This window comes from Gallinula chloropus, assembly GCF_964237585.1.
Source record: "Gallinula chloropus genome assembly, chromosome: 3".
In the NCBI taxonomy this organism is placed as follows: Eukaryota; Metazoa; Chordata; class Aves; order Gruiformes; family Rallidae; genus Gallinula; species Gallinula chloropus.
In genome coordinates this window covers 33,599,389-33,671,477 of record NC_140087.1, presented here as the reverse complement: position 1 = coordinate 33,671,477, position 72,089 = coordinate 33,599,389, and the positions used below count along the sequence as shown (strand labels likewise).

The 72,089-nt window shown below is 41.6% G+C and overlaps 1 protein-coding gene across 1 annotated transcript; it reads right to left on the bottom strand.

The window, feature by feature from the left end:
• Window positions 1-26,537: 26,537 nt before the first annotated feature.
• On the bottom strand, window positions 26,538-69,662 carry EPM2A (EPM2A glucan phosphatase, laforin; the record flags this gene model as incomplete). The annotated part of the gene is made up of 4 exons (XM_084261404.1): window positions 26,538-27,259; window positions 29,321-29,562; window positions 54,227-54,401; window positions 69,401-69,662. The coding sequence occupies 4 exons, from the start codon at window positions 69,660-69,662 to the stop codon at window positions 26,979-26,981; spliced, it is 960 nt and encodes a 319-aa protein (XP_084117530.1). The 3' UTR covers window positions 26,538-26,978.
• Between the last annotated feature and the right edge of the window lie 2,427 nt (window positions 69,663-72,089).

The following is a 72,089-nucleotide window of genomic DNA, read 5'->3' as shown; positions in this document are numbered from 1 at the left end:
CTCCTCCAGCACTGGAAAATGTCCAAATAGATGAATAGTCAATATAGTTTGTTTTGATGACTGTGGTCATTACCTACAGTTGTTCATGAAGAGCCATGACCTGAAGCATGGCAGATATTCCCTATATATTTATCTCTATCATGCAAGTTGGGGGGAAGCAATACCCCTTTTGTTGATTGAGGGTGTTGTGGCAAACAGTTTTGCCATTACCTTTGCAGTGCCTTTTCACACATACTCTCAGAAGTAGAGGATCAAATATGGGAACCAAATAGTTCTGGTAAATTATTTAAAACTTTGGATATAAACTAAGAGATATGGAAACTGAATCTCCCTCCCCCCAAACACTATATAAGATATAAAGTCCACTTAATGCATTAATCCCAACTCCAGCAGCAGAAGGTAGAAAATTAGTAAGAATAAATAAAGTATAGGCTTTCCCTTCCAGCTCTTCAAAGACTACTGCAGAGTTTGCATCCAGTCCTTCAATTAGCACATAGCTGATGAAGTAAGACACCAAAGTTTTGCTGTTCTGGAGGTGTCACATCCAAAGAGTATCACAATCCAGCTTTGGAAGGCTCCTCTTTGCAACTCGGTGCTGTTCATCATTCCCTTACTGTCTGCCCAGTTCAGCATACACAAACTGCAAATAAATAATGAGATGAAAAGATGAATTCTGGGACCAAGAGATGCCTTATCTTCCCAGAACTTGTGGATTTAATACAACAGCGAGTTCAGAGACTGCATCATCACAGTGTTTTCTTGAAGCCGTAACACAGTTCTTCACTTCCTGCTGGATTTATTGCCTGCAAATATGAGCCTGTGTGTAGGTCTTGTCATCTGATACATTTGTTTTAGTAGTCAGGATAATATGAATTGACTACCAGAAAACACACATTTGTTTCACAGCCAAGCTGCAATACAAAATATATTTCCAACTCCTTTATTTATCATTTTTTCTGTTTATTAACATATGAAGTCCAATACTATCACTCTTACTGAAGTCAGGAGGATTGCCTGGGCTAAGGAGCACTCTAATTTACGTGAGGTTATCAAACTGCAGTCTGTGCTACCAGCCTAAAATTAGGAGGGAGATTCTTGTAGCAGCCAAAGAGCAAGGCACAACATGAAAGAAGACGGGGAGGGTGATGCTGCTGGGCAGCACAGCAGCAGAAGAGGCAGCAAGCATGGAATGCTAAAGGCTTTCAAAAAATAGTCATCAGATGTGTCTCCTTAGGGCTTCTCATCACTCAGACCCTACGTGATTACTAGCTGTTCCGGTCACTTTGACTTTAACTGCTTTTTGCGTCGGTATCCCTGTTGTAAATTGAGGGTGATGACAGCAGTCAATTCCACCCAGTGGTTATGACAATAAATACATGATGTGTTTAAATACTAAAGTGAGCAACCCAAGAAGCCCAGAAGGAAAACTGTGTTTCTGCGCTTCGTCCCGTGCTTACACAGCGTGCAGGAAACTGCAGAAGGAATGTACTGCCTAAGGGGTTTCCTTTGGGAACCAGAGTTGGAGACTACAAAAGTAAATCATTCATCAGAATGCAGACAAGGGGGTAGTTTTGCACACCTGTGTTGCCTCAATGTCTTAATTATTGTGACACTGTTGTTTAAGCTCATGTTGTATTTCGGGCAAAATATGTGTCTCTATTTCCATGACTTCTCAGAGACTTAGCAGTATAGTTTGTGTGTCTCAGGGAAAACTGACTTTCAAAGGCACCATCACACCCCAGTTTTCAGAGAAGATCTGGAGGCTTAGGCTGTTCAGAGCTTGAGAACAAACCACCACCCTTTGCAGGGACTGGTACCCAGAGCAGCAGCACGGTCCAGATAATCAGCAGTACCAAGCACACATTTAAATCACACAGAAATGAGAGATATGGTGAGGGCAACAGGAACCTTCTACTGGTGTTATTGTTTTAGCGTGGGGAACTGACGCTGCTGACGTTTGGCAGTGCTTGGACTAGCAATGACTTCTTGGTATGGGGGTGAATCAGCAAACAGTGAGAGACAAACTAACTGCCAGTTAGTGGAAAGTAGAGCCATCATAGTTGCTGGGTGCATTGTTGTCAAAGAAAATCTTTGTTTCAAGAACTTTGACATGTACAAAAGCAGAAGGAAAAAAAACCACCAAATCACCTGATGCTCAGTTCCTCTGAATTTAAAAGCCAGTAGCAAATGAAAGACTTTAAAATCTACTGCACTAATGTCTTATTATCAAGTGTCTCTGAGATATTGCTATGAATGACATCTGAACTTCCAATATCAAACTGCTTTTCTGTTGGCGTCTGGGTGATGCAAATACCTGCCAGAGACAGGGCACTAGGTAACACAGATTATCCAAGGTGCTGCTACAGCTCAGACCCTGAGGCTGAGATTTAGAAAAGAAAGAATCAGCACACATATGAAAGTGACTACACATATGACAAAGAGGCATCTGTGCCTCTCATTTTCAAAGGATACAGGTCTTGTTTCTGGCCACAGTATTTTCACATTTCAAATACGGCTTTGCATACATACACGTATTTAAGTGTAACAACAAAAGCATCATGTATTTGGGAGGGAAATCAAGATACTTTTTCTGCAAAAACAGACCCAAGATCAAAGCCTACAGGAAGTTTACTTTGTGTAGAGTTTGCATACTGGTGAATGTAACATGAGCACAGAAGGACAGTCAGATCTCACAGGAGGGGTCCTAGTCACAGTCCTGCTCTTTGCTAACACTACAAATCCCTACATGAGGCTCCCCACACCTGGGCCATGCAAATGCTATAGAAATTTGCTAGGGCTTCAAATGCTTTGCTGAATGAAAAGGAGAAAAGCAACAGACAATCATGTCCAACCTGCACAGGTGTTCTATAAACCTGTTAATAAAAGCCATTTCCTGACAAAGCAGAACTAAAATTGTTCTCCCCGCTTTATGCAACCCAGGGAGAATTCAGTGGGAAAACTGAGCTCCAGGGGTTCACTGAGGGTCCTAAGTTAGCACAGCAGTAGGAAGAGAAAATGTTTGAATTGCAAATTAGGTTTGATGCACCTAAAGTGGTACATTGACACACAGGTGACTGACACAGCTGCCACTGTGGTCAGCGGGAGTGATGAGGGACCATGTCCTTCTCTGACATTGCTTTGGCAAGGGTCAGGGTGATCACTTGTAGGGCAAGTACTGGAAGCCAGGGAGCTCAGACAATTAGTTGAGTGCTGACATCATCACTCAATGAACCCACAAAGCAAGCTGACTGCAAGGATTCCCAGCCTATTAAAATTCAAGTAGTTTTTATAATCTAAGTCTCACCAGCATCCCCTCACATTTTATTTCTATTGCATTTATTTTTTTCTTTCCTTCCTTCTGTTTCATTGTGTTTTTCCAGTTTCAAATTTAACCAGCCTGGGACTGAACCATGACACCAGGTGAGTTATCCACAATACCCGACTAATGCAGGTGCTCATTGGGAAAGACCTTGCTGCAGCCTGCAAGAAAATCTGTAGTGGATTAACACCATATCTTTTGAAAGACTCCACTGAATCTGAAATACAATTAACATATCCCCCACCCCCACCCCCCCCCCCCCCCGACTTTGTCTTTTTAGCTTTCAACACCATTTCAAAGTTATTTTTGACAGCAGAGTTGGGTGAGGGCTGGGTGGCATCCTTGCAGCACAAAACCCGACTAGCAGAGTATGCTCTTCAATGATTTCAACAGGACTCTGTGGGCACCTTTGGATCTCATCTTGCATTGATCAAGCTGATCTCCTGAGGCAATGGGATAGGAAATTATTTTGTGTTCTACTTTTCGTTGCCTTATATTGTGGTGCAAAGAACATCACCCAATCTTTTTTCCACTTCTGAGAAATAGCTCAGTGTCCTTCTTTCTAAGTGTTTCCATCTGCTCCAGCCTTATGTACTTACCTATGGCAATTGGTAATACTGTTCATTTACACTGTGTGGTTTCAGTTCAATGAAAAGCTTAAGTGTTTAACTGCTTTCCCGTACAGCAATACCTTAATATGCTAATTGCCAAGCACTTGTGTTAGAACTTCTTTCAGTGAACACTATAAGCCAAACCAACCAACCCAGAAAAGTAATTTTTGCATAGTTAGGCAATAAAGTGCTTTTCCCTAAGCTATTAAACTGCAGCTAAAAAGCAATAGTAGAGAATCATAATCAAATTACATTTCCTACAGTATTTCTATAGTATTTTGCTACACTGCTACAACTTGACAAAAATATTCTGTGTCTTTAAATATATATTTGTGTATCAGCAAAGTAATTATATGTTAGTTTAGTCATAACATACATTCATTAAGCCAGAGACTGACTGCATGATAAATCTATTTAAGTAGAATATATATTTTGCCCCCAGCTTCTCATCCTGTAAATAAATCACTGTGCCAAGCACAGCTCTGACAAGTAGCCCTGATTTCAACTGCTCCACTATCACAAGCGAAAATTCCCTCCTTAGGTAGCAACTACTGCAACGGGCCTCCAGGCTGCGAGAACTACACAGAAAACTTCCCTGCCTTGCTTGCACCACTGAGAGTTTCCAAGCATATAATTTGGAAAACTATGCATATATAAACCCACATGCATAATTTGAAAAGTTAGAAACCAGTTTTCATACCTGTGTGGAAACGCCCTGCATCCTGGAGCTTAAATTGTCAAGATACATGGATATTCCTCTCACACCAGGACTGATAGGACTTTAAAAGTCGTCTGTAGGCAAACTCTGTGGCAGCTGCTCATGGCATATATTTAGCCAAGAAGACAGTGTTTAGTCCTCTTTAGAGATGTGGAGGCAACAACGATGATCACTTTCTTAGCAGGAAATAACTTTTTGTTAGCAAAGCCATCGGAACCATCAGGTGAACCCGTATCTCGGTACATAAAGTAATTTCAGGCATGCACATAATTTATTCAATTACCTGCAGCAAGTCTGGTTTGTTTTAGCCTGTTCTATCAGCCAGTGCTTTAGAAATACTGATTACAGGGGTTTTCTTTTTCCCTGAAAAATACATCTCATCTCTGTCACACTGAGATTTTTTGACACTATTTTTTGTGTTACTGTAAAATCTCCTGAAGTCTCAACGCACATGGAAGGTGATTACCTAAAAAGCCATTACGTACAGCCAAGTGTCATATTGCTCTTCATTTACATATACTATTTTGCTGGATTCCTGGGGAATATAGCTGTGTGAGTTAAGACCCTACATCTGTAAAAGATTATTATGCAAATAGCAATCGAAAAACATCTGGTCAACCTATCATTTTATTCAAGTCTTGAAACTAAACGTTGCACATATCACAACAAGAATTCTGAGAGAGTGAATTTATTGATAATAAGATAATCCTTTAGCAGCAGAGAACATAACTTTTTTTTCTAAAACTGAGACTAAAAACCCCATTAAAACCCCTCTCTGTTGTGTTTCAGCATAGAACAAATGGCTTATAGCTCTGATATGGTAACAATTTTTTTCTTTGAGAGAGATTAGCATGCAACTTACAATAAGCAAGAAGGGTAAACATACATTTACAATTTAAAAGAATCTCCTTTTCCCTTGCAATTTATGGAATAGCCTGACTTCTGAAAGCTTACCGGCTTGTTCTTCTCTGTCACTTATTCTTTATGAAACTGCTTCTCTGCAGGAGTTTTGTAATGATAAATTTTAACCCTGAAATTTCAAAATGTCTTAAAGTTTCGATTAAAATTTAGAGGGCTGTCAGTGCCACCATTTCTGCTTGGAATGTCCAAAATCAGAACCTTTTTTTGGAGTTTACCATGCAATTTATTTTCTTATATTCTAAAACACCAGGTGTTCTCATTTTCATGGAAAGGACTTCCGTTAAAAGTCTATCTTCTTTCCTAAATGTCAAAATCAAAACATTTAAGAGCACAGAAGAAATGCAGCCCTGAGCCCTCTTGCCCAGTGATATTTTTCTAATACTCCTAGCATGAATTACCTCGAGTCACCTAAAGGTGGTGATCAGTGAAATATTGCTTTGTACTTGGCATTAAAGAGGCTTAGAATGCAGAAAGTAGAGTTTAGCAGACATTCAGAACAGGGTAGGGAAACAGCCAGATCCCAGTTTTGTATTTCAAACTCCTAAATGCACACAGAAAGAAAAGCACCCGCTGGGAAATCACCCTGCAAAGTCATATTATCTTGGTTTTATTTGGTAACACTGAGTAGATCAATTGTTCTCTGTTTCCAGTCCACTTCCTCTGTGCTTTCCTTTTCTAAATTGTCCCTCCTTTATTCAGTACCTCTTACTACATGCCCACCAAGTAACATTCCCCACCTTGTTTGGCAAGTTCCTTCACAGAATAAAAATACCTCATAATGAAATACTAAACCAAATAGTACTCTAAGCATTTTGGGCCACATGGGACACGAAATCATGAGTGATGCATAAGAAGGCAATAGAACTCACCAGAGCAAATTAGATACCATGGAAGACCACACAGACTTAGAGCGTTCCCCTTACCCTCCTCTTGCAGCTAACAACACACCTCTGCACCCCGCTCAAGAGGGACATGGATCTAAAGGGTCTCTTGAAAGGTCCTACTAGCTCTGCTTCAAAAGAGTTGTATAGAAGCTGGAAACTTTGGGTAGTTCTTGCTTTATTAAGATGCAAGGATTTAAAACAGTCTGATTTTTTTTCTTAGGCTGGATTTTCCTTGAAGGGTTGTAAATGGTACACTCACTCACATTTGTTCCTCTTTCCAAGATGCACAGATGAATTCACTCGCAGTCCACTCACTCGATGCAAAAAGCCAGGTTCTTTTTGTAGCTCTTTATCTTGTTTTAAAGCCAATTGTTTGCTTCTGCCAACTCGTAATTGCACAGAAAGGTTGATGTCTGTGAGCATGAAAGGAGGTTTTCTATCATTATGTCTAATGGCTCTTCTGCTCTGTTGGTGATTATTCATTTACCTCTGATGTTTGCGGCTCTTGGCAGCAGTTACTAGAAGACTTGCAGCAGTTCAGTGTTATTTCCTATATGTCTTTCATAGAATAATTTGGTTTCTGTTCCAGGAAAACATCAACATCTTAATGCAATTTACTCCTCTGATTAATGAGAGAAGTAAGCCCACCCATTTTTCTAGTTTACACTCATTTTACTCAATAAGCTGCAGTTGTAGGTATTCAAAAACATTTGGATTGACAACACATCTTAAAATTTTAATCCTTGTGTGGAAAAGAAAGCACTTTTACCTGATTAGTCTCACTTTTTCCTACCAGCTGCTACAGGAAACAGAGATATTAGGGGAAAAGAATTTTGCAATCATCAAAATAAGTTTGGCAAAGTGATATTTTGTCTCTGTGTGCTCACTGTGACCCAGGAGGAGGCAGTTGGCTTTTGCCTACCAGGAGTAACAGATCTATTCTTGGGAAATATAAATTATGACACCCTCTTCATGAATCCCAAGACTGTGCCTGAAAAATCATCATTCACTTTGGAGACTAAAATTCACATTCCCTAACTAGTTCATTTTGCAAATCTATTTCCTCAAATAGTCTCTTTTTTTTTTTTTTTTTTTTTTTTTTTTGTAACAACAGTAAAATTAAATGATTAACTAGTAAATGCAAGACACTGCCATCACCATCCATGGAGAGATACACATCTACAGAATATACATTTGATCCGGTTATTCCTAGTGAAAAGGAGGAGACTGCATTTTAGCTGATGTCTTGACACCCTAAACCCTTGGATGATGGTCTACAGCTGTTAGAGGCACCCAGCCCACACCCCCCATCCCCACCCCCATCCTCCTTTTAGTTTTAAAAGGAAATTAATTTCTTTACACCTCCAAGATAAAGCCTTTTTGCTTGAAGTTTTAGCAGGAAGAACTTAACTGTCTTCTACTGAATAAGTAATGATTCAATACATCTTAATCACAGTACATGTCCTTCAGAGACTGAAGGTCTTGTGAAATTTCACCTGCAGCCCATTTGTAACATCAGTTTAACAAAGTTTAACACCTGTTTGTTACCATCAAAAACGCAGACTCATTTCGTCATCATCTCCCTTACACTTACTCTGAAGGACATGAAATTACCAGCCCAAGTCTCTTGACTGGTTTAAATAAGTATCAAAAGTGTCATTTCTCACAGCACTGACACTGATTATTTACTACCTCCTTGTATGGTCTCATACAGTATCCAGCCACTGTTGATAAATGGGACCATTTCTATACTATCTTCCCATAGAGATTATATGCAGCTTTGGCCCCATTTTAGCGGACAGTAGAAATACCTGTTCAAGTGCAAACTCTACTGCAGAGTTTTTAAAAGGCAGTTGTTGTAAGGTAACTCAGTAACTCAATTTTCAATGTTTAGTTAGTTCTGCCTTAGGAACTTCAGTTTTCTTCCAAAGAGTTAATTGATTAATTAGTTCAGCTGCCCATTTGCATTCAATGAAAAATAATTAAACACCCAAAAACATTTCTTCACAACACTGAAGGATTTTATCAGATCGTCTCCGTTATTATGATGTATTTTTTCTGGGAGCCTGGTAACTGGCAGAGGATGTCAGCATACCACAAATACGGTCACCAGCAACCTCTGAATCCAAAGTGCTGCAACAGAAGCTTGGCAGTCCAAAACCTTTCCAGAAAAATAGCCAGCTCTGTACAGCAAACAAAAAGCAAGGAGCTTCAGCAGGGGAGAGTGATAGAATTGCTTCCAGATGAACATTATCATCCCATAAAACATCGCTCAGGACTGATTCCTTGGGCATGAACAAAACATTCCAAAAGATAAATTTTGCCATGGAAGTAAATCATTTGTCATTCGCCTTCCCTCAGTTTCACTGCCACTAATGGGCCTCATATGGGGCTTTTTCCTGGCATGCCACGTAAGGTTCTGGTAACTTTGAGCAGATTTTTTCAAAGGACTGAATAATTTCATGCAGTCATCAACCACCTCTTGCTGCTCGGCATGTTGAAATAATAAGGGTAATTGAATATCACACTTCTGGGTGTAAGCTAATTGCCTGCAGGGCTCTGGAAGGATGTTTTTTTCAAGAGCACCACATAGCATAATTGGATGGGTAATAGGCATTATGGGAACCTTCCACCTTCCTCAAGAATATCAGTGCAGAAGGCAAAATGTCAAGTTAGATGAACAAATGATTTAATCCAGTATGGTGAGCCCTCTGCTCCTATGGTGCTACAGTGAGCAACTGGTTGGTTTGCAGGATACACACCTGCCATAGTGTAATGAGTCCTGAGTAACCCAGGTCATTATATTTAACCTGAAACACCAGCAAAAGCCTCAAACTTCTCAAAATGCTCATCTCTATGGAAACCTCCATAAAAGGTATTGTTCAGTTGTGAATTAATATGTATTTATGCTTAAATGAGAACCAGGACTGACTATTCCTGGTCTTATAAGCACACCAACCCCTGAATCCCTTTAATCTTCTCTGTGTTGCTGCTGAATGTCAGGTAATGTAGAGGCACAGTGTGAGCTCAATTAGTTTAAAATCTTATCAGTGTAATTGGGCAGGATGAGCTGTATTAGCTTGCCAAAGAGGACTCGACACTTTGAAGTTATTTACTCAATTTTGTATTCTTCCAAATGTAATTAATTGCATAACCATTAGCAATTAATATTAATTAATTAATGGGATTCCAACATAATTGCATGCGATAGACATCACCAAATGAGTCCTTCGAGATGACTGGGAGGTAGGGAATGGGATTGCTACCATGAATACCAAACCTCCTCAGCAGACTGACTCACCTACAAATTGTGTTCAGGAACAATCAGTAAAATTGGCAAGTGCTTAAGAGGACTCTAGAGCATGCACTGCAGCACACGTGGCCTCAGTATGGAGATGCAGGTTATCATTAAACAAAAATCACAGAATCACAAGGTTGGAAAAGACCTTTGAAGATCATCAAGTCCAACCAATCCTATCCTAAGCTAAACCATATCCCTAAGTACCTCATCTACCCTTTTTTTAAACACATCCAGGGAAGGTGACTCAGCCACATCCCTGGGCAGCCTTTTCCAGGTCTGAAAACTATTTCAGTAAAAATTTTTTTTCTAATGTCCAATCTAAACCAGCCCTGGCACAGCTTCTTGCCATTTCCCCTTGTCCTATCTCCTGTCACCTGGCTGAGGAGACCATTGTCCACCACTCTACAACCTCCCTTGAGGTAGCTGTAGGTCTCCCTTCAGCCTTCTCTTCTCCAAGCTAATCAGCCCCAGCTCCCTCAGCTGCTCCTCATATGATTTGCCCTCCAGCCCCTTCACAATAACCTCAATGAAAACAGGTCTCCCCAAAAGCTATCTACTAGAACATTCTGTCTACTTTCATCTACCTTAACCTTAAACAAACAGTACTTCACTGACTTCAACAAATTCCTGTCCTTCAAACTTTTTCTTACTAGCTAAACATCTTTCCCTACAATGTTAGTGAATTGAGGCTGAAATTTTTCCAGGTACCAAGCTATTTACACCCTGCCTGTGCTTGGTCAGCATAACTGCTGCTCTGTTTACTTCCCTTCACCACTAACAGAGCCTCCACCTGAGAAAAGCAAGCCCATCAAAGGCATGCCTGGCCTTCTGCCCTGTTTTATTTCAGACAGCAATACAGAAGCTACACAAAATGAGATCACTGACCACCCAGATGCTGAGCTAAAGCCCCAGAACGCACCCTTAGAAGTGCCATCACCTAGAGCAGCTGTAACCCCTGAATGTCTGTGGGTACCTCAGGTCCTGCACTGCCTTTCTAGCTAGCCTGCTGTGGTGATACTGGCCAGTTTTCTGTCCACTGTGCATTACCAGTGTACTGTTGTTATGACCAAAACTTTCAGGAGCAAGCATTCATTCCTGACCTGGACTATCTAGGGAGCCCACTTTTCAGTGGGACAAGTATGTGAACTAGTCTCCATCAGTACCCACTGACTTTCTGCAGGAACATGAGCACCTCAGAGACTCAGAAAGCATATCCTACCTAAGCTAATTCAGGCACAACTAGAAATCGGTCTGTTTTGATCAAAATACCAGCTACAGGGTGTAACAGGTAGACCTTCCACATGATATCTGTAATGCAAACAGGCTTAAAATGGGTAAGGGATGAGATTAAATGAGGTGTTGGTTGAGGTTTTTTTTTTCAGAAAATTATGTTAGTTGAATATTCTTTCTTAGCCACACTTTTATCTGAAGGTCTCCCAATGTTTCTGCTGGATTCTGCTTTGCTTCTGTCCTTCACTCTGGGACAGTTTGTTATACACAATTAAACACATTTCCAATTTGTGCTCCTGAGACTGTGGCAGCTGTACTTCAACACAGGCTGAAGACAGACCAGATGGATAGAAGGCAAAGCGCTGTCAGTCCTTTGGGATTGAAGATGCCACAGAAATGCAAGCAGAACCTACAATTTGTGAGGGAAAATAATGTTCTGACAGTCTGATGAAAGACTAGCTCAGAAAACCCTCATCCTCCCAGAAATGAAGATCTGAGAAGATTGATATGGGTGCATTGTCAAGTACTTCATTTTTTTTTATCCTTTTTTAGTTTTGTTTTTTTTTTAAAGGAGAAAACTGAATGAGGAAACTCACCTTCCTTGGTGCTCAGTTTCAGTTTCCTAAAGCAATAGAAATGAAAATTCTATTTTAAAAACACGGGAAGAGGAAAATTTTCATAATGGTAGAAAAAAAAAGTATCTTTAACAGTCCCACAAGTAAAACTCTTTAAAAGTGTCATTTACATCCTTAAAAAATGAAGCCCTGCAAGTCAGGCTCTCCAAAACCATACATGCACATGCTGCAAGGTTTTTTTCTACAAAGACCAACAGATGCTGCAGTGACTCAAACATTCAATAAATACATAGCAGGGGAACACTTGAGAAGGAGAAAGGGAAGGCAGAGATGAAAACACTTTAATAAAGGAATATGAATACTGTTACAACAGATCTTCCAGGACTTCCTGGTCTGTGCATTACGTAGTAATGAAGCAAGGGGCTGAGGCTTAGATCAATGTTTAAATCCATGATGCTTTTGGCAAAGCGTTGCTATTAGCTTGATCCTTTGCTTCTTGCTTTTTGCACTCTAATTTATTTCACATGCATGCCTTCCTATTTCTCACAGTCCAGATGTTGCACATCCGAAGTAGGGCTAAGTCCTACGAGATCAGTGAAACTTAACCTGAACTATAAAGCAGAATATCATTACATTTCCAAGTGTTAATCTTTATGATCCTGAGCAAAGCAGCCACCTGTGGAGGGGTATGAATTCCCTGGTCCCAGCAGTAAGCGTCTCCTCACCTTGCCAGTTGTGGCCAAGCACAAAGCAATGAATTGTGTGAGTATCTGTTCCCCTGTTGGGTTTGCAGATCTGCCCTTTGTGTACACAGTACAGCAAAGATTTCCAGTCAGCCAGCTTGTCAGCATTCTATGAATTGGCTTTGAAATGATACAGATAAAGTGCAGTCTGCCCAAGAATGACCAATTCAAGCGTGGCGACTATTGACTAAAACAGTCTTTTGGATTACAAGGGGCTTGCTTGAATTTTTCTGTAAGCACATGAGACATACTTAGTGTTTGCACTCCAAACATCCCCACCTGCCTTTACAGGCAGTGCATCCAGCCCCAGCAGCCAGAGGAGCTCATTGCACTGGCTGCTCTGGAGGCAGCCCTTGCCCAAAACCATACAAAGAAATCTGGGTTTCTACAGGTACATATTTTTACTTAATTTTGGTGAGGTGAAAGGAAATAAATCCTGTGTTGCCAAGGTCAGTGACCTGATATCTCCAGGGAGAGTGGATGAGGGAGTATGGAGGAAACCTGCTCACACACCACATGGTGCCCTGGAGACACGTAGCCCTGGCATGGTCTGCTCTGTGAAATGAAATCAAGACACTGGCACTTTTAGGCAGGTCTCTCAGGAACTTGCCCTTTCCACAGCAAAGTGTTTTTCCTGCAAAATGTTATCGGAGCTCCCTGGGCTCTCCTGTCAAGATCTCCCCATTAGAGAATTAATCACAGAAGTTATGTAAGATATGAGATAAACTGGAGGGGAGGTTCATCCTTCCTCTCTTTCATAGTTACTTACAGATGTTATAATGTGAAATAGTGTGAGAAGAGAATGCATTATTCCCTCAGGGATATCTTGGGGGAAGTAGAGGAGAGTATAGCTGAACTTAAGGAAATTTGTAAGTTGCAATATGTCCAATTGCAGGGTTAATAGTGGTTCTTTGCCCAGTCTCTCATTTCCTTTTTCAAGCTGGTTTCTCCAGCTAACCCATTTTTATAAAAACTAAACAGCAGTTTTCCTTTGTGTTTGTCTGTCTGTCCCAATGGGTGGTGGGTCAGCTTGGTGGGCAGGCAGGAGGGCTCCCCACTGCCCTCCAAAACACACCAACAGAAGGCTGACCAGGATTTCATTGCTGTATCCCAAGCATGTTTCTAATGACTTCTAAAACCTTGCACATATAAGGATGACCCGTGTAATTTTTCTTTTAAGTTTCAGTCTGCCTCTGTTTTTGTACCAGCTGCAACAGCCAACACTCATATAGCCTCTGACTAATGCTAACCCCCATGGACTGCTGCGTGGAACTGGGGGCTCCCTGCAATGATTGTTGCATTTCTCTCCAGAAAAGGTGCCCCAGGCCAGGAGTCTGGGCCACCAGCACCCACTGCAGCAGTCACACACCTAGGGTATTTAAAGATCAATTATAGCTCTGAGGTGAGGGGTTGGTCTCTGCCCTGAGGCTGCCCTTAAGTCTGTTCCATTGGAACACGGGTGCTTCCCAACAGGAGGGCACAAGCCGTCTGTGCATGGGAGTCCACCCAAATGGCAACAAACTCCCACAGCTACAACAACAAAATCATCCCTCACCTTGACATCCACTTTCAGGTCATGATTTTGTATGCCCTGTTTTTCATTAAAATATTTCCTGAGGGACTTGGTCCTGGTTCAGAATTCCCCTGCTGTGGCACAAGCTGTTTGAGGGAAGCAGATGAAGAGTGTAGGAATGGCTGAAAGGGCACATGACTTTTCCCTTCTCTTCTTTCCCCTAGAGTTGTCATTTTCAGAAAACTACCAGTAGACCAATGTGTTCTGTGGCTGTTCTGCAACTTAAATTTTAAATTAAAAAATTTAAATTACATTTAATTTTAAATTAAATATTTTAGTCATTTGGGAAAGAAGACAGACAACAGCAAAACCAAATTCTCTATGTTATTAACCTTTAATGTTTCTTCATTCTGACCTATAGCTTTTGCTGGCAGTATTTGAGTATCTTATACAGGCTAAGAAGGGACAGAAAGGAAGCATTTCCCATTTAGTGGGGCAGAACCCAACCTTTCCTCACCTTCACTATGATATACCTTTCCTTCACCTTTTTCATTCCAGAAGATGTTTGCAAACTGTTGAATACAACAGGGATTGCACAAGCACACTTCTTTGCCTCTTATGACAGATGACAGCCTCAGAAGCAGCAGAGATGCAAAAACCCCCTCAGGTTCTGGGGTACGAGCGGTGCCAGCATGAAATACTTTCTCACCTTGTATGCATCAGCCACCAGGGATGGGATTTACAACACTGCAGGCGCTGGAGAGTTTAGGCTTTAGAGCACAGATGTCACTTACTGGCTGTGGGTGTCTTAAATGCTGACATGAACATATGCCACTGTGGTGGTTTAACCCCAGCTGGCAGCCAAGCCCCATGCCCCCAATAGCTCACTCCCCGCCACCAGCAGGACAGGGGAAGCATCAGGAATCAGAAGAGCAAAAGCGAGGAAACTCCTGGCCTGAGATAAAGACAGTTTAACAGGCAAAGCAAAAGCCATGCACTCAAGCAAAGCAAACCCAGGGATTCATTCCCCACTGCCCATGGGCAGGCAGGTGTTCAGCCATCCCCAGGAAAGCAGGGATCCATCATGCGTAACGGTTCCACGGGACGACAAACAACATCACTCTGAACGTATGTTCCCCCATTTCTCCTTCTTCCCCCAGCTACATATGTCATCATATGGTATGGAATATCACTCTGGTCAGTTGGCATCAACTCTCCCAGTTGTGTCCCCTCTCAACTCCTTGTGCACCCCCAGCCTCCTCGCTGGTGGGGTGAGAAGCCAAAAAGTGTATAAGCACTGCTCAGCAATTACGACAACTTCTCTATATTATCAACACTATTTCCAGCACCAATCCAAAACACAGCCCCATAACAGCTACTGTGAAGAAAACTAACTCTATCCCAGCCAAAACCATCTCTCATTTCTTCTGAAATACCAGAGATTATTGTGATCTTTTTGGCATAAAAGCCTGCTCATAAGAATGCTTGCTTTGCAAATGAGCACAAAATCTGCAAGTTGCTTTATAAGTAAGCTCTAGGCCAGGCTGCAATATGGTGGGACCAAGTCACCTGGCCCCAGCACCGTGCTCTCTGCCACTCTGCAGAACAGATTCAGTTTCATTGGGCCAGAGAGAAGGAAAGCACAACAGAGAGGTAGATGGTGGGATCCAAGACCAGGATGCTTATGGCTGACAAGGAGCCTGGTGGTATCTTTCCCACTCTCCAGAACGTTCCTGGCTCATTAAGGCTTTTTAACATAAAGTGTCTTCCCAAGCTCTACAGCTCAGTGACAAGAGCCACATCCTGGGAGATGTGATCTTGAAACATTTTGGGCTAAGGAGAAAGTTGACCTTAGGATCCCATTTTCTAGGACAATGTTTTAAGCTCTGGAAAATCACAATAAGCACTACAGCTGTCACCCCACACCATCACCCTGAGATAAATTCAGAAACTTCATTACAAAGGAGAGGGGTCTTCTACAGGGACTATGATATGCCCTGTGTCCCAGGCAGGTGGAGGTTCTTACCTGAAGTTCTCCAAGCTAGGGACAGGCATCAGATTTCTCTCTGCCACCTGATTTTCTATTAGGTATCTCCAGGTGGCTCCTCAGTTAGCATGCTGTTGGCACATGGGAGCTGGGACACTTGAACAATTACAGGCTCATCTAGTCCCTAAAACTTAACCATGGTTTGATTCAGTTTTTTAGGTGATAATAAATAAAGCTTATTAAGAAAGCTGCTCGCTGCCTACAACTGCTGCAGGTCACATACCCATAAATAAAGCTCTAGGGAAAGGGATGCAGATTAGGAAAATGACTTCAGGAAGCATTAATCAGAAAGATGCTTGGGCACGTGCATGAGAACTCTCATTCCTTTAAGTTATCCTCTATTGCATCTAGGTCTCTTTCCTATGCATATATGCATCAGGAGTTTCATAAATAAAATAACCTAGCAGAACTACAGTAGTGCAAATGCCAGAGGAGCTGCACAGCAATGCTAATGCAATGATTGCTTTCAGTTGGTTGTTTAATGACTCGGAAGCACCATTTGGTGCCTGCAGGATTTTTGCACCTTCAGGCCTCTGAAATAGCCAGAGGAGTGATGGTGCTCACCTTCCTCTTCCAGCTCAGGGGCAGAGAACAAATGGAAACCAGAGGAAAGCAAGAGTTAAATGATTGAAAGCTATATGGGGATGGCATACCCACTTTTTTCCATACCTTAATAAACCAGGAGGATTTTGAGACAGCAGATAAAAAACAGGGATAGAGGGAAAAAGTTTGTCTCAAGGAAAACGGAGGTTTAGAAGTGACCTTTTAAATATCTACACCGAAACAAAGGCTCAGAGCAGGGAGCTGCCCTGTGAAACAGAACAAAATGAGCTTAGCTCTGCAGCAACACTGTTGGAGCCCTCACGCTCAGCAAAGCATTTGCAGATGAGCTTGTGTTCAGATTTGGTCTAAGGTTTTGTTTATTCCCACTGGACTTCATCAAGCGCTTAATATTCTGTTATGTGTGTGTTTAACAGAGCACACATTTCTCTGATGGAGGAGGTGGAGAAGAGATTAATTATAGTCTGACTCTTCCTGTACAAAAACCAGGGGACAGGAAACGCATGGCAAAACAAACAAAATAATGTGCTTTTTCCTCCAGCGTGTAGCAGACTTGCTGAGTTTCTTGCCAGAGGCCACTGTGATCCTTTGAAGCTTATGCCCACAGGACATACAGTAAGCACTTGAAGAGAGATATATTATAGATTACTACACAGAGAAATTACTTCAGGTCTGGAAATTGAGCTACAAATGGTCAGAGGCTGGGGGTTGCACAGGACACATAGGACCCTCTGTTTGCTCTGGTTCTGTGTCCTTGGCTTCTGCTCGCAGCCACTGTCCAAGCCAGGGTGTTAGGCTGGGTGAACCCCAGAAAAGAAATTAAATCTTTTCCTTACAGGCCCCTGGGAGACACCAAGTATAAATCAAAGCAAACTCAAACTGTCAGTGATGGGTTCGTGTCAACTGTTACCATACAGCCAACCCACTTCATTGCCACCACCACCAAACGGAGGTCATTTTGGTTTCCAGCCATTATGTATCTGACACATACACATTCATCCTTTCCATTTGAAGCCCCAGAAATTCTGATCTTTGGTAGGCCTTCTCTTCATTTTATTTCTTTTCCAGGCAGGCACAAGGCACATGAACACAGATCCTCAGAAAACTCTACTGGCACACACAGCATGGGTTTCAGATATTGCATTTCTAATGAAGTCCCAACACTGATTATCTCTCATTGCATCGAGCAACAAAGTGATTGCACTTTACCACCTTATACAGTTTGTTTGAATCACAGAGTCACGCCCTTACCCTCTTCTGAGGAATCACAACTTGTGGTGTTTGCTGCAGACATTTTGGTTGCAGCAATACACTGGTTTAGAACTTGTCTCACCAAAAATCAAGGTGGAGAATGCAGGAAAGCACTTAGGGGCTCAGTGTAAAATTTTCAACTCGAAATCCCCAGGACTATCCTGGTACTTAAATTTCCCAAAGTGTTAAGTGGTTTATTACCTCAGTTTCCATCTATAAGAGGCATCCCCTGAGCAGAGCCTTTCAGAGCCCAGAAGGAGAATCAGCAGACCACCTGCACAAACCCACTAATAAAAAAAAAAAAGAGGAAGTTTATGTTGATGTGCATAAGCATGTCTTCTGTTCGACTGCAACAACTTTTTCCAAATAGCTTCCTGTCCTGCCTTGTCAAATGGAAAACAGGTAACAGTGGGAGAAACATTCTGGCAAGGATTGCATTCCTCACCAATGTTTGTTTTACAGATGCGGGTGTTTTAACACAAATTTTAACATGGTGAACTCTGGATCCTTACAGAAGCACAAAACCATTAAGCTTTCAGAAACAGTTTCAAAGCTAGCTACTATTTTTTATTTTTTATACTAGCCAAAGTGTGTATTTTTGTCTGGAAGATGGTAGGTGAGTAAAAAGAAAATAACTGCATTCTAAGCTCCGTAAAACCCCAATAAACCAGGATGATCATCACTAAAAGCACAGTAATTACTCTAGATGTACATTATTTCCATCAATTTCTGATACAATTCTTGGAGGGTTTGATGTTTGGTTTGGGTTTTGTGGGGGGTTTTAAAATAGGGTGGCACTGAAAGACACCTTGAAATTACTGCTATTCAGGAAAGCAAACTGAAGCCATGTTTACAGCTAAAGATTAAGTTATCGATTTCAGTTCCATAAGCAGAAATACACAAATGACAGAGCTCAGCATTTTCCAAAGTGTACTCAAGTCATGTTCCCAGCAATGAAGAGAGACCTAATCAAATTTTTTCCTCTCTAGAAATAACAATCTTGGCAGATTTTGTTAAAAAGCTTGCCAGGCTCTGATGTTCCTGTGGATATCGCGTGCTTTTCGTAATTGTTGGGTGCAGAGATGTATTTTTGCCTCACTGCTGCACTTCCTCAGTCCCTGTGCTCGTGCCTGCTAACTGCTGAATGAGATATTTCCAAACGAGCTGAAATAAGGGCGACAATCCAACTGCAGCAGTCGGACCGCTGCTCCCCAGGCATCAAGCCCTGCTCGCACCTCATCTCCAAGCCTTTGCCCAGGCTCCTGACCATTTCCCAGCTGCTCTTGGTTCACACAGACCTGGACAGCCTTTCCTCCCTGTCCTCATCCTCCAATGTAAGCCCTCACTTTCTCCTCCACTTCTTTCCATGTGACACTAGAAGGAAGGCCACCCAGCCACTTGCTCTGCTTCATCTTAGCAGCCTCCTTTCTGCACTTCATGTGTTTTCCTACTCCTGCTTCTAAGTCTTTCTCTGTTGGTCTAGTATCTCTTATGAAGTGTTCTGTAGTCCTTCACGTGGAAATTACTGCAGAATAATAGATTTATTTTTCCATTTAGGAAGAGTGAGAGAAGTAAAAAGTTCAGAGCAGCATTTCCTATTTCAGTTGTCCATAGTTGGTTATCTAAATTAAATTTAATTAAAAAAAAAAATCAAAAAACAACCACCACCTAAAACCACACCACAAATGAAATTTTCAGCAGTGCTGAGAACACCCTATCATGATTGCTTTTGTTATTCTTGGGAGAGGGCAGTTAGATGGAAAATACCATATAAGGCACCAAGAAAACTACAGCAAGTCTGAGTGAAGGTGATGGCATCAGTTCACACATCGTTATTTCCAGGTGAGTAAGATAGTCCAGTTGGGAAGGACAGATGAGAGTCCTGGCTAGACTGTGTGTGGCCTGTGATTGCCATCAAACTGCAATACACACACATGTGCCAGGAAAGCATGTTGGGGACACAAACTAACTTCCTGGGATATTTAAGTCAGTCATTCCAACCACGTTAATATTGAGTTGTGTATTAACAAGTACACGCTATAGTGTCTGAACAAGTCCTCACAGGTACCCACACAGCTACTGAGAACAGCACTTGTCCCATCCAGTTACTCACAGAAGACCAAAATTAAGCATCCTTTGCATCATATTAAGAAACAGAATAACTCAAGAAGAGAGATTCAGTAAGCAATTCATCTGCAGATTTAGAGACAGCACAGCATGGAGGACCTACCTCTTGTTTTCCAGTCTACCCTTCTCCTGTCTGGATCCCACTGGGCCACCTTGGTTCTGCACAATGAGTTTTAGCTCTCTCATGTCAGTTCTTCAGCCACCCACATAGCAGCCTTCCTCTGAATCACACCAGCTCTGCCAAATTCGACAACAGTCTGAACAATGCCATTTAACAATTAACAAACTGGGTGGGAACCACTGCTACTCCCAGTTTCCCATTCTGGTGCTCTGGTTTTAGGCACAGGTGTTGCAAGGCAAAAGACCATTAAGAGGGTTCAGCAAGACACATGTGAAGAGAAATACTTCATCAAGACATATGCTTGTTTAGACTTCCATCCAGAGCTATCATTTAAGCATATTTTAAGAGACGCCCTTCCCCTTAGTTCTTCTGAAGTGTAACCTTATTGATCCCATTTCAGAACAACACATCTCTATGCAAGGAATTTATGCAGCTGTCAAACCACAATTCACTGGCAACCACCTCTGTGCTCATGAAGCTTCACCTGCTTGAGTAGCTGCCATGAGTTAGTTGCTCAAGAGGGGGCATAAAACTGATCAGTGTTCTTGAGAACTTACCCTTAGAAATTTGTTTCTTTATACAGATAAATATCATGATTCTACTCTAAGCCTAAATATTTTGGTAGTGTCCCTTTAACTGGTTAGTGAACTTTAAATATCAGCTATACTTTTATCTAACACATTGGTATGCTTTCAAATGAATTGTGATGTTTGCTATCTCACTCCGAAATATTTTTCCCCTTGACATTAGCAAAGATTATGTTTTATATACTTTTGCCTTTCTCCAAATGCAAACTTTATATTCATTTCTTAACTTCTGTGTTTATGTATTTTATTGAATTTTTGGAGATTGGATTCATTTTCAGCTTTTGATTTGTTGCAGTGACTTCGGGCTGGCTGCCCAACTTAAACATGGCTGCTGCCCTTGGATGATGGCCTGACTGTTAATTACTTGCCTGCTGAAACTGCATTACCACAAAACAAATTTTGTTATAACGACATTAAGAAAAGACCGCAGAAACCTGCCCAGCATTAGAAATGTTTTCTTGGCCGCTGTTTTATGCTTTTTTCTCACATCATCTAAATCAAGGATGAGATATCATTTAATATTTTACCAGCTTATGAATAAACAGGTCTTCTATTTTCCTTGAAGTAAATATAACAACATCAGCATTGAAGTAATTATCAAATCACAGATGTTATCCAGCAGTCTTTATAAATTCAATCTCCCAAATAATACATGTCTAAGCACAAAGAGGTTGACTTATACAGGGCTGTGGTTCACAGCGTCACCATCTTTGTTTTGCAGGGTTTAACAGTTCATATTTCGTTATCCCCAGACAAGCCTTGGTACCTAAAAAGGGCTTAATAAAATGTTCATTGCTTATCTTTCCAAATATGGTAATTCTTACTCACAAAACCATTTATGCTAATATATGGATTGTAGTGCCATTGCCCTTGATAAAGATACTTTCCTCTGTTAATGTAGAAAGATCAATTATGAAGTCATATGGTTTGGTCTTGCTGATGATGATGTCATTGAGTTGCTGAGAAACAGAAAAAGGATTAATTCCTTTATACTTCCACCATTTCAAAGTCTGCTCCCTCAGAGCAGTCCCTTTCCCTTTAAGCTGTGTACATGTGGAGAAGTTTTCCAGCAAAATATTTTTAAGGCAACAACCGCAGAGATGTTGATTTACCCCTGAGAATGTAAACAGAACTGGAGACAGTCATCTATATCCTGTCCTCTGCTACATTAATCCAATTCCATTTTAGCTAAGGGCAGCCTGATGTTCATTATCCTTCAAGAAGGTAGGGTTTGCTTGCCAAATACATGCTTTTGCAGTAGTTATTATGCTTCTAAATACTTTTTCATCGTTTCCAGTGTATTTTTCTAAAGAATCACATTATTTTTTTTAATTCTATCATTGGTTAAAACCTTTTACTGAAATTTAATGATGAAGAATTTGTTATAATGACATTAAGAAAAGAAGCAGCAAGGTAACAGAGTTATGGCAATTGTCCTTGACTACTTAAAATTACAGTTTTTTTCTCAATTACAGTCCAGTAAAGTCAGTGCAGTTTATAAATTAGAGCTCAAAAAGGCCATCATAGTAGGTGATGGGATAAGTCTGATTTTTTAAATAGGGATTTTATTCCCTGTTCCTGCACAACCTACAGCCCATCTTTTCCTTTTATCTTTTTTCAGGAAAACGTGGCAGGCAGTCTCAAATTTTAATTGCACCTCAGAGCAGAGCTTTGCACTGTTTTGTGCAGCTCACACAGCCTGGTTGCCAGCTGTGAGACTTTTCAACTACTCCAGAATACACCCTGGTAGAAAACCTGCAGTCCCGGTCTCAGCAAGAGCTTCACTGTGCTTGCAGCTGCACAAACAGAAAGGGAAGACCACAAACTTACAACCTAAGCAAATGGAGCAAAGAAGTGCCAAAGGGACCAAAGTTCCAAGTGTGAAATAACAAGGAGTAAGGGAGAAAAGAAAGTATTTCACAGCCATGTCAGCCAGCTGTAAGGTACTGGAAATATGCCTTAACGATTGCCAGCAGAACCGTCTCCCCTCTTTTTTCTCTTACCTAACCAAACCTCATTCATGCCACACCACATCAGGCTTGTGACTATTCAACGAGTCACCCTGAAGACATCAGGAGAGCATTCCTTCCATATATCCACCCAAAAGTTATCAGGAATGATATCAGGAGCCTTTCACACATTGGGAGCCTTTCACACATCAGACATTCCCTCATCCACCCTGAAGCATTCCCACAAGCCAGGTGGAAGCTTGTGGTGATACAAAGGATGGCTACAAAAGTGGAGCATTCTACCATGGAAAAACAAGGGAAGCAATGGAGAACCAACACATCAAGGGGCAACCATGGAAGACATGGGGACATCGAGGAACGTTCCCCCCTCCTCCATCCAACCCAGAGACACTGAGGATACTCTACCATCAGACAGAATGCCCTAGCCTCATGGTGGTAGATATAGCACCCCACAGCTCTCTCTCTCTCTCTCCCTCTCTCTATCTGTCTTTTCCACCCTTTTCTCTTTCTTAATCCCCTTCCCCTGCATGTTTGTTGTGGGCCAAATAAAGCAACTTTAACCTTGACTCTGTTTCAAGTCTTAATTATGTTCTGCAAGAATTGCGATGAACTTATCACAATAAAGCACATTGGACATCACTCAGGGGTTAAACTCAGCCACCCCCAGCCACCCAGAGTGATCTGAGGTTCGGTTGGAATACAAGGGGTTATAAGTCTTGTTCAGGTTGTGGATCGTGACACCAGCCCAGCCTCCTGTCACCAGGCTGTATTGCTTACCTAAAAATGTCACCCAGAAGATTCTCATCAGTACTTTTCTGGTGTAAAAAGGAAAAAAAAAATTCCTGATGAAATTATAACACTCAAAGCCCAACCCATTACTCAAGGGGCTGTGTTTGTTACCAATCACTCATAAGAGATAGAATTGCTTAGCTCCTTCACGTACATTGTCCTTGGAAAGTATATTTACTACTGTTTGGGCTAGCAATGACATTGAGACACACTAAATACCTGGCATTATAAATGGTCCCGTTCAATATAGAAAATTCTACTTTTTTTCTTTAATTTAACAGAGATAAAATCCTGGCTGTAACAGGGTAAAGAGTACAGATGGTCATACTAGAAGAAAAGCATTCTCCCCAAATGATGCTTTTCTGTGATGAGTTTTCAGAATATTTCTACCTGGCTCCCATTACTGTGCATGTATTAGTTTGGTTTCTTGGACTCACTTTAAAATAACTGCTACTGTTAATCTGTTTCTAATTCTTTCTATAGGAGTTGTTTTGCTCTAAATTTTGTAGCACTGTTATGACTAAAGTAGCAAGGAAATATACTAGTGTATAAACAACACACTGTCTTCATCCTTTCATCCAAATGGCATCAGAGGCCAGTCTGCGGAAAGAGCTAATGATCCCATCAGCATAAGAACGTATTACAAATTGGAATTCTAACAGATAATCTCTAGATGCTGATTTCTGATGTAATTACACAGTTGGATAAATGGAATATATTCATATCATTGCTTTTTATGTTGCTGTAGCCTCTTGCAATGATCTCTAGATCTCCAGTTTTTAAACTCCTAGTTACGTTCAGCAGACCGGGCTTTGAATGAAGGTTACTCAACAGCGTGGCCTTCAATGAGGAAGGCAGAAACGTGGCAATGCAGAAAATAAGTATGCTAGAAATAAGTACAAAGGGACTGCAAGCCATGTGATCTCTTTGTGTTCTTTGTTAACATGATGTTAGTAACATGTTTTCATGTAGTTCATCGGCTAATGCAATCTGTGTATGACACAGCGTCCCAGCACTTCAGCAGAGACACAAACTGAAATAAGGATACACAATGAATTAACAGTCCCTTGCTAGGGCTTCCTTGATTGTGTAGCTTCTGAAGCATTTGAATTCCTGCCCTAAAAATGTAGAACCAGTCTGCTTCCACTGCCAATAAAATCAGAATTGGGAAACAGCTGCTACAATATGGCTGAACTTACTTAGCCATATACCTACTAGAGTGTGCCACGTTATGTGCTGTTCAGTCCCAAGAGCCCTAAAAAAGAAATATAGTTAGCCATGAAACAAGGACCAAAACCACAAGTACTTGTCCCAACTTAAATTTCAAGTTGCATTCGATAGAAAGGACAGTCTGCCAGGGGTGCTCAGAAACATGTTTTAAGCTTGAGATTTCAAATATATCTCAACAAAAACATAAAAGTTAAATGAGTTCTACTCTCTAGTTCTCATGCCATTCTCATCTTCTCAGCTATTGATTTTGAGGGGTACACAGCAGCAAAAGCTCAGGATTTTCACTTTAAACTCAGCCAAAACAAAGTAGCTCCTGGGTGCTCCTGGACACCCAGCTGTAGCTCTGCACGTTCACCCAGCAGTCAGACCGCAGCACTGACACACTCCTTCTGCTCTTCACATCAGGCTTGGGAAAATTATCCCTTTTGTTGGTATTTAGAGGTATCAGAGGTGCTGTCCTGGTTGGTATTGAGATTTCCTTCTCAACAGCCAACCAAAACTGACACAGTACAGCAGGCAAGAAATGGGCTGTTACCATTAAAGTGCCTGGTCCCACCCCTATCTAGAAATATCAGTGATGTTCCTTTTTACTATCAATGAAATTGGGAGCCAAAGGCATATAACAAAACAGGCTGCTGGAATTCTCACTACGTTTTTATTTAATAGAGAACTTTTCTCATCCAGTTTCTAAATAGGCAAAGTTATTTCAAGGCAAAAAAAATCAGTTATAATCAAAACCACACATACAGAATAACTTAAACATTTTTCCTTTTGAAGATGATTGAAGAATGGAATAAACAAAATGCATTCTATTTTTCTGGACATTCTCCATAAACAGTTCATATCTAATAGTTTCTGTATTAAGTATTGAGATAATCACCATATGTCAGCTAAACTGTCCTGGCATTGATCGTATCTTTAAAGGGACAAGTTGGCTGGAAAAAATAAGATTCAACTGAAAACCAAACCTATAGAAATTAGATTTCTTAATATTAATGTATCCTTAATTCTCTGCTCCTTAGGATATGCTTTCTCTTCCTTCTCTCTTGGACTTAACCTATGGCAAATCGGTTTTACCTGAGCAAGGCTGGAAGCTGTTGGTGCCCCTGCTTAGATTAGCTAAAGGACTAAGCAGTACTGGATCATCCACAAAGCCAACATCAGCCTACTGAGGCTAAGCTCCTGAGAAACCCTCCTCAGAGCTACTCTTTGCTCCTACGCAGTAATGTATTTGCTCCACTTGGCTAAACCCAGCATCTGTGAACATCCACACACTGCTTGTGCAAGAAGAGACATTCACTATAGTGAAGAAATTAATCTAGGGCAACACCAGAGAGGCTGTGGTGTCAATCATGCCCAGAGGTTTATCACAGTTTCTATACATCCTCTTTTAGCCCAGTGGTTACTGTTTATATTGGCTTGGCACCTAAGGAGCCCACTGTACAGCACTGCATAGAAAAGCAAAATTTATCTTTGACTTAGACATCTCACAGCCTAGGATAATGCACTAGATAGTACTTCATCCCTGCAACAGAGTAAGACTACTGTCAGTGGAGCTGTTTCCTCTCATCAAGCCACATTGCAGCATAACCCCAATGTCACATAAGAATATAGCTATGACTCATAATATTTAACATTAATTAGATAGGCAAAGAGAGCACATTTTAGTTCACTGCATTAGACATTAGCTTTTTGTTTCAGAAACTGAGTTGAAAACTCATTCCATGAATTGTCGCTGCTGAGGAGGCAGCCAACAATCTTCTTGTTTACCTTACAAGGATACTGCATTCATAAACTAACTCCAGAATGAAAATCAGCAGATGTACCCAAAGGTAGAATCTAGCCTTTTTTATTCTGGACAGCTATAACTGCATCTCAAGAGAAAAGTCCAAAACATCACAAAAAGTATTCTTTCCAAGGTCAAGAGGACCACCTTTAAGTTAACCAATACCAAGAAAGGGAAACCCTAGCCAAAAAATACTTGTTCAAAATTACAAAAACATTACTAGAAAACACTCCAATAATGCAAAACATTCCACCTAAAATAACTGAGAAGCTTTGACAATGACCAGCTCTATCCTATCCTGAGCCTTAATACAGTCAACCTTTGCACGTGTGTTTCTGAGAATGCCCTCTCTATCTTGTCACTGAAATAAAGGCAACTCTAACTATTTCACATCACATCTTGTTTAGTTTCTACCCTAAACCCTGTTCTCATAGACAGGTAGTTAAAAGAAAACCTTAGTTTTCCTTTGCAGAGTTTCTAGGTCTCAGACTTGAAGCAAAAGGTTTGAAAACCTGACTTTTGTCAACTTAAAGAAAGCAAACAAAACCCCTCAAAGGCACTTTTTAAGGAAAATCCTCACAAATTTTAAGATAAGCTTGTAATCTGAAGAGGAGAGGCAGGTGTCCAACTCTAAGTCCTTGGGGTTCAAATATAAGATTCCTCTTCAATTTCATCTTTCTGCTCTCCTGCTCTTCTACTCTTGTACTTTGCATGAGGAACGAAGATGCCCAAACTTCTGGTAGAAATCATCTTCAGCACGATTCAGAGCTTCCTCATCAATGTAGACAGCTGGTCTCCTGGAGGCCAGAAAGTACTGCACTTTCCGCAGGCTCCATCCCATCACGTACTTCAGCCAGCCGCAGACAGCAGCTGTAGACCTGCCAACACCAGCGTTGCAATGAACATAGACGGTGTGTCCATTCTCCAGCAGCCCGTGCAAGAGGCAGACAGCTTGTGGCAACATCTGTATTCTTCCTAAGGTTAAAAACAAGGCACGTTCATTGGCATTTGAGAAAGCCAGGTACGTGGCTGAGATAATGTCTGTACAGCCTGATGCACTGTGAATCACAATGGCAAACCTGACTTTGTATTCTTTTTTCTTTTCTTTTTTCCAAATGACCTTGTACCCTAACCTTTGTTTCTTCTGGCAATGTAGATTTCAGATCACACAAAAGCTGTAAAATGGCCCAAGTCTTTTCTAAATATACATTCTGATTAATACTGAATGTGTGTGGCATATTCATTTTCACAGGGACTGAAGTAAGGCAGTAAATCACATCAAACAGTACTTCTAACCTAGCAGCAAAGTCAGCAAGCCCAGAGTGCAGTGGGTTTTAGCACTGGAGTTTTGTGAAGCAACCTCTGTACTGTTGCCTTCCAAAACATTGCAATGGAGGCAATTACAGCAATAATAGGTGAGAGAGAGCAGAAGAGTATTTTCCTCTACATCTTAATTCTGTTACAATTTAATTGTGTGCTAAGCATATGGTTAAACAACACAACAGACTTTCTCACTCCCAATGGGGTGACTGCACTGTATTTCCTGATGCCTTTCTCCCTGTTACCCTGGGAACTGGAGCTGCAAACAGCAGAGCCTAACCTTTCCTCGTGGCACACTTGAGCACTGACACTGCACCCTTTCAAAGCCTTGTTTTAAGGTCTCCTGTCTTCCCTGATGTCTGATTACTAATCTGACAGCTCTCCGTTTGTGGCAGCTGTATTTCGCCCCACTCAAAACACTCTCTCCTGCTGGTAAGCTGCTCACTCGAGAACACACACACTGATGGTTGGAAACCAGACTTTGAACTGAGTGTTCAAATGGGGCAACTAAAGATAGTAATAATCTATGTTACAACATCAGGTGCTACCGGTATTCTCAATTAATTACAAATATACATTACTCGATGGAGATTAGTCAGATTGGGATACTATAGTTAAAGAAAAATGTTTTGCTGGGGGAAGGGAATAGCAGAGACAGGCATACAGCATTGCCTCTCCAATTTAACCAGCAAGAATGACAAGCTGTCCTGCTGTGCAAGCTTGCAGGGACTGTGACCTGTGGGTGAGTCCATGGGGGAATGGGACTCTCCAGAGTCAGACCATGGATAAGTCCACACCCAAGCAGGTACATATTGAAGCACCTGTGGCCCCAGTTATGTTTTTGCTGTAGCAGGTACACCTCTGAAGGGATGGTGTCTCAATCATAAATCCATGCTGCAGCAGGTATACTGTGAAGTGTCAGTGGTTGTGCATGGGGTCATGCTGGAGCATGTGTGTGGCCATAGCTGATTCCACCCCACCAGGAAGGAGGCTGGGGTTGCACAAGGAGCTGGGCAGGAACACAGCGGGGAGAGCTGACCCCGACTGACCAGAGGGACATCCCATACCATATGACATCATGTTCAGCATATAAAGCTGGGGAAAGAAGAACAAAGGGGAGGGATGTTCAGAGTGATATTTGTCTTCCCAAGCCACTATTACACATGATGGAGCTCTGCTTTCCTGGGGATTGCTGAACACCCGCCTGCCCATGGGCAGTAGGGAATGAATCCCTGGTTTTGCTTTGCTTCTGCACACAGCTTTTGCTTTGCCTATTAAACTGTTTATCTCAACCCACAAATTTTATCACTTTTACCCTTCTGATTCAACCCCCCATTCCACTGGCGTGGGAGTGAGTGAGCAGCCGCTTGGTGCTTAGTTGCTGGTTGGGGCTAAACCACAACATCCACCTACACAGCATATTTTCTTTATACTGTCTGAATTCAGTCTGAAAGCAAAAACTGTCAATGTCACATGGCATTAAACTCAAATACACGTGTACTGCCAGACACAAAATACTTTAGATGGCATCTCTGCCTACAAGAAAATATAAGAAATTTGTTAGAGACAACACACATAGAAATTACACGTTGCATGTTAGCTATGTTTTTATGCAAGATTTACACAGAAAAACCCCAGCAGTAATTAAAGTGACAGATTAGAAATTCAAAGGGTTTATCACTATTAATTTAGCTGCACGAACGATCTGAGCATTACCTTCAGTGCTCATGTCCGGTGTTGGCATCCAGACATAGGCAAGACCTTCCTCTTTATACAGTTTCATGAGGATTTCAGGGCTCATGGGCTCCGGGTAGCGGTTGCAGCCCCAGGAATTCTGCACAATGTCCCATTCGGTCTGGAAGTTCATCACAGCTGTAATGCCCAGCTCATGCTTCAGCTTGACAGTGACATGTTCCAGCTGCCGAGGGCAACTTCCCAGCCAGATGTTTGGCAGAATTCTAGCATTGAAGAGACATTGAAGTGGGATTGATTAAATTATCTTAACAAAGAAACTGCCAAGTTCAGCGGCAGTTCTAGCTCAAAACCCGCTTAGCATCATCACACAAACGCTCCTAAGCGCAGGCTTTTCATGTCATGCAGTAAACAGCTTCTTATTCCACTACAGTTGAGTTGGTAATGTTTTATTTTGGGGATCAAGTTCCTAACCTGCCACAAAGAGCTAGACAGTCTGAGAAAAAATTCAGAGCATAATTAGTAGCACAGGTCTCCAAAGCATCTGCTATCAAGCTTGCAGTAGAAGCTTACTAACATTGCAGATTAGAATAAGAACACTCTGAAGATTCATGCAATTTGCACCAAAAAAAAAAGACCAAAAAGATTCACAGATCTGTATTACTTTAGTAATAAGTCAAATTCATAGAACTCCTCCAGTTTTATAGCTACCAGTATAATGAAGAAGGTAGACAGAAAAAAATCCCCAACTTAAACTACCCTTCTATGTGGAAACTCAAAAATGAATTAGTAATTTTCTTCTCATTTTTCTCTGTTCTTGTGGAGTCAAGCAGGAACCAAATACAGAATTATAATACATGTTTAGCTTCCCTCAAGGCCTAAAGAATCAGAAATTTTCTAAGAAAACTTGAGTGATATATGCAGAATGGATAAACATCCATATTTCTGGTATTTCTCTAAATAAAACTTCAAGATTTCTATGGTTTTCCTACTGTTAATTTCATAAAATTATAGTATAGCTCACCAGATTTTGACATAAATGTAAGTGTAACATTAAAAGGCTTGTTTTCAAATGAGGATTTTTAATCTTCACATGCAATTAAGCTAGTGTTAATCTAAAATCAATGATTTACATGCACAAATTATTAGTGATCTACTTTAAAATCCTCTGTTTGCACAAACTTTTATTTTGAAATTGCACTCCACAAACTACACAAAATATCCCTACTGTTGAACATACAACTTTGCAAACAGTAACAATTACGGAAAAAAAAAAAAAACAAACAACAAATCCCCCAACCCTCCCGCCCCCCTCCCAAAAAAAAAAAAGCCGATCTACAACAAAAGCAAGATCCTCAAAAATAAATGGCTGCCATACATTTCTTATGGTCTTTTCCAATTTTAATCTCAAGGATATGTAAGAAAAGTTTTGTGTTTATTCAGGAGCAATTACTCACAATAGCCCTTAAATAATCAAGTAGGTATTTCCATTATACTACCATAGTAACAAGTGCTTACTATCATTTAATTAAGACCTGTAATTGACAATTAATAAATCCTGCTATGTTACTACTGAAAGACTGTCAAAAAAGCAAATTCAAATCCAGTAGCACTTTAGCACTTCTTATTCCTGTTTCCTGTATGTATTTCAGCTTCAGCCACAGTGAGCTGCACACTGGCCAAACAAGCACAGAGTTTGGCTCTAACAGCCCCTCTTTCAGCAAGACAATGAACTTGATCTCAGTATATGGTAACTGAGTCCCAACTTTCTGGATCACAGGTAATGACTGAAAACCCTGAATTTTAGACAAATCTATTACACAGCAAATTACCATTTCAGCTGTGTCACTATGACTGTGAGATCATTTGAAGAGATTTAACTTCGTTGTTGTTTCACATCCATGTTCTAGTCTAGAACACCATGATGGTGTTTCCCACTGCTAATAGAAACTGCATATGTTCCTAAGCAGGAATCGAGTTTTGACCAAAAAGTTCAGAAATTAAGGTTTAACTCTTGAAGGAATTTCCTTAGTCACTTTTCTCACACTCCCGAACACTACCTTTCCAAAGGAGAGAAGTTGTGGAAAGAAATACATCACAGGCTATAGATTTCTTAAGTCACAAATTAAGTTCAGTTCATTTATTAAGAAATATCAATGCACAGTGGACTCTACAGTAACCGTGAGGAAATGGAATAAAACACAATTGTGTGTTATCATTATGTTCAAGGCACAGTCCTACATGCTGGTACATGCCCAAAATATTGCATAACTATCTAGGGCATTCCCACTGACTAGAGAGGTTAGAGCAGGTCCACTCCAACAACTGCTTCTCTGCCCCACTTCCCACACACCAGCCCCACAGCAAACCCAGTCCTAACTTGAAAGATTTAGCCTTCTCAGGCTTCTGCCACAGGAATCTGCCACAATGATCAGAGCATTTCAAGGTTGCAAATGCAAGTAAAAGTGCCCTACAGTCACTGATGAATGGTTGGAGATGAGCAATGCCTACAAAGCCCCATAGCAGGGAAAGAAAAATGGCAATATCACTAATATCTTGTCACAATACGGGGATATTCTTTCAAGAACAAGAACATTAGTATCCTTCCTTCAAAGGCTTTCCTGGAGACTCATACATATGTAATTCTCTTGATATTTTGGGAAACATGTAATATAAGTTACCTTGACAGGAGAGCAAAAGTCTGTTTTCTAGCATTTGATTGAATCAGGAACAACTAAAGTGTTCCTGAGTTAAATAAAATTCCAGGTAGTACTCTTGCTTACAAACAAATCATTGTTTTATAACACTTTCCCCATGATTACTTAGTGGGCAGACATCGCAGCTGCAAGACCACTGGCATATACACCATGTGTTTATTCTGTTCTTGTTGCCTAAATGACGAGACCTCCAGTATTGCACAATAATAATTGCATTTGCCAACCAATCTGATGGCTTTACCAAGTTGTTATCACTGTTTTTCCCTGTAATTAACCAAACTACTGTTAGCATTCAGAGAATGACCAAAACAATGTAATTAGGACAGAAAGTTCTTGAAACTTACTTTTTTGATCAGGTCCTAGAATTTGGCCTTTGAGAGGGTTGAGATGCAGCCTTGACCTTAGCCTTTGAGCCCCTTATTTACCCACCTCCAAATGACTGTAAAGCCTTGGTCTTTCTGGACGAGGTCTAATCACTTTTACCAGGAAAACAGTCCACGCAGAAAACAACATTGCAGAGCTGTACTATTGGCCAATATATGTAAAAGTTCTGGGATAATCCTGCTGCATAGTACCTATATTTCCATTTGGCTTTTTCTGGTTCATACCTTGACTTTGTCTTACATCAGAATGAAAGAGTGAAAGGTTCAGTGCACATTTGAGTACAGAAACGCATGAAAAGTTTTGTGGCTATATTTTACATGCTGTTTTTTGATGGCACTCCTGAGGGCTTGATTACGCTGAGGACCAGGGAAACATACATATTAAACAAAGCAAGAAAGTGATAGTTTCATTTTTACATCTCTTTCTTTAATACTATGACTTTTAGTTATCCTTTTCCAACATGCCCTTTCTTCCTTAGGTTGCTAGTGCACTTTGGTAGGTAACTAGATTTTAATCACAAGAGTATTTGGCATGGGAAAGAGCCCTCTTTTAGTTTTCCCTCTCAACTGTCATGTAATAATTCTCTGAGCTCTCCAACAGCTGCTGCTGCTCAGCTCACATGTGGTTGTTTTCCAGCAGCAGCTTAAGTGATGTCCACATACAGTTAAAAAAACATTTAGGGATTATGTGTGATCAATAAACCTATTTTCAGCCATTAACCCCTGTCATATTCCCCAAATATCACAACAAGATGGTCTTTTAACAAAATCCTTCCTAGAATTCGGTTTTAATATAAAAGTGGCACTTTATTGTTGTATCTGTTAACTCCCCATGCTACTAAGGATAACAAGCTGTTCTTGGTCCCAGAAGACATGGCCAGTTCAGTCACAGACAGTTTATCAATGAAGAAATCAACTAGAGTAACACCAAAAATATTCAGGTACCTTCAGAGATTAAGATTTATAGATTGTCTAAAAGCCTTTTCTTTAAAGCTAATTTCTATAAAGTTACTTTCAGACTGCCCTGCATCTCAGTTCTTCAGCAGTAACATTGAGATAATATTTACCTACTTTAGGGGACTTTTGGGGATTAAATGAATGAATGAATGTGAGAAGCTTGAATCCATAGCAATGAGCATTAAATGTTAGGCAGGTGTCTGCTCAATTTACTTGACTTACAGAGCCCAGACTGAAGGCTGACGTGTTAAAAATCTGCCATTTGACTTGCAAACTGAGAAAACCAACAACCATTTATCATTACCAAGGAATAAATATGGAACACCCTGAAATCCCTTGTACAGTTATTTTCCAGCTGTCATCACACTTAAATTCTTTTTAATGATGCAGACATATATTGCACTTGGTTGCTTCCCCCCAGGACCCTGCACAGCCCAGATTAAATTATATCAATTCACTATGAATGCATCTGAAACAACAAATGCATTTCATTTAACCAATGCATATGCAAATAGTCTTCCCCTCCTTACAGGAGTAAATCAGTCTGAGGCAAGGGAAGATTAGCATTCTGTTACTTTCTTTTAATGGTGCAGATTGCAGTTCTCAGGCTGGAGGAAATGTTGCCAAAGAACAGCCTGCTGTACCTTTGAATCTTAGACCTCCACAGATGGTCCAAAACCAAGATGGCAACTGTAGTTGTGGGGACTGTGTGACTGCCCTGAGGGAAGTTACAGTGTTTGGTGAAACCCTGGAAGAGGCTGCTCAAAAAGGTGGTAGATGCCCCAGCCCTGGACACAGTCAAGGTCAGGTTGGTTGGGCCTCTCAGCAACCTGCTCTAGTTGATGTTCTTGCTTACTGCAGGGCGGGTTGGACTAGACAACCGCTAAAGGTTCCTTTCAACCCAAATTCTATCGTTCTGTGATATCTGGTTATTGCATCAGGCCATCAACTCCTCCTCCATGCCATAGATGTCGGTGCTGCTTCCTGTGTTACTTTTGTTGATAATGGCTTAAGGCAAATGGGCACCAAATTCAAACATCCTTATAAAATGCTGAGCTATAAACAGAGGTGACTTAGGTATTGTTTCCAGATCTACTCCATCATCAGTGTACTAGGAGCAGGTGTCTTACAATCTCTCCTGAAATCAGCCAACCCTTCTAAGGAGTCACACTTCTTACAGAAAAGCGTAGGATTCAAGCCTTTGGAGAACACTTTTCATCAGAACATCTATCAGGTACAATATTTCAGATCTCCCTTTATCGCTGCAGTTGCCAGCTTTAGTCAACAAACAGGACCTTGCCAAACTAAGGAAAAAAACCAAGGTATTTTTCATTGCTTATTGGCAGCAGAGTGATCTGGCAACTATGCCATTTGTTTATATTGTTAATATTTTTGACCAAGGTCCAGCATGTTATTTTAAATGAAAAGTGATGGATTCATCCTTCAGTGCCAGGTCAAGAAGTAGGCTGATGTTAACACTTGCAATTCACTTCAGTTGTCTGCACTGAGCATCCTTAGAGCCCATTGAGCATCTGACGACAGTGAGATGGGCCCTAATATATACACGTAACCAGACAGAGCAATTTAGCTGAAACAACAAACAAAATAATGATTAAATCGGCTGTGTCCTCCCTGAAGGCTTTTACTTCCTAAAGTTGTAGCCTGCAACTACAGCTACGTGTAACTTGCAGCTAAACCTGTTCTGGATTCTCTGAAGAGCAACATATATAATTCAGTCGATTTACCCCCAGCATTTTGTGATGCTGGTATGCATGCCAAGTGCTTTTTTGTACTGTTGTCGTGCTATTAGCCTGACACCACTACAAGCAAGTGGCCCAAGGGGAATGTAGGTCTGAAGAACAACTCATTTGGAGATGTTTTTGCAGCACCATAACTACTGGGGGCTGCTTCCAACTACAGTGCATTCCTCTTTCCTCCCTGATGACACTGCAGTAGGAACTGGCTCAGAATTTTTTTTATAAGGTGGATTTTTAATGGAAAATTATGATCTGTCCAAAACAAAAACTTGCATTAAAACTTCCTATGTTTGACCAAGTTTAAACTAATTCAAAGACCAAATGTCTGCTGAGTAATAAAGGGAAACAGAGGGATGGCAGCAAAAAATGCCAACCCCTCCTTCCCTCTCTCTCATTTGACACAAAAGAGTTTTCCAAAAGTGTTGGTTTGGGCATATTCTAAATGAGAATATAGGAAATCCTACCAGCTATAGCTCTTTCATCTTTCCTCTACCCTCTTCCTTCTGACAAGGCATGTCACTTTAAATGGTGATGCCACTGCCTTATGATGGCCCAGAGCTATCATCCTGCACGTGCTCCTTCTTTTGCCATTGGCATCCTTTTAACAAAACACAGAGCAGCTGCTTCTTAGGTACGTGCATGCCTCTTCTGGGCCTTCCACGTCCTTTTGTCCAGTTAAAATACTAAGAGCTCTTGCCAGAAATCACATGAGGTTCCTGTACCCCTGTCAGAGCAACCTAGAAACATTACTTAGATTGCTATCTAACATCCTGAAATACATTTACAAACTGAGAAAGATTTTCAGATTACCAAATTCTGCTCTCCAGTGGAAGATCTGAACACTTTCAAAGATTGCTTGACACATAGAAAGCACACTGATGGCTATCCACACCTTCAGTAATATTTTCCTAATGTCCAAAATGAACAGGTTATTCCTTTCCACTCTGCAAAACCCATTTACCTATCTGAAAATCACACACACATGCCCCTGTATTCTTCACACACACACATACACACACTGACTTGTCATATCTTCAAAGCATTTGATAATTCCTGTTTTTCTTTGGACTGTCCTGCTGGTCAACAAGTTTCTTAAGATGTTATGCCCAGTACTGTAAAGAGGTCTTACACTGGAAAGAGGTCTCACCATTTCTGAGCAGAACTGAAGATTAGCTCCTTCTTGTGCCTCGAAGGCTATATCCCTATTTATAGTTCGCCTTTACAGGATCATATCACTGACCTATATTCAACATGGAATTCTGTTTGCAATTTAAAATCTCTCACAATAGATGAACCTACTCAAGGAGGGAGTAAAATCTGCCCAGAATAGAATTATTTAAGATTTTATTAGTTACAATCCCCAGTGGTATCAAATAAAACTAAATGAATATGCAGCAAAGGAGCAGATGGAATTCCCAATTATGAATGCATCTCAGTAGTACATCTTGCAATAATCTCATGCACACACACCACTGTATTTCAAGTTAACAATAATCAATTAGAAAGGGAAATGGGACATGTTTGCAACGATGCTTGGTCAAAGAGTTTCTTTTTAAAGAGGTCAAAGTTGTAATATTAGCCTGTACATAGAAATGAACTGAAAATAAAGAGAAAATATATTGTAGCCTTCTAAAAATCAATGATCCAATTCTGTGCATTCAAACTGAATTTTCTATTAATTATTTTATTCTGTGAAAAAAAGATACAAATGAAAACATTCAAAATACAGGACAGGAGATGCCAGCTATTTCTTGTGAAAATACTTTAATATGAGAGAAGACTAAGAATTCAGCATATTTCAGAGGGAATTGGATGACTGCTGAAAAGATAAAATATATGGGAGATGCAAATCCGCTGGCCCTATCAACATAAAAGAGGTAAAGAATCTCAACTTCCATGTAAATTCAACTATAAAGCAACTACTAAGACAGTAGAAAAATGGCAGAATTTTTCCTTTTAAATTCTTGCATATTCTTCCAACATACCAACAACACAGGCAGGTATCAGAACAGAGGAAACCCCGGTTTAATCTTGCACAGTAATTCTGGTTTCATTACCTTCTCTTTAAATAAAGGACAGAGAAATCTCTCAGCAAAATGCTTCCTTACCAACAAAATAATAATGTAGAACTGAGGGGTTACGACACTGACATTTCACTGTACATTGCGCAGGGCAGTGGATAAATGTCTGTGGTCTTAATCCCTTCTCTTGCTGACTTACTGATAAAGTGTCCTTGCAGAAGACAAGCTGACAGAGACTCTGTGATGAAAGGTTTGACTTAAGTAGGATTGACTGAACACAGTCTGATGCACTCAACTGCCCAGCATGCAGAGCAGCTCTACCGGGCCACAGTAGGAGAGCAAGGTTTGATGACACTATGGTCTAACTCACAGAACACCAAGATCTAACAGTCAGGCTTAATAAGGTCATGCTTATCAATAAGGATGGACTGAATGGCCATAACCTTAGCAGAAGCCATCATTGAGAGAAAAGCATTGATTAATGATAAAACTATATCCTACTGAAATGGCACAGCTGCAGATCTTCTAAAAACTACTTATATTTCTGAAAAAAAAATTACCTTAACCTAAATGCCAAATGTAGAAGGAGCACAAGTCATCACTTCTAATTTTGTTCTGCTTTACTGCTTAAAGAATGCAGTTGATTGTGAAGTTAAGGATCCTACCTTGGGGCTTTAAAGGAGGAGAATTAAAGATACTACCATGTAGTTCCAAGGTGGTTTCTATTTTTTTTTTAACTATTATTATTATTTGGCACTGCAATGAAAAGTAATTAAGCTCTGGCAACTCTTCTTCTTAGATGTAATTTGGACTACTTATCTAGCCTCTCACGTGGGAGCAGACTTGGCAACTAAAAAGAAACACCTGCTTTTATCACTTTAGAACAACACTTTGTCAGCTTAGCAATATGCAAAGTTTCTCAAGCCCTTGAATTCTGAGTGTTATGCTTAATAGTATCTTATTTATTTCATGTTCACAAATTTATGCATGAATGTGGCATCAAACTACCTCATTTGTTGATATGCAGAGCAAATAAGCCATTAAGGTTTGACCTCAAGCTGACAATGTGCTAAAATGAAAACAAGCAAGAATAATACCAAACCGGTAACTGAAATATATGGTTACACAGACATTCAGCTACAAAGCAGTTCCAGTGGTACAGCACCCTCAGGTTTCTGCTGTCTTAGGAGGAGATTTCCATAGCATCAGCTTGGTGGCATAAAAGGGCTTGGTTGTTCCCTCGTCACCCACCAACCTGCATTTACAGCAGTTGGTACAATGGACTCTTCAGGTTGTGAGACAAGGAACAACCACGCTAACACCTAAGCATAGCACAGCTCACCTCATTCATAACTTCCTAGTGGATTCTGACTCTGGGGGAGAGCTGTAGACTATGTCTACTTCATGGATTGTCCTAGCTTTGAATGCACCAGGTATATAGGACAAGAAAGATTCACGTGGTTAAAATTGAAGCCAATCACGTTAAATAACTTTAGTCTAGATGGATCCACAAGACTTTCTGTTTATTGCCTCTTTCCCCCACACAGCCACCTCAAGCATTTCCTCACAAGGAGCACAAGAGCTTTACTGGAAAGAGCTCACAAAGCTCTCATAAGGACAGCTGTAAAGATCAAGGGCATTTCTAACATCCTATACCCTGCCACAGCAGTGAACATATTTGGTGAAAACATTTAGTCAACTGGGAAGTAAGCCACATCCTACACTGCAAAAGTGACAATAAGACTTGGATAAATAAGCAGTAGCACTATGCTTCAGAGCTGTAAAATAGTGGTTCCATTTTCTTCACTACTGGTAGACCATCATCAGGAGGAATGAATGGAATGAAGAGGAACACCTGGAGGCCCCAGCAGAGAGTACCAGAACAATCAGGGTTCTAGAAGACATGTTTTCTGAGAAAAATCTGAAAGAAATGAGGATTAAAATACAAATGAAAATATTTGAAAATTCAAATCTCAACTACTCTGTGGTTCTGTGAAAAAGAATAGGAGTTTCTAAGCATATAAGACATGGCTACAAAGGGTCAGGATACTAATTTGCTCTCCAGCCCTACTGTGCAGATGACAAGAAGAAATGAACTTAAATTGCAGCTAGGGAGACTTAGGTTGAGATTAGAAAAGCTTTTTAATGATAGGAATAGTGAGGTAATGGAAAGTAACAGGGCTGTAGAATCTCATCACTAAGATGAGATCATATTTAAGATTAGGCTGAATAAACCTGGAACAATTCAAATGCAATTGAGACTAAGTAAGAGCAAGGAAATGGACAGGATGCTTTTTGAGGTCTCTTTGAGCCTATGATATAAAATATTATAATCATAAACTTAATTTCCATCTCTGGGATCACTACCTATATTAATTTATCAAGCTCAATCTTGAAATAATTTAGGTTCCTTGTCCTCCCTGCCCTATTTGAAAGGTCATGCCAGAATTCAGACATCATTCATTGGATGTCAGAAACCTTGTTCTAATTTACACTCTGAATTCATTCAGAAGCAATTAATATCCATTTGATACTAAAGCAGGTTCAATTTCAATAATTCTTCTTCCTCCCTTGGACTAATTCCTGAATGTCTTTTACAAATAGTAATATAACTTCTTTTTCAGTATTCATTTAACTCTGCTGTCTACCTCAGACACCAGCAGTAGTCAAGCTATGGTAGCACTGAGCTTCTTGCAAGCCAAGTCTCTGCTTTTCACTGCAGTTTGTGATGAAGGCATGCATATCTTACATCAGGGAATCCCTGGCACTGAAACCTTGAAAAGTGAGAATCAAAACTCAATAGCCTTGGTGACTATTAAGCAGACATTCATTATTGCAGCACAAATACAAAACACAAAACCAAAAAAGAATGTTGCATCATTTCATATTGTAAATGGGTTTACAAAACCAAATTTGCTCTTCACATTTCTCCTGTGATACAAAGAGTTCTCCTAATAAGAAACCTCAGAGGTTATTTTTTTGGGGATATGTCCCAACCACAAAGTTCCTGTGAAGATGCAGCACAGAAGCAGCAGTGTATCTCCACTAACAGGGACTACCCCACTATCTCAATGGACAATTACAGATACATGAGGTAAACCAGCCTGATACAGCTGATCTCTTTCATGCCAGGACCAAGACATGGTCCACCCTTGTCCCCCTTGTGACATGAAAGTGCAAAAGGGATTGTAAACAATCTCTGTTCTTCTGCCACTATAACAGATCAAATTTTATCTAACTTTGTCTCTAGGATAAGAGGGCCTCCTCCAATAAACTCAATGGATTTGCTCTCATCAAGCTTGCAGTACATTTGAATCTATACAGGGGAAAAAAACCCACTATAAACTCTTCTTCCCTTTCATTCACCTTACTTTGTTACAAAAATCAAAGCCAATGAACTTATACCTTATACATTTTTATAACCTATTTTAACTATAGTCTAGAAATTATCTAACATAACTTTTTCACACAAGACTTTATGTACATGATCAGAACTAAATTGTGGAAAATATAACTTTATCCTCTGTGTATGTAAAATGAAATATTTAATATTGTATTTCACTACATACTTCTACTGTGAAGATAAAGTAATCATTCATATGCACAGTGATGCTTTGTAGGACAGGGTGTCCAGACTGAGCTTTAGAAAACTTCATCTGACTTTATTTTCAAACATACATGTAAAGTTTCTACTGATGCCAAAGGAGCACACCACATGCAGCAGAAAGCAGGATTTGCCTTTGTAGGGATGACTGTTCACAGAATCACAGAACGTTAGGAGTTGGAAGGGACCTCAAAATATCATCTAGTCCAACCCCAATGCCAGAGCAGGATCACCTAGACAAAATTGCACAGGAACACATCCAGGCACGTTTTGAATGTCTCCAGAGAAGGAGACTCCACAACCTCTCTGGGCAGTCTGTCCCAGTGCTTCGTCACCCTCACAATGAAAAAGTTCCTCCTTATATTCACATAGAATATAAGCTCCAGCTTGCACCCATTTCCCCTTGTCCTATTGCTGGCCATCACTGAGAAGAGCAACTGTTCTCGCACTTTCACTTGTATAAATATTATCTGAAGCAAAGGATGTGCCTGCTATTAAAATACAGCCTGAGACTGAGATTCCAAGGCTGGTACTGAACAACCTGGAAAGGTCTCCTCTGTTGGCTTGTGAGGATTAATACTTAAATGCTCCAATTATAGAATCTTGTCTCAGGCACCCATGGTTGCCAATGGTTACTTCCTACATATGTCTCCGTTAGGTTGCCAACATTCCCATTTGTTTTGAATTAGAACAAATACTCGGAAACACGAGAACAACAGGCTGGTAAACTAAGCCAGATCGTAATGAGCCATGAATCTCTTGGCATTAGGAATGAGAATTTCTAACATTAATGCTTAGCAATGGGACTGATGCCAACGCTGGCACCTTTAAGTTAGGGCATCTTAACAAAATTGACTTGAAGTGTTGCAGATGAACTTTAAGTTAGTGACCAAGAAGTTTCAGGAATCATTAGTTCAAACATCTTCTGTCTTCTTTCAGGGTTTAGCTGTTGGCAGCTGCTTAGAAATCTAGCCTGTGGAAATAATAACTGATGAACTCACTTTTCAAAATGCAATTTTTCGGATCCAATGGAATTGCTTTGCAATGCTTCAGAAAAAAAGAATACATTCATTAAAACTATGAAACTACAAAGGATGGTGTATTGCAAGGTGGTCTTGTGATCCTCATGGCAGCGTATGCACATGTACAGAAAGAAGGGATTGCCCTCAGAACTGCAACACTCAGAGGAAGAGGCATGTCTACCCCGTGTGGTACCACCCAAACACAACAGTCCTGACCAGTTCTGTATCTGTCTGTGGTCATTCAGTTAAGGCATTTATCCAAAATGTCTAAACCTACATCAGGTCATTTGTGTTAAATTTAAAGAGGGACAGACACATTAGAGTACCACAGGCTAGGTGGCAGGGCTCCATCAGAAGAGGGGTGGCCAGCAGGGACAGGGAGGTGATTGTCCCTCTCTACTCTGCCCTTGTGAGGCCCCATCTGGAGTACTGTGTCCAGATCTGGGGCCCCCAATACAAGAAAGATGTGGAACTGTTGGAGAGGGTTCAGAGGAGTCCACAAAGATGTTTAGGGTGCTGGAGCACCTGCCCTACGAAGAGAGGCTGAGGGAGCTGGGCTTGTTCAGCCTGGAGAAGAGAAGGCTGCAGGGGGGCCTCATTGCAGCCTTCCAGTACCTGGAGGGAGCTTATAAACAGGAGGGGATTCAACTTTTTAAAAGGGTAGACAATGGCAGGACAAGGGGGATGGATTAAAACTAAAGGAAGGAAGGTTTAGATTAGATATTAGAGGGAAGTTTTTTACAGAGAGAGCGGTGAGGTGCTGGAACAGGCTGCCCAGAGAAGTAGTGGATGCCCCATCCCTGGAGGTGTTCAAGGCCAGGTTGGATGGGGACCTGGGCAACCTTGTGTAGATCTAGGCCTGGAGGTTGGTGGCCCTGCCTGTGGCAGGGGGGTTGGAGCTCTATGATCCTTGGGGTGCCTTCCAACCTATGCCATTCTATGATTCTATGATTCTATGATCTTAGAAATACTGAGACAAATGGAATCAATGCATCACCACCGTCAGCCAAGTAAGTATCTCAAAGAATGTGTTCCCACAACAAAGTCACGTCAAAGGGACAACAGTTGTATGGTGCTACCCTAATAAAATTGTGAGAAAACCTCATTTTAGCTAACATATCTGGTTAATAGATTATAAACATGAAATTGATAACCCTGGTGGATGAGTTGCCAGCCTCAAAGGTTGAGGCTGAGACTGCAATGGAGCTACCAAGAAGCCCCAGAAGGACCTGTGTATGTCTTCCTACCACAAACCTGCAAAGTACTGTGGGATCTCTTGAATGTCAACAGGGAAAAAAAATAGTTGACTTAAATTATGAACTAACAATGCTGTGGTGTTTATTGGAGCCTAAAGATTGACAAGAATTACAAGAATTACAAGACTGACAAAACTTGTCTGTTTTTTTTAATCTGCCTTCTCTTTTTTTCCTTTTTTTTCCCCCCAGATTTCTTTCTTTTCCCAGCAGTATCATTTCACTTGCTTAGAATTGGAACTTGGGTATTTGAATAAATGTATTAATGTGATCTACTGTCACTAAAGTTTACTTAAATGTGTTTACATTCTCAGCTGAAGCTTGACTTTGTAAACTTGTAAAACATTACTCATACTGGACAGCCTTATTACCTAGAGGCCAAACATATCTGGGAAGCTTTTTCCTCTCATCCCACAAGATCGAAGGAACCCAGTAATAGAGGAATCTGAGAAATCCAGTCTTCTGCAGTGAAAGCCCTGGTTGATGCTGTGCATAGGAATGGCCCCCACACAGCCAACCCTTCCAGGTACCAGCCGGACTGCAGATAGAAGGGATGCTACATTATTTTAATAGGGAAGCTGCGTATCCTCCTTATCAGATCTTCACATTGGGAAAGTGAAGGCACTGGATATAACTGCTATGAAGAGTTTTGAGAAGGCAACCCTAGAGAAGCTAGATAAATGTAAAAAGTAATACAATGAAAAGGCAGTAGCACCCTACCACTGTTCACACACACATGGTACCACCTCACTGGCATGCCAACTCCTAGCATCCACCCCTGAACTGAAAGGGTGAGCCATGGAGAGTCTTGCTGCTGGCTGGTGGCTGATGAATGGACTTTCTGCCTGAATGCTACCATCCTATTCCTCCGGCTCTTCATGAAGTTACTTTAAAATATAGGTAGGTAAGAAGTAAGCAACAAAGGAAGGGAAAGCTTCTATTTCATTACTGGTCTTATTTATATCCTAAATTTTCTTGTCTCTGTATTAAAGCTGCAATGCATATTACCCCCTTTTCCTGCATCCTTAGAATCTTCTTTTCAATTATTAGGCTTTTTACAGCAAAGAAAAAAGGCGTTTCATTTAGATTTACAAACCATGGTGTCTAATGAACCTATAAAGAGGAAATCTGTATTTCTTATAACTTGGCAATAGCTATGACATTTGACTCAGTTTTTATCATAGTTCACAAGAGCACATATATACAACTTCTGAACAATAGCAGGGATTATGTACCTGACTCCCTGAAATTGAATTTCCCAAAGTACAAGCATTAAAGTAAGGAACAACAGATTTTCAGTTCAGCTTCTTAATACGTTCCCTGGGAAGACAAATGCAGTTCATTTCTCTGTTTTGATTTTTTTTTTCTTGCAGAGAGAAAATTATATATGGGAAAATACAGCAGCAATTTTATAATCTCTATTTACTCTTGGGAAATAAAATACTTATGTTTCTGAAACAAACATCAAAGAAATTAAGGCTACACTCTAGTTTCCTTTCTAATAAATCATTTTTTTATCCTTTAAATAGGATACTCCATATTTTTATAGGGAGGAGCCTTAAAGTTATTCTGTACCTATGAAGAGCATTTAAACCGGAAAGCTTGCACTTACATTTCAGCATATATAAAAATTATTGAAAATAGAGTTAGAATTCATAATTTAATAACTGCAGCTTGCTATGGTTTTAACTAAAGAACCTACTACACTTTCTCCACTTCCCTGGAGTTGAGACAACTATGTAATTGTTTATTTAGGATTTTTATGGCTTACAAGTTGACTTTCAGAAACACAGTACACTCTGCAAGCAAAGTCCAAACCATCAACTGCCACCCTTCATATCTGGGGACTGCAAACTCATTTTGAGGCTTCTGCTTTTTTTTCTTTTTCTTTTTTCTCTTTTGATCTGTAGGAGTCAGCTGCAGGCTGGCTGGTCTAACCTGCCCAGCAAAAACCCACAGGAAGGGTAGGCAGCGTGAGTCTACACTCCAAACACAAGTCCCTGCTCCAACAGTTTCACCACTAGTAAATCACGGAGTTCTCTTGGCGAAGCTCTTCCAATAACAACAAAATAGCTGAATTTGCTCCCCCATGGTAAACTAAATAGCAACGAGGTTGAGTACACACTCCTGGTTTCGTAAAAGAGCTTCTGCTCTCTTTAGATGAACTATATTAAGAAAAACCAGTGATTACAGGGCACCTAATAAATGCATGCAAAAGCTATCAGGAAATAAGTATCTGTGAGACAAATGGAACATCATCTTTGGTGAAAGAGCGATGCTGCCCCTTCCCCGTCATGCCGGCTGTGAGCTAAATTGCCCAGATTTCACAATCTCAGTCAATTTCTTTCACAGCCAGCAATGCCAGCAAATTGCTTTCCAATGGAGACAGAACTTTACTCTCTTGCTGACAGCCTGAATGTTAAAGAGCAAAGAGGCAAGAAAAAGGGCTGAAGACCTCCAGAAGAAATACAGAGAGGAGACAGGGAGGCACAGTAAAACAGAAAGACAAATTAGAAGCAACAATAGTTTTTACTCCCCAACAGTGATACCCCACATAAAATTCATATTTACTAGACCATCAACATTTGTCTTTCATATCTCACAGAGAAAAACAGAACAAATAAGTATGTTTACTCCTCGAGATTTTTTCATGGAGGGTTCCAAGTCTTCCTCCTGGTTTTTGCTCCTGGAATGACACAGCACTGTAAGTTTTTCTTAAGTATGGAAATCATTTTGTGCAGCGGCACACCTAAAGAGCAGCAGTGGCTTTAAGCAAAGATTACCCATTACCACCCAGCTGCTGAAAGGCGTTCATCTTCCCATCAACAGCTGGGCTCTCTCTGCTGCCATTTTATTAACAAAACACTCAGTCCTGAACAATCGCCCCTTTAAAGAAATAACTCCATCAAATGCCCATTCAAAATGTTCCATATGAATGGCAGAATGAGAAAAAAAGTCCAAATGGAATTCATGATAGCATCCAGACAACACGCTAAAATCCCCTTTACCTCTTCCTGGTTAGAAATTACTCAGATAAATTACGAGCTCTTTTAAGTCAAACCCTCATTTCAGGTTTTCTTTTGAAGCACCTTGCAAGCCACAATCTCCTGGTGTGTGAATAAAAAGCAGTCGCTTCCACAAAGCAGCAGCCGGTCTTTGCAACCTTCTTCCCCTCTGCCATCTCTCAGCACTCGGTCCAACCCAGCTGTGTGCATCCTACCAGGATTTAAAAAACATTTTCAAAATTTTTAATATTTCCCAAATTCACCCAGCTGACTAGAAGTGTGTTGAGCCACGCTCAGTGTACTTTCTATGTATAATTTATACATATAAATCATTTGGTTTCCAGGGGAATGACACGTCTAACAATTGCCACCCTGCAGAGCCCTGTGCTGATGTGGTGCTCCAGGCACCGAGACTCTTGCTGTGGCCCCATTCACAAAAACACAGAATTGTAGGGGTTGGAAGGGACCTCAAGAGATCATCGGGTCTGATCCCCAACCCACTGGGTTCCTCTTTCTGCTGCCATGCACACACCATCAGTCCACGAAGATCCCACAAAGCCCAGCCCTGTGACAGACAAAGCAATACTAACCTCTGAGATGAAAGCATACAAGGAGCTTTGCTGCTGCAAAACCTCTCTTTTGCCTTGGGGGACATCACTATTTAGGGTTTCTAGCAATACTATTGCATACTTGTACCACTTTCCTAGCCATTGCCAACTGGCTCTTCCTTGGCTGAGCCACAGGGCAGGCTGAAGGACCTCAGCATGACTCCTGAGTACAATTTAGAATGTGATCAAGAAAAAACAACTTTTTTCACACGTATAACATCTAAAAGACTTATCTTTCTTTGCAGGGATAAGGAATGGAAAGAATGTCACAGCACTGCGCTCCCTCATGAGAAGCGTAACAGAGTTAAGGAAACGAAGGGAAACAAGATGCAATAACGGTGCTGTGGATGCCATTTCTTTCTAGTACAGACAAGTGGTAGGCATTACTTTGGGGGATTCAGTAATTCCTGAGCTGTGAAAATATTTTGGGTTTCATTAGAAAAACATTGGTTATCGGTTTCCATCAGAACTGAAATTCACGTATCATTGGGATTTGCCCTCGCTTTCTATCAAGAACTATTCTAATTGCTCTGTAACCCAAAGCAATGTCACATACCACATTAAATCACTTAGAAAACATTATGCTGTTTACACTATGTATGTGAACTGTTCAAAATTATTAATTTATCAATAATGCTGACAACACACATTGTGGCTTTGTCGAAAGAGGAGAAAACACTCGGAAAAGCTGGTGAATATTAATGATGCCTGCCACTTGAGAAATTGCTGACATAAAAATATTAATAGTTCACAGGTTTGCTAGTTTTCAGTCCCATTTGCTGCTAAAGTTGTTCCCTCCTTCATGTTTACAGGGGCACTTCAGCATTTCATCAGCCACTACTTCAATGGTGTCATCTCAACGTAGTCAGTATGTTGTGTCTCTCAGCCACAGCAGTACAGAGCACAGCTGTCAGCTTGATGGACAGTAGCTGCTCATTTGCAGCTAACTCTCCAATAGTCAGGCTTAGGTGATCCCAGCCTGGCGCTGTCCTGCCCATGCAAGATCCCAAAACTCGGGAAAGCAGAACTAGCTTTCAAGTTTTTAGCCACTGTTAGGCAGGACCCAGTGTGGGAGTTCAGGAAAAGGGAAACTTTTTGTCTGGATAAGCACCAAATGTGGAATAAAAAACAAATTCCTTAACCAAATACAGAGATACATCCAAATTAAATAACGGTTAACAAATAAGAACTTTATAAATGGATGAAATTCTGACTTCATAACATTTGTCCCGCTTTTGCTCTTATTTCCTCACAGTCCCTCTTAGTTTTCAATAACTTAAATTTAAAAAATGCTTAAAAATCACTTCTTACACTGATTTGAAACCCATCTTCTTCACAACAAAGACTAATAAAAGCATTTCAAATCTCCAGTTGAGGGTGATATAGGAAAAAAAAATCAAGTTATACGAGGGAGAAAAAAAGAGATTTAATATTTAAACCAGTCTATAAAAACTATTCCCGTTGGGAAGTAAACAGTGGACCTCATTTAGAGTAGTTTATAGCTCAGTGTAATAAAACTAAACTCAAAGGAGTGGTCAAATTTCATAATTTATATGATAAATGTATCACAAAATGTGGCTTAGGATACTTCAATTATTTAACATATAAAATGTCCAGTTAACCTTACAGTCATAGAGCCCCAAGTGTTGAAATCAAAGGCAAAATGCCTATTGATGATATGCTTTTTTAATCAAGATTGGTTTATTAAAATAAAATTGAAGACTTTTGTTCCAGAGCTCATTATTTCTTATTCTTTTCTCTAATATTGTTACCACAAGTATTTTTGAGGCACAGGGAACAGAAAGCTCTCAGCTTTTACTGTTAATTATGGTAATCTTCACAGACACCATCACCTCTTAATTCATAATGTAGGCATAAAGTATCAGTTCAGCTTTTGACTACAGTAGCATAGTTCACTGCACTCTAGTGGCTTTTTGACGACAGCTTCTTCTTTAAAGCTTTTTTTATAATCCAGTAATAAAAAATTACTTCAGGATTACACTTAAAACAGAAGGGTATTTTATTATGTGAATGAATTAAAACCAGTAAATGAGAAGGCTAAAAATAAATAAAAGTACTCATATTTTTTTCCCATTGCATAATTCAAAGGTAACTCTGACTTCATATTGAACAGAGATGGGGATTATTCATAGAATCATTGTAGAATTGTTAGGGCTGGAAGGGATCTTAAAGATCAGCAAGTTCCAGTTCCCTGTCATGGGCACGGACACCTCTCACTAGACCAGGCTGCTCAAGGCCCCATCCAACCTGACCTTGAATACTGCCAGGGAGGGGGCAGCCACAGCTGCTCTGGGCAGCCTGTGCCAGGGTCTCACCACCCTTGTAGGGAAGAATTTCTTAATATCCAATCTAAATTTACCCTCTTTTAGTTTAAACTCATTATCCCTCATCCTATCACTCCATGTTCTTGTAAACAGTCACTCTCCAGCTTTCCTGTAGGCCCCTTCAGGTACTTGAAGGGTGCTATAAGATTTCCCTGGAGCCTTCTCTTCTCCAGGCTGGACAACCCCAAACCATGAGTGCTCCAGCCCTCTAATCATCCATGTGGCCCTCCTCTGGACCTGTTTCAACAGTTCTGTGTCCTTCTTATGTTGGGGACTCCAGAGCTGGACACAGTACTCCAGGTGGGGTCTCATGAGAGCAGAGTAGAGGGGCAAAATCACTTCCTTTGGCCTGCTGGGCATGCTCCTTTTGATGCAGTCCAGGATATGGTTGGCTCTTTGGGCTTCAAGCACGCATTGTCAGCTCACATCAAGCTTCTCATCCACCAGCACCCCCAAGTCCTTCTCCCTGCAGGGCTGCTCTCTATCACATCATGTCCCAGCCTGTATAGATGACAAGGATTGCCTGAACCCAGGTGCAGGACCTTGCACTTGATCTTGTTGAACCTCATGAGTTTCATATAGGCCCGCTTCTCCAGGTCCCTCTGGATGACATCCCCTCCTTCTGGCATGTCAACTGGTCTACTCAGCTTGGTGTCATCTGAGAACTTGCTGAGGGTGTACTCAACCTCATCATCAATGACATTGATGAAGATATTAAATAATATGGACCCCTGAGAGACACCACTTGTCACAGATCTCCATATGGACATTGAGCCATTGATGACTACTCTCTGGATGCAACCATCCAACCAATTTCTTATCCACTGAACAGTCCACTCATCAAATCCATACAGGCTAGGGATGGGATACAGGATCAAGATGGAGACACCTAGCCCTAGTTATCTATAAGGAGGCACAGCAATGCTCCAAGCATTGCCTAAGTGCAGCTTCCCACTGACATCTGAGACACCCCATAGCATCTGGAACATCTGTATGGGGCTCACAGATATGGCCAACAAGGTCTGAAAAAAACCCATGTTCCTGTAGTGCAGCAGCCAGAGGCAAGAGAGTAAACTTTACAGCATTTCAAATGACACCAGTCATCAACACTGAAGCAACCAGACAGAATATTTAACGCCTCATTATAAATCAACGGAGAATTCATCAGCTTTGTCAGTGGAGTTCAGATACTAATTCAATTCTTCAATTCGCTCCAGAAGTAGACATCTGGTCACCAATGAGTTGCATTGTTATAATACAGACATAGGAATTTAGTTTTCTTACTCTCAGAGTCCTACCAGAGATGACTTAAAGTATATCTTTACATTCATCAATCCCAGCAGAGTTCTGACATTCAAACAACAGTAACTGGGCCTCGTATGACCCAAATAAGTTAACAGAAGTTACATTATCTCCTTTCTCCAGTGATTCTTATGCAAAAAATATACTCAACCAGCTTCCTGTTTTTCAAACAAATGCTCATTTTCTTCACAGGAGAAATGCAACAGAGAAAAGGAAACTCGGCACTCACCCACAGAAAGCTGCTTTAGTGCCTCCAGAAGGTAAGCAAGAAGCATCTGGGTTTTGCCAGGGTCATTCCTCATCCACTCACCTATCTATGTTACCATTTTAGTATGAATCATGAGCACATATTTTGTGTGACTCTCCTGATCATCCCCACTTAACACTGAATTTAAGTTATAACCTACATTACTATGGCAGCATTGAAGGAAAACAACTTCTTAGCAAGCTACAAAGCATTTGTAAAGATTACATCATAAATTAAGTTTAATATGCAACCATCCAGAAACAAATGAACAAAAACAGTATTTCCAAGCACAACAGCTTATTTTCTTTTATCTTTCGCTTTGTTTTGTCTTACAGAAAAAAATAGGGACATAAACACCGATGGTAGCAGCACATTCTTCACCTTAACAATTTGTTGTGTAACAGGAACATCCCACCCACGCCATAAACATGAAATGTTAATATTTAATGGCCTCAATATTTAAGTGCAAAAAAGCTACTGTAAAAACTTACTTCAAAAAATTGTCAGGACCCACAGCTCCTCTTGTGCTGTGACTCCCCTGTTCTATTCTTTTAAACTTAAAGCTGATTGTGTATTTTCCTCTAAAATGTTTAGCAGTTGTAAATACTTCAGTCAGAGATTAGCTATCCTTGTCTGAGGAATTCACATACAGATTTCAGTTTAGCTGCATTTTACATGCAAATCATGTAAAAAACCCTTTTTTCTTCATCAGATCTGGGAAATGTGACCCACCAAAAGCACACATAATACATAGAATTACAGTTATGAAGACAGTCAATTTGAAACGTATTATTAAAAACTAAACACCATAGTTGGCATAAAAGTATACATCTTAAAATGAAGAGGTGGTGATCAGGAATCATATTTGAAAGAGTAGGCAAGAAGTATGGGAACTCACCACTTATCAGGGGTGAATTCGGGAACCTAAAATTGGTCTGAAAATAGAAAACTGTAACTAGCTGCTTTTTCGTCTTGATGATATTCATGCCCGTAGCAACCTAATTCTGCCATCAAGCATCATTGTCTCCAACATATTATTTAAGGATTTTGTAATTTTAGGTGTCATTCCCTTCCTTGCTCTTTTGCAATGCCTTTCTTCTGAGAATTGCAGAGGGTTTTTTACAAATAATAAGGTATGTAACACCTATGAATTAGGAAGTTCCACCTTTCACAGATGGAACTGAAACAGAGCTAACATGCCCCAGATTTACAAATTTTCTGAAGTCATCTCCTCCCAGAGAAGATTACAATAACTCTAAGTTGCTTTGGAAAATTACTGCATCCTAAGTGAACCCTCCTGCAATTTGAAGGCATCTAATTGCAGTAATATCTTACATAAAGGAGAAAGGGACTGTTATTCTTTTCCTGGATCAGCTTTCAGGGATATGTGTTGTTACATGTCCTGTAAAACAAGAGAACACTAACACCACGCAGGTATCAGTCACAACTCTGTAGCTGCAGGCGAGCTCCATTTCACACTTTAAAATAAATTAATTCAAATCCTGCTATGCTTAAAAAAACCCCACATCACCTACTCTCCAACCCGAATGACCAACACAAAGCGAGTTCTCTAAAAGTTTAAACATAAATTCACCGATTTAGGAGCAAATGCATCTGTAGCAAACAAACAAACAAAAAAAACCCCGTTCCCTGGGAGCATTGCTGTCAGCCTCAGCATGAGGCAAAATGATTTTTGGCCACAGCAGGAAACAGACTCCTCTCACCCTGCCTCAGCCCATTTAAAGTTAAGGCACATGCACTATGAAGCAGCGAGGTGGTAGCGAAGGTCCGAGAGATTGTTTCTAATTGTTGTGATTAGACAGGAGAGGAGTGAAATGACTCTGAGGGCTTATGTGGGAGACAGTTTTGACTGAGATGAACTTTCCTCTCCAGCTAATTTGCACATGGCAATCCTATTAAGGGGGGCAACGGAGAGAAAGGGCTCACATCAAAAGTTTTCATTGATAAATCACTTCTTTCCAGCCACCACCATCCTGTAAAGAGCCTACAGCTGGTGACAGGACTCAGAATTCGTGCTCACAAAGCTCCCCGCAGCACTGCCACCTCCGTCCTTGCACAGAGAAAAGTAACCTTAGTTGGATGACTATGATCTGATTGTACCCTGAGCTTTTAACCAAACAGGCAGAGGGACAGGCTCTTTTCTTCTCTTTTGGGTTTTTTTCTTAAAGTGTTTTGTTGTTTGTGGGTTTTTTCTTTCTTTTTGGTGATATTAATCTCCGTAATACTCTTCTGAATCAATAAATCCATTACAAACTAAAGGCATTTTCATCAGCTCACTTCAGCTGCTTTGCCAAAAAAAAAAAAAAAACCAAGAAAAAAAGAAAAAAAAAAAGCTTAATTAGCCTGTATTTTTGAGCTCCTTTGTTATAACCAGCAGAATGGTGGATCTGCCCCCAACTGTTAATAATTAAAAAGTCATTTAAGGCTGCATATCTTCAAAGTATTAAAAATAATTATGCAGCAGGACTCTTACAGGGTATGCTGCCTAAATGCAGCTCATAGAAATGAGGATTACAGAAGATGTATCCGTAAGGTTGCCTCGCAATGAAGTTACCTGAGAGGGGAATGGAGGAGGAGATCCTCATCTGGAAAAGACCGTGCAACTCAAAAAAAATTCTTAAATGTTCTTTAGAGGAATCTGTGGCTTTTTACCTAAGCTTGGAAACATGCAGCCATGCAGATAAGGCAGTTTTAAATGGATCACTGCTGCCTCTGGAAAGGAAGATAAGTTAGCCTCTGGTACTCAGATAGTCGCTTTCTGACAGTCGTTCTTTTTGCTCACACTTCCTCTGCCAAGCAAAGATTATTTGGGATTGACAAGCCTGTGCTTTGAAATAAACAAGATCTTCTTCTCTGATAGGGTGTTGGAAACAGAGGCTTAAGATACAGATAAAGGTATACTCTGACAGGTGCATTGTACAGGTTGAGGGAGTCTCAGGGAAAAGTTGGTACCACATGGACACCTACATATACATAACAGCGATTATGAATCCATGCTGTTCCAAAGGATACTGAGAGAAGGATACCCCTCCCTCATACACTGAAATTATGATGAGAAAAAGACAATTCCTCTTCCTACCCTGTGGGAGGGTGGAGACAATGAGGAGACAAGACACAGAGGTTGATGTAGCTGAAACAGTAATCTGGAGAAACTCACACAAGTGACAGTGTGACACCCTAAAATTGAGATGCTGGGATATCTTCTTTTTGTTTCCCAGGAGATGTTCTTCAGCAAAATAATCCCAAACCAAACTATCACATACATGTACATACATACATTAGGAAAAATTCCTTCACCAAAAGGGTTGTCAGGCATTGGAACAGGCTGCCCAGGGAGGTGGTTGAGTCACTGACCCTGGATATATTTAAAAGACGTGTAGATGAGGTATTTAGAGATATGGTTTAGTGGAGGACAGATATGGTTGGACTCAATGATCTTAAAGGTCTTTTCCAACCTAGTGATTCTATGATATGTGATACACCTGTGCTGGCTACAGGTTTCCTTGAATTGAGAATCTCTCCTTTTTATTACCAATAGCGAGATTTAATTGCAAAGAGGTGTCAAACCTTTGTAAGGCTTGTTACATACATACTACCATTCACCACTTCAAAGTCTGCTGATACTATGTCAGTACAGATTTTCTGTTTGAATATTTGATGCTAGCCAAGCCCTGCACTTTTCTTTTACCTGGAGTAATGGATAGCTTGGTGTCCTGCAATATTAAAATAGAAGTCAGTTGTATGTTTCATCTCATCAGTATGTCCAGAGACTTCAATCCAGTGTGCTATTGGGAGGCAGTAAACTCCATCTACTATGTTGCTCTGGTTGTAAACACAGCTTCGGTCATGATGGGGCCCATTCCCTAGAACAGAAGAAAGGACAATTGTAGGTTGTGTATCCAGAAATTCTTCTGAGAGATTCGCAGAAAATGTGAGCTGATTATTTAAGGCAAGGAGCGTCAGCTGCCTGTTCAGTCTGTACTTCTCATGACACATTAGTCACACCTGAAATAGTTGTAACAGAATCAGGGCCACAAAGCAAGTGTACAGCATTAAAATCAATCTTTGCAAATGACTTAAAAAACATTAAAGTTGTATATGACTTTCAAATCATCACCCTTGGCACTTAAATCTCAAGAATAATTAATTTCATTTATGTTCCTCACTTGATGTCTGATATATTTAACATTTCTGCCATGTGACCTTCCTCATGGGGGTTCAGCTTGCTGTGGCCCAAGGTCTCTGACATGGCACAGCAGCGTCACTGTGCCTCTGGCTTACTTCTGGGGAAATGATCAAGCTGCAAGAAAAACCTCTGGGAAAGCATGCCTGTGCAAGAACAGAAAGCTAAAACTGCAAACAAAGGCAGGACTAGTGACACTGGAGTTAGGACCCGATTAAGGATTCAAAAGGAAAAACACCAATATGGGAAAACATCAAATCCCAGAGAAGAAAAACAAGTGGGTGGCAGGCACGAACCCACCAGCAAGGCAGACCTCTTTCAGGGAGCAGACAGGGGTGGTCTTCCTCTACCACCTTCACAGCTGCCTGGCCAACAAAGGCACACCAGACACCCCATCAGGGCCAGGATGCACACCTATGCCCAGCCTAGGAGCTCATTAAATCCTACCTGACTTTTCTGCTGGCTAACCAATAAACAATCACTTTGCATTCTTCAGGTGCATGTGTCCCTGCCTACCAGGTCTGCTCAAACGCAGTAAAAGTGCCCTGAAGTGACCCAGAGAGAGATGGTCACATTTGCAATGCCAAGTCACCGTGGCCACCTAAAACAGCATCGTCTGAAGTAAGAATTTTTTCTTACAGTTTTTGACTACTGAGTATTATCTGTTAGCCTTTCTTCTCTCACAGCAGTAGTGTGAGCTTTTATACAGAAAACCAATTTTTAATAGCATGCCAGAGCAAGCAATTTCAATTGAACCAGGTCGTGTCATCAATCAAAAGCTTATCTACCCTCCAAAAATTCGGTCCATGTATATTCTAACCCTGCCCCCATTTTTACATACTTAATGTAATACTAATTGTCATGTAGGAATTACTGTGTAGATTAGAAGTGACCGAGTCTACGGCTTGCTTTTAATGTAAACCTGTTACACTTATACATTATTAATGATGTTAGAACATTTCTGAGTACAATTATGCCCAAAGGAATATCCTTGGTTTCCCACTGCACATAAATGCACAACCAGCTTCCAAGCACAACTTTCAGTTAATTTGCTGGAGCAAGAGCATTTTGGGAGATGTATTAATGCAATGATCAGAGAATAAGACTAAAATTTAAGAGAAAACTTCAATCTCCTTATTTCCAGATGAAGTGCAGCACTTTTTACCATAACTGTGAAACATTATTTGTGAAAAAGAAAATACTAGGCAGAAGACTATTTTCTCATTCTATATTGCAGAACATTATGCATAGCATGCAATGGTATGACACCGCTTTTAATAAGGTGAGCAGGACCAGATTATAGCTCCTGAAACTACAAATCTTACCATGTTTTTTTATCTCAAATTTCTAATCATTTACATATTCTTACCACTTTTAAACAATATTTGAAGATAGTGGTATACATCAACAAATACAACAGCACAACAAAAGCTATGGATGTTTATGACACTTAATTGACAATATATTCAGCAAAATCTTTACAACCACAAATAATACATATTTCTTTCCCCATTTTACTCTCTGATAACTGTCTGTAGCGACCCACATCACCATGACCCTGCCCTGCCATCACAAGGCTGTGTCTGATCACTCACCCCTGGGCAGACTTGTCAACCCAGCCTCAGTCCCATCCCCATTGAGATGCCCAATGCCCAGGGCTTTGGCTGCACCAGTGCCCCTGGCTGCCTGCTTCTGGCTGCCAGCGCTGTGGGGTGTCCCTGCAGCCCCTCTTCCCCAAGGATCCACCAGTCCTCACTGTACCCTGGCAGTTTTGAAACATGTTCTCATGGTCTCTGGGTCTTTTGTCACTCCCAGGACTATTTTTCTTTGTACGTGGGCACCCTTGTACTGTTCTGGCTCCTTCAAGGGCTGCCCCTTCAGCTGCTCACAACCATCTCCCACCAGGGTTTCTGCAATCATGATCTATGATCTCTCCCTCCTGATTAATTCCTTCTTTTCTTGAGGTGCTAGGCAGTTCTACAAGACAACAAAGCCTCACTCTTCTCTGTCGTCATGATCTCAGTTGCACGATTATATGCTTCCTACTTTCCTATCTCCAACTGCTGCTGCTTGAGGTGCATATATGTCTGTCAGTTTCTCCTCCAGCTTTCATCCTAGGTCCTTTGCTTTCTATATTCTTCCTTCTTAAATGATGGTAACATCTATGATTTGTAAGCTTTTCATCTTCACCATCGTTCGTTCCCTTACCCAGCCTACAACCACATATGAAAGTGGGGCCAAGAGCGCACTGTCACAAGAATTTTGTTTCCTTTGTTCCCTCAGACAGGCTTTGCCAAATCTCATGCTGAAGAGCTTCCTTCTCTAATTGTTATCTATAGCTGTTGATTTTCCTGCACCACCGAAATTCACCTTCCCACTGTGGCCTACCATCAAACAGGGATCTCAAAAGGTAAGTTTCCATTTGACTGTAATACTCAGGTAACCAATAACAGCTTGCATCCATAAAATTCCTCATGAGAACTGCACAGCTCTTCACTACTCCTTACAGAATATACTGATCTATGAATTAACAACCCTCTTATTGAAACATGACATCTGAGTAACAGAATGTCTATGAATATGTACTCAATTTATTTAGAAATATATTCCTGTGTGTATACATATATTCATGTATTTGTGGTATATTCAACACAGTGATGTAATTTCAGACAGGAAGGACAGAGTGCTACCACCTCCAAGAAATACTAATTTAGAGAATAGTATGATCACACTGAACTGTGTTCAGGAAGCTGAATTCTCTGTTCTCCTTGCAAGAGGTATCAAAGAAGGCAATTACCACAAACCATCAGAATCTCACTACCCAGGCAGTATCCCAACAACACACAAGTGCTTCTCACTACTGTTTGCTTCTGTGATGGTTTGACCCTGGCTGGAGGCCGGATGCCCACCAAAGTCGCTCCATCACTCCCCTTTTCAGCTGGACAGGGGAGAAAATATATATTGAGAGGCTCAGGAGTCGAGATAAGGACAGGGAGAGATCATTCCACAATCAGTGTCACGGGCAAAACAGACTCAACACAGAATAAAAGAAAGAAAACTCTCTGATTTATGACACTGCCCTGCAACCCAGTGACACCAGAGTCGGGTAATGAGAAGCTTGACCAGATCTTAAAGCACCTCCCCCTACCCCCCCCCCTCCTTATCAGACTTCACTTTAGTCATCATTTCACTCCCTTCTCCCCACCATTGTGGCACGGGGAGGGACAGGGACTGGGGAAATGTGGGTTCTATTACTTCCTCAGGAGCTGTTTTCCTTCTTAGCTGGGGGAGGCATTTCTCACACTGTTTCCCTGCTGCAATGTGGGGTCCCACCCATGGGACACCGTCCTTCACAAACTTCTCCAATGTGAGCCCTTCTCCACAGGGCTTTAGCTGTTCACCAGCTGCTCTGGCATAGGACATAAATCATAGAATGTCTTGCAGTCTCTCAAGCAAAGGCTGCTCCAGCCTGGTCCTCCATGGAGGCACAAGCATCCTCCCAGCAAACCTGCTCCACTGCAGATCACTCTCTCCTTCATCTCTATGTCTCTGTCTCTCTCCAGGGGCTGCAAGTGCTGGCAGGGGCTTGCTACAACATGGGTCACAGCATCTCCTGTATGTCTCCACCTGCTCCAGCGTGGGGCCTCTGCACAGGCTGCAGGTGGGGTCTCGGCCATGGGCTGCGGGGGGACACCCGCTCCACCATGGCCTTCTCCACGGGCTGCTGGAGCATCTTTCTCTCCAGCATCTGGGGCACCTCCTCCCTGCCCTTGGTGTCTGCACAGTTTCTCACATCTTCTCACTCCCTTTTCTGGTGAGAAAAAGCAGCTGCTTGGATTTTTCTCCTCCTAAACGTGATTCCCAGGGGTGCTGTGACCATCATTGATGGGCTTGGCCTTGGTAATGACAACTCTGGCCTTGAGCCAGCTGGTGTTTGCTCTCTGGGGCCTACAGAGAGCTTCTGACTGTTTCTGGCAGAAGCCACCCCTGCAGCAGCCCCTTCTCCACCAGAACCCAGCCACACAAAACTACGACAGCTTCGGAAGACACATTTAAGAAATACATTTGAAAAAAAAAGAGAAAATTGTTGTACCAGTTCACACCTACTTGAGTTGGCATAGTTTGTGACAGGAAAACCATCTTATTTTGGATGCCATAAAACAACAATTCCAGGGAACAGTTTCAGAAGCAGAGCCAGGTGACAAGAATTCATTGATAATTTAGAGCTGCTATAAAAGGGCTAAAGATCGAATTTGCTCCTTTTATCTTCCATTTGACACAAAAATAAAAGTCAGCTGATGAAACCAGCTTTCACTCAAGGCAACTGATCATAAACCGATCATGTTTTAAATGGAAAACAATTAGCATCACTTACATGTCTTGTTATATATTTGCAGAATGTATACACCTACAAAAATGGGGACAGCTTAGGTGATGAGCAGAAATCATTAGCGGGATAACCCGCAGCTCTTTTTCCACTCCTATTTTATACCACCTTTCCTCATGAACTTCCTTTGTCTGAAGTAAAGCATAGCCAGCCTCAAAGTGTCAAGTATATTCAGGCAAAACATGGTTAGTTTGGGAGGAAACAGAGCATGTGATGAAAACAGCAGGACCAAGCTCAGCAGAATGTGACTCTTCGCACTGCATGAGAAATACACTGCTGCCTTTTCCAATTTTTCACCTTCTGCTCAGGCACCAGAGAGAAAGGGCAGTGGCTAGTGCAGACAGAAGTACCACAAGACTGCCTGTATGCAGTCTGGACATGCCTACTTGTGCTTGAAGCAGCTTATAGCCACACCAACTTTCTACTCCACTTGAACCTTACATTTGGCCTACCTCACAGGTCCCCATTATCTGCTTTATCTGAAAGGCCAGTGCACCTTTGGATTTTCTAAGTGACTTCACTGAGAAGTCAGACCCGGCAGCCCTTCCCCACAGAAACTATGCTAGCTTTACTGCTCGCTTCTCAAATGCACAAAGCATTTCATCAAGTTATCAAAACCCAGGGCCTAGTGCTGAAGTTTAGTTGCTATACCTGGCTCAGGCTATCCTGACCGTGCTGGGCAAGCACGTCTGTCAGGGTGCCTCTACAATTTCATTCTCTGCAAGCCAACACACTTCCACGACCACAAGTGCACATCACATCTTTACCAGCAACAAAGTGCACACCACTGGCCAGCCCTTTGCACACACCCCTCACACAGAGAATGAACAGCCAGAGGACTGAGCATCCCTGTTGCAAGCTGAGTGCTCCAGGCTTCACTCCATTAGGAGGGAAACAGCCTGATGAAAACCAGTGCTGAGCATGAGGGCACACCGCAAGAACCCTAGGGGAGCTGCACAGCAAATTCTCACCAAAAGGCATCTTTTGGTGCATACACCGTTCATGTAAATACATCAGGCCCCTTACACGGACCAGTAAAGCCAAGCTTACCCAAACCTCATATGAAGGCTTGAAAATGTTTTTTGATAACCCCACTATGACTCCACAAAAGTCCCATTTGAAACCCAGGTCAGACACAGCAGCTGCAAGCCACCTCACCAGGGTACGGATGACAAAAGGACCAGCCTCAGAACTCTCATGTTGTTCACAGCACACATCACCAGGTAGGCTCTCAGATACTTTTTGTATGAAATAAACAATTATTTGGGTGGAATTTTTTTTTCCAGAAAACATGCAGCCATAAAGATTTGGGGGACGAGGATTTTAACAGCATTTCAAGTTTTCTGCTCCTAGAGCCAGTGGTAAAGCAAACAAAATCTTATCTGTTTTCCACTCACCTGTTCATCTTTGCAGAAAAGAAAACAAGCACAAATGCACATCAGGAAAAAACATGCTTCTATAGCCCAAACCGTGTTTAAATTAGTATTTTCCTTAATCTTGTTTTTATTCATATTGTTCCGAGTGGCAAACCATTGGTTTAATTATATGTATTTTGGGAGGCAAATACACAAGTGTTTGAAAATATGCAAAATTCAACCATAAAAAAGGCTAAGTTAAATATCTGAACAGTACTCATCCACATGTTAAATGATTATGTGGGCTTTCCTAACTAATGAACAAAAGGAATTTAGAAGAGTTTATAAGAAGATATAGGTCCTAATTTAACCAAAAGCGTAGCACTCTTTTTCCTTTAATAAAATACAGAATGATTTTATTTGAATTCTTTGTGACCCTTGTCAGCAAAAATGCTTATCTGAGAGAGAGACATAAAAATAAGTTTCTTGGCATTAAATTATAAGGTATCTCATTGCTTTTGCAACCCACCTGTCGCTCTCTTTACTGCGGATGGTTGCACAGTAAAATCCACTGAAGTATGTAGGGAACTGCTGGAGAACAAAGCAACCAGCAGCCCCGCTCACAGCTCAAGCTTCACAGCAGGCTCCTTCAAAACCTGCATGACTGCACATACAGCTCCTGGTTTAATGCATATAAAAGATGATCAAAGTGGCATAGGAAGCAAGCTGGCGGCACAAACAACCAAACAAAAGATTAAACCCAAAGTTCTCCATATAACTGATACACATCCCTGGCAAAAGGCAGAGACAAGAACAAAGCAAAGGAAAACAGACAAAGATACAGTAAGAAGAAGATACCCAAAGGTCAAGGACTGGAAGAAGATAAGCAGGGACCAGAAGAAGATCTTCTGAAATTTGATCTAATCACATACAGTATCAGAATACAAAGAAAACCCTCCCAGTACTGTTTTATTACAGCTGCACAGAAAAGATGAAAAAAGCAGAATCCCAAACTCTTCCAACTGCACAGGCTCATCATGACACAGAAGACAACTGCACAGAGATTGCATAATGTTCTGTAAGAGTCACACCGGTGAAATTATCAGCTTGATCTTAAAAGATAATGAGCAGAATCTGGGTCAGTGAAATCTCTTAGCATCATTAAGTGGTGAACAAAAAAAAACATGAATGAACAACGACAAAAAAAAAAAATTCTCTCCCACCATCTCCACAGAGCTGTTCGTAGCAAAGCCACTGAGTGTGCTGCTCAGGCACAGCTCTCCCAGCTACCGGCTTGTTGCATGCTTCCTGGAAGTTTTAATTTTTTCCTGTTTTTTTTTTTCCTGTGTGAAGGAAAGTATGCAGGAACTCCAGGGCAGAGGCAGTTGTAGAGGTGCCATGTATCTCCCCCCCACAGCTTAGACCCTACACCACAAGCGTATGCTTTCCAAACCACCAAACCCCAGCATGGTCAGCGTGTTTCTCAGTCTACTGCTACCTTTGAAAAACCACAGGGCTGCTTAGATGACCTCAGATATGCACATTAGCTTCAATGGCAACTAACAAATCCGAACAGCAAGCAGCCAGGCAGTTTTCAGATCACCTACTTACAAATCAGTAAGAGCAGAGACTTTTTTAATCTCTGCCATAAATTTTGCATGAACCAGCAGGCTTTACACATCAAGTCAAAATTTTAAATATGCCTAAATATTGTAAGTAATTACATTTGAAATATCAAATTACATGCTTTAACAAGGTAAATGAAGATATTGAGTTCATGCTTAGAAATTCCCTTGGAAGATTTTAATAACATCAGAAGCACTATACACTGCTCTCGGGGTGGAAGAATGGGGAAGGTTTGAGGAACAGAAGATTTAATAAAAAAAAGAAAGTAATAGAACAGGAGCTAAAGGAAACATATGGGGGGGGGAAAGGCCCAAAATAGAGGATTTAAAGGGAATGAGTACTTTTTAGCTTCATAATATTTCATACCAATATTACAACAAAGAAAAGCCTCAAGTTCTGTTTTGGATCTGATCGTCAGTTACCTGAATGTGCCTCTGCATGGTGTCATTATCGGACATTACTCTGACTGAGCCTCCATCACTACACCTTAACAACATTCAAATTAACTTACCCCTTACACCAGATGCTGTCATGAAAGTTTCTCTGCTGCCTAACTGTCTGAACAAAATTCAATCTCTGGTGTCTTGAAATAGTATCTACTTGAATCCTACCAAAGCTGAATTGCTATCGATTGCTAAAAATCAGAGATAGGGGAGGCTGAGTTCCCCTCACTGCAGTGGAGGGAGGTCAGGTATTGTGGCAGGCAGGAGTTCCACCTTCCCAAAGTTGCAGCAAAGCTCCCAAATAGCTGCCCTTTGTTCTCACACCTCGGACAAATAGCGCCAAATAACACACGGAATTCTGTATGTCATGTGGTAACTCTTACTCATGTGCTCAGTGATAGTATACTTCCTCTGCTTTATAACACTATTTTTTCTGCTGTCAATAAACCATTTTCCTTTTAGATTCTGCTAAAAGTAGATAAATTTATTGTATTACTTAAATACCTAAGTAAGACAAAATTGTTAAACTGCCACACCTAATTCACTAAATCCTCCTTCAAGAGTGGTTTGATTTTCAAAAATGTTTCCTTGCATTTTCCAGCCCAAAAGAGATATCCAGGAAGCAGAAGACCATTCACATCACACGCCACATTTGTTTTCTAGCAGACTTAGAGCAGTCCATTCCAGGTTCTCATGTGTTTTATATCTTTGATATATATATATATATATACATATATATATATATCTCCAAGGAAACAACCTTCACATCTATTAAAATCCAGGTTAAATTAGAGATTTTTAGCCCACTAGTCAAGTCCTAAGAGAATTCTTTCTATGGATTTTTTTTAATTATGCCAGAATTGGAACTAAGTGATTTACAAGAAAGCCCTCCTCAGCACTTAATGCTGTTAATCAGCAAGGTGCACTCTTTTTTTGCCTTTTTTTTTTTATCAGAAATGAGAAAATAAGAATTTTCAAAGGCAGCTTTCAAAAACGTGTTTTATTTCTCTCTCTAGGTCTGCTCAGGCACAGGTGTTTCTCAGTGGGAGCTGCTAGCCTACTCCTGGTTTTTAACCAAACACCCAGTCTAATGATATAGATTAAGCCAGAGAAAGGCAACTAAAAGGGAATTCAACTCATGTGAAAAAAGGGTTCTTCTCAGAGAGACAGTGGAAATAATAATGAAAGAAATGCAGATGACAGAATAATGGCTGATAGCAACAAAATGTATAATATAATATAGTCTTCCTAACTGTTTGGAAACTCTCTGTGGCATTGTACTGTACAGTATTGATTGTTACTTTCCATTGTACCAAAGCAGACTACTCTGCTATAGGCAGGAAACAAGCTACATCCAAGCAGTAACCATGGCAAATCTCGACCAGGGTATCATCCCAGTTACTCTACTTAGCACTTCTCAGTGCTTCTCACCATTGAAAAGAAATTCTCAACCGATACTGCAGGCTGCTGTCACTTGGAAGCGAGGGCAGGGACTGAATTGGGCAAGACAAAAGACAGCAAATAAATACAGTATTTTCATAAGCAAGGCCTTTGTGGAAATTTTACCATTGCAACCACAAATGCTTTAATTAGGCTCTCACAGCAGCCAAAGCTGGGCCCTGATTATCTCTGTGGGTAGGAAATGGCACATACCTACCAAATTCAGAGGAATGCGTGTGTATGTACTTAATTCTTCCAATTTTGCAGTTTCATGGGCAACTCGCCGTTGTTTTATTGATCTCCAGTAGTCTGCTCAGCCTAAGTTGCTTAATGCCGATAGGAAGCAATGAAAATCTCGCTGCCAATTAATTATACCACAAACCAGGCTATGTCTTGAGGGGGTTAACCGAGAAAACACCAGGAGCTACTGCACTTTGCAGGTAAGTTTCTCTCCATTCATTAAAGAGGCATTGGGTAGTAGATTTCAAAGTTACCTGCTTTTACTCCCTCCTAACGTTTCCTCACACCCAAGAGGTGTTAGGGCACCCAGCATTGTCCGGGAAGCAGCAGTCCCCACCGAACAAAACGCACACTTAACGCCCAGCTATTCAACTACCAACACCCAGTCGCGGTTTCTGTCCCTCCCTAGTCACTACCTGCTCCAGAACACGACCGGGGTGGAGGAAGCAAGTCAAACCCCTAAACTGTTCTGGAAGGCGGGGCGGATTACACGGAATGCTGTTGGGAAAGGAGGGAGCAGCTGCGGGAAGCGGGCGGCCTCTGGCGATACGCAGGTGACATGGCGACACCCAGCGGGAGCGACACCGCGCGCAGCACCGGCGGGAGAAAACCTCCCCTCCCCTCCCCAGGCGGGAGCCTTCCCTTTTGTTTTCGGCAGGAAAATTAGAACGGCTACGCAGTTCGGGGGTCTGTGGGCTAGCTTTGGGATATTATAAACAGCAACGGAAGAGATACCCATCTCAGTCAGCGAAAATAAACGTTGCATCCACATGTACTCGTCCAGAATGGCCTCTGAGAAGTTGCTTTGTGCTGCTACAGCTTAGCCCTAAATAGCTCAACAATCTCTCTAGCTCAAACGACAACTGGGCATGAACTAGTTCCCATACAGCCATTAAAGAATCTCCCCCATCACAATAAGAAATCATACCCATTCTTTTCCACAGAGTTGAGGCCGAGATGCGAGATCGACACCTAAACCAACACACTGCCACTTTAAAAGCAAGATTCCAATGTTCCTTGCTATCATAACCAATTTCAGCCAGATTCCAATGTTCCTTGCTATCACCAATTTCAGCCAGATTCCAATGTTCCTTGCTATCACCAATTTCAGCCAGATTCCAATGTTCCTTGCTATCACCAATTTCAGCCAGATTTCAATGTTCCTTGCTATCACCAATTTCAGCCCACCAAGTGCTCAACCCTTGAATGCCATGAGCAAACTTTACTCTTGATATTTTCACTAAGTATACTACATCATGAAAAGCTTTATTATTCTGTAAATGTAGCAGTCTTTTTGAACCACAGTATGTTTTTGCTGTCCAACAGATGGCCTCAACTGTAACTAACCAGCCCACGGAAGCATGAACTGCAAACATTGGAAGGCCAACACACCATGCTCCAGGCTGTAAACGTGCTTCCACACAAAATTGCATTGTGCTCTTTGTTTTGAGCTCCAAAGAAACCACAGAGAACAGCAGCAGCAGCTAGGTGAAAACAAGTCACCTGGTCTCTCCTCCCCCCTCCCCAAAGCTAGTGGTGAGGTTTTTTGGAATAATGTTCTGCTCACCTGCACAGGTTGACTGTCCCTTTCAGTGTCAACTGATGACACACTATCTGCAAAGCTTCAAGCAACCACGAACTACATCAAATTAACGGTTATGTGAAAACTACCAACATTCTAGAATATAAGCTTGTATTTATATATATACAAATTTCTTCCTCTTCTCAAAATATGAGGTGTCAATAGACTGTATTCTATCATCTCAAAATAACCGTTTGGGACATACCCTTAGGAACTCCTCTGTCCTTTTATGGGACATGTATCTTCTCTACTGCCTGCAGTTTATTTAGACCAGAGTGAAGGGAAAAAAGTGTTCAAACATAAATTCACAAAAATAAATTCAAGTGTAACTTTCATCTTGTATTTATTTGTTTTGACAATAGGCACAACATACTTTAACTTTCCAAACTAAAATACACACATAAATAAACCTAGTTCCAAAGAATCTACATGCAAAACAAAGTACACAGAAAAACACATAGGATGCAGTTGGGGAGAAAAATATAAATATAAACACACACGTTCATTTATTTTTTCTACAGGATAAACATATTCCCAGGTTCTACAGCTCATTATAACCAACTTGGTTTCCAGGCACTGTAGCACAGTTAAAAACCTCCCTGGATAACAGGCCTTTCTGCTATGTTCATGGCAGGTAAGCAAAACACCAACCTCGTGGAAACCTCACTTGGGCCAGAGAAATCATGTGATTTGAGCCAGAAGAGCCCAATGGGTTGAACTGTGAGGCCCTGGATGGATGCAGGTCAGTATCATCACCCTGGGACAGCAGAGGTGAGTATCTGACCCTTCTTGGGCACAAGAGAGTCTCCTCTCCCACCTCATCCTCCCAGCTCCCTCTAGACACAAGCAACAATCCAGCAACCCTCCCAAAGGCCAAGCCTGCCTTGGCTGAAGGCTTCCTACCAGAGCCCTGTCAGAACCTGAAAACCACGGAACACTGTCCCGTGACTTAGACCCTTCTAGTCCACCAAAACAAATACCCTCACTTTATCTTTCTTTTTCCCCACTGCATTGGAATGGCTGTAAGGATGAACTAAATTTATACACAAAATATATGATGCAACACATACTATATACAGTATTATGAAAAGAATATGCATTTCTAGTGAAATTATCACATGATGTATACTATTTTTTTTTTAAAAAAGAGAGTAATTTTCTTTAATATGGCACATTATTTCACACCCAATATACATTAACTGCTGTCTTCCATAACTGGACAGGAGTTTCTCTGGTTACGGATGAATGCCTCAACTCACAAGTGCAGGGCAAGTGGTATTCTGCACTTTTTCTCTCACTATCCCTCACAAACATGTCTTCAAAGTTACAGATGTTCTGTAACTGCTAGATGTCTCTCAAAGCACACAGGATACTAAAGAGCCAAAGTAGAGCATTTGCTGGTCACCAAAAAAATAAACAAGTTTTGTTCTTTTGTTAAGAGAGATAGCTGTGTTTCAAACTGTGATTTTTACAAGAATAATCAGGTGACAGCCAAAACTTTTACTGACCTACAGTTGAAAGAAAAAAAATCATTACAACAAATGATCAAAAGAAAAAAAAAAAGTCTGCAAGATATTGCCTAATTATTGGATAACTATAACTTACTATTTAATTACTGGGTAGAAAAACATCTTTAAGCTCCTTTCATGTAATACATGAAGAAAAATGAATTTCAGGGTTTAAGCAAATTTGGTTCTTTACTGTAAGTTGTAACTAACAACTTAGAAAAAAAATTGTTGAAATGAACATCTAAATAAAAAAAAAAAAACACAAAACCCTCTGCATTTGGATGATATGCCTGTTCGTTTTCTATCATTCTAACTCAGCAATAAACTCAAACCTCTGAGCATTCACAGCAAGAACAAAATCCCACACAGGTTAATCCCCAAACAGCATCAACAGCATTGCAGTAGCTAGCCAGAACAGAATATGTTTATTGCTCAACAGACTACAGTTACTGAATGCATCCCCAAGGTACTGACAAATAACTTGAGATACTGTCACTTCCCAACTAGACAGGAACCACCAGCTTACAATTGCAGATCCTCTACAGACTGGAACACTCCTATTGTTATTTCTGATGACCTCTATATACACCAACATCACTGGCATATTATGTACAACTTGGCACCTTCAAAAGAGACCCAATTCTGCTTCCTTGGACTGATGCAAAGATTTTTATTCCACAAATTCACTTTTCCTGCATTTCTGCAAAAGAAAAACATGGTTAAAACAGGCAGAACGCGCTACTTATTCCATCTACTAAATAAAACTATTACTATCACATGGTATAAATAGCACCTCATGATGTAAACTTCTGCGATGTACTATTAGTACATAGTCTTTTATTAGCATAAAGAAGAAATAGCAAACACAACAGCTAAGACAACACGCACGGTTCACAGTTTAGTTTATATGACAGACTGGCAGTTTAGACATGTGATATGTATTCTTAAAAAGGGTGAAGAGAAACTGCTCTACAGCGTGTTATTTTAGTGCACAGATTATACATTTATTTTGTAAGTTTCAAAAACCCCTCGCAAATTATCTTGTCACCCGTCTTCCTTTCACCAGGTTCAACCCCTTCCTCAGCGACAGGAGGTGTATTTAGAGCTGCCTCTGAGGCGGCACACAGCTTGTGTGGGTGTTCTCCTTCACGCACGGCACTTAAACGCAACCAGAACAACACATGGAAACTGACTAAAGTTAATTCATCGTCTGGGAACACAGACCAGTTAGAAAATCACTGTGGGAGTGTGACTGAACGTGCAACAAGACTGGAAAAGCTGTGAGGGAACTTTTCCCTATTATTTTACTTTTTCCCCCCCCCTCCCCCAGCAACTCCAACGGTAAAATTCACCAGCCTGAAAATGCCCCTGAGACACTTCAGCTTACTGAAATAAAGGAATAAATCACACTTTAAGGCCCAAGTAGGAAATCGTGAGTACTTCTGGGGAAAGAAAAACCCCAAAAAGATGGACAACGATTGCCTAAGGTAAGAAAAATAACGATAAAATCGTTTCAAAGAACTGTTACCGACCCAGAAGAGGTTCCTCCTGCATCCACTCTCCTCCACCACACGGGTAAAAAACACGCTTTTGTTAGCGAGTGCTACAGCACCAAGTTCAGGGTAGGGCCCGTTTGACGGGGACACCCTTCTCGCCCCCCGGGCGACACGCCGGGGCACCGCACGGGAAGCGGGGCCGCCGCAGCCGCCAGTGGGACAAGCGGTCCCGCAAGGAGAAGAGCTCCCACCGCTGCTCCGCCCCCGCGGGGCCGCCCCCTGACGACCCCGCGCCTGATCCGTTCCCACCGGCCCTGCCTCAGCCCGCCGACCAGGCGCTGACCGGTCCCTCCCGCCCCATCCGCCCGGTGCGGGAGCAGCGACTGAAGGCGCGGATGTCACCCATCCACCCGGCGGCGGCGGTCGGCGCCGCCGCCGCTCCTCCTTCCCTCCCTCCCTCCAGCCGGGGCGGGAGGGGCGAAGGCGGCGGCTCCGCCCAGCCGCCGTCGCGAGGCCTGGGGGGCGCGGGGACAGCCTCGCGGACGGAACGCCGCGGGGGGCGGAAGGGGGCGGGCCGCCGCCGCCGCGAGCCCGTCCGTTACCTTCCCAGAGGAGGTCGCCGCCCTGCCGCCGCAGGAACTTGTACCAGAAGGGGCTGGAGGAGTCCTGGTCCGGCAGCACCACCTCCGCCAGCCACAGCGCCGGCTCCTGGGCCGGCAGCGGGGCGGTCGGCCGCGCCGGTTTCATGGGCACGGCGCGCTGCGGGTCCCACTGACCCAGCTCCGGCCGAGAGCCGGCCACCAGGAGCAAGCCACCTCCCTCCGTCATCCGCGCCGGCAGCACCACACCGAAACGGAAGAGCATGGCGGGCGGCGGCGGCGGCTGTCTGAGCGGGGACGCCTCCGTCAGGCCGCCTCGGCTCTCCGGGGCCGCGTCTGGCCCGCACTTCCGGCTGGGGGACGGGGCAGGACGCCGTGCCCGGGCCGCCGCCCCCCCCGGCCCGGCCACCCGTTTGGCGGGGCGGGGCGGTAGCGGCCGGGCAGCGTTTCGCTCGGACAGGCCTATGCCCGGCGCGGTTTTGTTCGGTGCTTCACGCACCCTCCCTGCGGGGCCGTCTTCCCTCCCAAAATACCGGTTGGGACTTAGAAGCTACCCCGGATCAGACCCCTACAATTAGTGCTGGAGGGGAGAGTTACTCGTGCAGGTCATACTGGGTCTCCAGTCGCAAAAGGCTGCGTGTTACAGATACTGACTGTAGCAAGTAAGCATTATGACTTGGTTAAACAAAGGTACTGCAGTTATTGCTGAGACCCCAGACTTAACTAATGCTGCAAAGGCATCATTCAATGACTGCCATACCTGCTGCACAGCAAACAAGATTTAGCTTCAGCTGACACTACAGTGTCCACAATGCTTATATCTTCTCTGCAGGCAGCCAGTTGTCCTGATTCCAGAAATGTGAAATACTGGGGGGAGGTTAGGAAGCTATTTTAACAAATTCTCTAGCTCCCAACTGCCGGCTTCTGCTTTGCCCTACTGGCTGTTAAGTTGGCAACTCCTACAATGTAGCAACACTCAGGCCTTGCAAAGAATGACTGAGGAAGGGGACACAATCCAACCATTTATAGGGCAGGCCTTGTCTGAATGCACCCGTTTCAGAAGCGTCTAAGGACAGAAACAGAGGAGTGGTAACTTTATTTAGGTCAAGTTCTGGGAACAGGATGAAGGCCTTTCAATTATTCAAAAGAAATACTGGCCTCAAAAGATGGCTGCTTGTTTCCTGTGATCAGGGGTGATGACATTCTGAAGCGTATGTACTGCCAAATTTGTTTTTCTGAGTGCTTTAGTTCATTTTCACTGATCCTCATTGAACTTGTGTAAGTGATACAGCACCACTGCTCCAGGCATAACCAAAGCTAAGGGAATTCTGGCTGTGCTCCACGCTCTTCCACCAGCCCTCACTGTAGCAGAGCTGCTTGTGTGGAACACAGCATTACGTCTTAATCTTCCCTTTCGCTCCACCTTAAGAGTCGAGTTACCCATAACATCATATAATTGTCTTTCAACTATCGAGCCTTTTACTATACACCTTCATTTTACTATTACGGGCAGTACAAGATGTAACAATGAACTTGGGAGTTTACCCCAAAGTTCAAGCTTGACAGTGGCCCTCAAGGCACTCCAGCATATTGTGTCTATGAAAAACCACACGCTCTGACTTGGCTGGCCCTGTGTGGAGCCAGGAGTTGGACTTGACGATCCTTGCGGGTCCCTTCCAACTCAGGATATCCTGATTCTGTGATTCCAGTTGGCCCCAGCTAAGAAAATGGAGGATCCAACAACACATCTGATCGATAGTTTAGTTTTGGGCTGTTGTGTAAGCCTCAGTGTAAAGAGAAGCCATCAACAAGTGTACCTTTAGACAAACATAACGTTCTTTGTGCCTGTAAGTACCAAGTCCTCATCTCAGACCTGGAAGCCATGTGGAACAGTTAAAAAAGAAAGTTCTTTAGACTCAGATGTGCCAAATGCTAGCTTTAAAAGTAATTCGTTCCAATGTCACCCACAGGGTCCCAGGTTCTTGCAGCAAACCTTCTTCAGCATGGGCTTCCACGGAGTCACAGTCCCCTTTCAGTGCCTCCACCTGCTGCATGGGGTCCTTCATGGGCTGCAGGGGGATGGCCTGCCTCACTATGGTCTTCAATGGCTGCAGTGGAATCTCTGCTCTTGTGCCTGGAGCACGTCCTTCCCCTCCTTCTTCCCTGACTTGGGTATCTGCAGTTGTTTCTCTCCCATCTTCTCACTCCTCTCTCTGTCTGTAAAAACTGCTTCTTAACTCTGTTATCCCAGAGGCACTACCACCACTGCTGACGGGCTTGGCCTTGGCCAGCAGCAGGTCTGTCTTGGAGCCATCTGGCATTTGCCCTATTGGACTTGGGGGAAGCTTCTAGCAATGCTCACAGAAGCCACCCCTGTAGCCCCCCGCTACCAAAACCTTGCTGTGCAAACCCAGTGTAGTTTCTAACCAACTGAATGGGGACAACAGTATGGATTACTTTCCCACAGCATTATTATCCAAGAAGAGACTCCAGAGATTGCAATCTTTGCAAGTCAGTGGCTTCATGGGGTTTCTCCTAAGTTGTACTGATAGGTCCTAGCCTCATGTAATTGCCAGCTAATTAGCTTTTATGTCTGGTTTATCATCCCAAATTTGTGCAGGTGGTGGTGATTTCACAGGAGGAGTCACAGAGGCTGTGTACCAACTGGAATATCGACAGTTACATCCTGTTT